We start from the raw sequence: 69,638 nt of genomic DNA on the forward strand, positions 1-69,638 counted from the left end.
TGGTCAGTCAAATTGAGGCAGCGCTGGTAGCAAAATGGCCTATTTTCTGAATACTCTAATAACTTGACAGCATCGGGCTGAATTGGAAATGATTACACTTTGAAAACTGTATGTTTGGGGAGGAGGCCACATCTTTCTAAAAGATAATGATGTCTATTAAACACAAGAACAATTAAAGTGTGTTTGAGAAGAGAAAGATTTCCCAGATTTTATCAGAAGTTGATCTAATAGTTGGCATAATAAGTTTTGTCATTTCTAAAATGCCAAATTTGAAATAGTCTACAAACTTAATATACCACTACTTGCCATAGAATGGTGTTCAATTTGGCAATACTCTCTTGGGAAAGTCTTACTGTTGTCCAGATGATTTCATTCCAAGCCAAAAATTATGGAATGCTCAAATGTGTTGAATCCCTGAGCTAAACAAACATAAGATACTCGTATTGATAACAGAGAGAGGGAGGGTGAGATGTCAGAAGAATCTACAAAAGCACTAGCAGGTAAATCAGTTACATATATTCAAGTCCAAGGAAGGCAAGTATTAGGACTATACTCAGCACTTGTGCTGACAAAATTTCCTGCTCCTTTTCCTCTTTGTGCCTGCTCCAACCCAGGAAGTAGTCTTGCAGTATGGAAAGGAGGAAGGCATACTAGACAAATACTATGAGAAACACCGTCTTAAATATGCTCAGAATGCTAAAGGAGAACACTGACAGGGAACACGGTATATGAATGAAATAATAATATACATAGAAAAACTTCAGAGGAACATAACAAATTCTGGAGCTGAAAAGCTAAAAAGCCAACCAACAAACACGCACACAACACAAAAAAGTGAATCTTAGAGATGCTGTCCAGATTTAGCATTGTGCTGGAATTACTCGCCAGAGCAATTAGACAAGGAATAGAATAAAAAGAATCCTTTCAGCTGGAAAGGAAGAAAAGTAACCTGTTTCACAGATTACATAATCACAGATATGAAAATTCCAAAGCATTCACAAGAAAACTACTAGATACAAGAAATTCAACAAAGCTACAAGATACAAGAACAACTTATAAAAATCAGCTGTGTTTCTATTTATGTGCAAAAGGGAATTGCAAAGGAAATTAAGAAAGCAATTCTATTTAATTAGCATCTATAAGAAGAAAATACTTAAGAGTACATTTGACCAAGAGGTAAAAGATGTGTACACTGAAAAGTATATACACTGGTGAAAGAAACTAAAGAAAACCTAATTTAATGGAAAGACATCCTTACTTGATGTGCAGGATTAATATTGTTAAAATGTCAATCACCTAGCAATCTACTAATTCAACTCAATTTCTATTGAATTTGCAATTTCCTTCTTTCTTTTTCAGAAATGGAAGAGCCAACCCTCAAATTCACTTGAAATTGCAAGGAGCCCAGGATATCCAAAACAATCTTGACAAAGAAGAAAAAGTTGAAGGAATGACATTTCCAGATTTCAAAAATTGCAAAGAGATACTGTAATGAAAACAATGTGGTATAAGCATGCAAATAAACATACAGAATGACAGAATAGAATTGGGAGTCCAGAAATAATCCATAAATATTGCCAGTTGATTGACAAGTGTAGTAAGTCTAACAAACTGGAAAGGTCTCTTCAATAAACGGTTTTTGGAAAACTGGATCTTCACATAAACAAGGATGATGCTGGGACCTTACTAAATACCATAAACAGAACTGAAAAAGATGTTGATCAATAATCTAAATAAAACAGTTAACACCATAAAACTTGTAGAGGGAAACACAGGGTCAATATGCATGACCTTGACTTGTGAATGGAGACTTAGATATAATACCAAAAATACAAGTACCAAAAAAAAAATAGATATGTTGGATTTCATCAAAAAATAAAAAAAAAGTGTTAATCATTACAGGCCATTCTCAAGAAAGTGAAGAGACAGTCTATGTAAAGGGAGAAAATATCAGCTAGTCATATAGCTGATAAAGGGCTTAATAACTGAAATATGCAAAGTGCTAAGGAAAAATTCGAGTCAACAACAAAAGGTCAAACAACCCAATTATAAGAAGGGCAAAGGACTTGGATAGACATTTCTCCAAAGAGGATATACAAGAGGCCGATAAACAATTGAAAAGACAATCAAAGTGATCACATATTTACAGAAATGCGAATCACCACAATGAGATACCACTTGACACCAACTAAGACAGGTAATATCAATAAAAGGGAAAAGAATGAGTGTTGGTTTATAGGGAGACTGTGGAAAAACTGGAACCCCTATCTACTGCTGGTGGGATCGGAAATGGTGTAGACTCTGGAAAACAGTGTGATGGTTCTTCAAATAGCTGACTATGGAATTCTCATGCAACCCACCAATTCCACTTGTAAATGATTCTCTTAACATGAGCACAGCATGTTCCTTGCAGTGTTACGATTGTCAAGAAAAGGAAATATTCCAAGTGCCCACAAAAGACCGTGGGTAACCAAATTGTGGAGCACACATACAATGGAGCACAGAGCCATGGAGTGGAATGAAGTTGTCACATGTGCACAAGGACAAACCCTGGAAACATTATGATTAGTGAAATAAGACAGTCACAAAAAATGTATGATTCCATTGACATGAAAATCTAAGAAAGGCAAATTCATAGAAAGAATAGAGTCAAGGTTAATCAGGACTGGAGGAGAGAAGGGCAGCAGGAGCCACTGCTCACTGGTCACAGAGTTCCTCTTTCGGGTTATGAAAGATATTTGGAAACAGTCACGACAGTACGCAGCCAAGGGGATGTGGCCGATGCCACTGACCTGTACAATTAAATGGTTAGAATGGCATGTGTTACGTTAAATATCTTACAACAAATATTTTTAAGTTTAAAAACTAATAAAAGTTTTTTACCTGTAGCATGACATGATTGCAAAACACTGTCCTAGCAGTCGCCTCAAATTCCAGTTCACTAGAAAGTGATGTAAAGTAGACCACCTGTCGTAAAAGTACACGCAGGTAAATAACTTTTAATTCCAATATTTGTGTATGAGTGACAAGATCTATCAAAATATTATAGTTTATTGATTGAAACATGTTACAGTTTGGTAAAAGATTAAAATATGTAAATTATGATTTTAGAATAAAGGTAATAAAATTTTTTCTCCACCAATCCATGCCATGCTTTCTAAGATTTCTTTCAAAAATCCAATGTTGGGCCTCCCATGGTGGCACAGCGGTTGAATGATGGGCTGTGACGCTGTCTGCAGCCTCTGCAGTGCCTGTTAGATCCCAGGCCAGCGGCGAGGGTCCCAACTGATGGCGACAGACCTCTCCTGCCACACCCACTGCTCCCCTCAGCAGTCTACTTCGCCAGTCTGCCTGTTCTGTTCTGTGCTCTGGCTCTGGTGAATTCTCTCACACTCCCACACATCTGACTGTGCCCAGTGCTTGTATAAATAAATAAATATATTTTTTTAAAATAAGCCAATGTTTGACATTCCTGAGTATACAAATTATCAATTTTCTCTAATACCGTGTCATCATTAATAACTGACAAAATTTTGGCTTTCTCTAAATGACCAGTAGGTTGCTATCTTTTGCTATTTAAGTACAAAGTATAATTTCAGCAAGGCCTGGTATCCAAAGCCTTTTCCCAGCCGGTGTCTCTCACCAGGCCTGGCCAAAAGTATTAGCAGGTTTGCTCATCATCAGAGGTGCATGGCAGGATGCTAGAAAATACTTGAGAAATCTGAGTTAGCTGTGTTTTTCAAAAACACCAGGGACTTCAGCTTAAAGGTTTGTTTTTTATTCCAGTGACACCAAGCAAGTTTTTGTGGGCTCCAGAAACAGCACAGACGTGAAGTGAGAGAATTCTGACTAGAAAACCCAAAGGAACCCTGAAGATGAATGTCTGCCCTGAACATGCCCACCCCTGGGTTGTAGAATGAGTGTTTTCCACTAGAATGAAACCCAGTATCTAGAGTGGCGGCTTCCCTTGGTGTCCGTTGAAGAAAGCTGGCTTAAGCATCAAAGAGAGTGCAGCAGAGCCGGTTTTAAGTCAAGGCTTCCAGCAAGTAGCCAGGCGTGGACACATCCCTGGACAGGTCTTATCCCTCCCACCTTTTCCTCCCTCTAAACCCAGCCCAGGGCACCTGGATGTTCTTCAAGGCCAGTCACTTTTCAATGGCATGAATTTGGTCCGGGAACTTGAGCAGCCACTTCTGGCTGCCCGCACTGTCCTTGGGGTCCGCGGTCTTCAGTTAGTACTGCAGCCGCATGGCCTTGGCTTGCAGGAGTAAGCGGCTTGTCCCCGTGCCGGGTCCTAGGACAGTCCCTCCCAAGAGGCCGGCCAATAGAGGGGAGCAGCAGAGGTGTTGTAAATAGGGAAGGTGATGCTTTTCAGGTCCATGTTGTTGTTATTCTGCCAGATGAACAGGAGTGCGTTGGAGGGCATGCAGGTGCTCTGGTACCTGGCACACACCTGAGGGTAGAGGACCCGGGTTCCATCTCCCCAGAGCGCGGTCAGCGTCTGCACCGCCTCGTCCAGTTGACTCATTTCTGAGAAGATGATTTGATCCAGCAGATTGGCAGTGTTGGAAACCACCAGAATGGAGGCGAAGTTGACCTCGGCGCTGGACTGCAATGGGGAGAAGAGAGGTGACTCGTTGGTGGAGAAATGTGCCTGCACGAAGTGCCGCTTGGCTTTGGCCGGGCTGCCCGAAGGGGTGTCCTGCTCCTCCAGGCTCTCTTCTGTCTCACTGGGCAGGTTAATCCACCCGGTGCCCAGGACAGCCGTCAACGCCAGGGGAGCCTGCAGGAAGAGCCAGGGGTGCGAGCCCGCAGCCAGACCCATCCTCTGGAAGCCCCGGGCAAGGGGCTGCTCCAGGCAGTTGGTGTGGCAGCGGGGCCTCCCAGGGGGTGGCTGCTGCCCCTGGGCTTCTGGGACCAGTGAATCCCCTCTCAGACGGCTGTCGGGGTGGGTCTGAGGAAGGCCCCGAAGCCCAGCTAACGTCGGGCTCCTGCCCCTCACTGGACTCCAGTACCTGCTCTGGCTGCCCTGTGGGGGCAGGGAGCTGCTGGGGCCCAGTTGCCGCCTCAGGATCTGCTCTGCTCTCAGACTCTGGCTCGGACCAGTCCTCCTGCTCTGGCCTCCCATGACCCAGAGAAGTAAAGGAGACAGTTTGCAACAATGTAACAACTGCAGGACCCCATCAGGCAGGGCTATCCCAATAGTGGGAGGGCAGAAAACCCTGAAAAACCATTTACCTACAGAGGAATTTGGCTTTCTTACAATTCCTAAGAAATAAGATCAGGCAGATTTTTCTATGGGTTTACCTGCTATGTTTGATCGCTTCTCGGCCTTTAGCTAAGATCAAGTGTAGTACCTGCTATGTTTGATTTGTGTAACTCTTTCGAATCGGCTGCAGAGCTGGAGATCACAGCAAGTATTAGCTGAGACATGATGGCATGCAAATGACATGTCATCGGGTCAGATTGCTTCTTAGGTTTCTTCCTTTCGACTGACAAAACGCCCTGACCTTTCATCTGAGTATGGGAATACACTTTTCCAGAGAAGGATCCTCCATACTTTAGAAAATACCGTCTCTATGAGAACATTGTTGCAGGAATTGGGATATTAAAAACATAGTTTAGAACTTAACATTTTATCTAGTCTGCTTCTTAGGCATAAGCAGTCTAGATCCAATCAAGCAGACAAATCATAACAGAGTGCTCAGTCACCTGCTATCCTTACCTTTATCAGTAGGTAGTTACATTCTCCTGTTCCCCATTTGCCCTCAACCGGGGACACTGTACATGTGCACTGCATATTCTCTGTCCCCATCTCCTTCTTTTTAGCCCCACTCTCTCAGGTTAGCTAGAGCTAGTTTGGTGGTGGGAAAAAGGGATATTAAAAAGGGCTTTTAAATTTGTGTGTTAGTAAGTAATGTGATTATTTGTTTCCTACATTTGACCATAAGCTCTTCAGAGACAAGAACTGTAGCTTATTCATTCCTGCATTTGTTACCCATTGGAGATTCAATTTTATTCAAAGTGGGTGAGAATACAGCAGTGGCAGCAAAGAAAGGAACTTCCAAATGACTAATATGTAGCTGCTTATTCTCACTACTCAGATGGCCCTCCTGGCCTTTCTGTACTGCAGTTTTATTTAATTAAGATGTGGTAGACACATTAACTTAAATGGATTCTGTACTAAGTAGATCCTGTAGGATTTTTTTTCAGATGCCTTTATGCTAAATGAGATAGGAGGTATCTTTTTGTATCTTCTTATGAGCCCTTTTTCATTTCTTCTTTCTTCCTTGTTAGGAATTAAAGCAGTAGAGTTGTTCCAATTTGTGTAATAAGCTGCCCCTAGGCATTATGAACTCCTCATAGTTTTCTTTTTCTGGGTTAAATTCGTAGGAGTTGCACCAGACGTTGAGAAGGGGCTCTAAAGCTGAAACATGAATAATTCAGAAAGAAACTGAAGTCAGGATTAATAGCACTAACAGCAAGAACTGATCATGAATATAATATGTGGGGGAAAACATTGATAAGTTGTGTATCAATATCATGGTAGTGTGGTCAACTCTTAACATCAATGGCCTCCATTGAATCTTGACTGTCAGTATTTGTGACATTCCGTGGTCCCTTTCCTTAATGACTCTGGGTTTGGCTAACTTGGTCAAATGAGACATTAGTAAGATTGACACATCAGAGGATTGACAAGTTTTTGTGCATTTGGAACTTGTTGGCTCTGAAACAAGAGAAAACAGGGTCCTGCTGAATTGGGATCAGGTTCATAGCACTCATAGTAAAATTTTTAAAGTAGTTACTTTAACCTTGACCTTAAATTCCTTTTTATATAACAAACTGAATTTCCCATTTTCTGTAATAGAGTGATACCCAGAAAGAAATAGCAGAAAACAAACTGGAGATTGCTTAAGGGAAAGAAAAATAGAGATTTCATTAATGGAAGTATTAGAAAAGGAGAAAGGAGATATTGAAGGTTGTACTCAGCACACAAAAAGTAAAACAAGCAAACGAGATCTGAAATATTGATGAGATAGGACTTTAAAAGGGGCAAATAATTTAATATTTAATTAGGTCAGAGAGTGACAATAATCTGAAAAAAATATCAGAGAAAATAGTAGTAATGCTCCCAAATGGGAACCAAGTGCAGAAGGTAAATGAATAGTTGGAGTTCTCTTGAAGCATAGAAGAGCTAGTCAGTGGTTACAAAAAAAATCAATGGATTTTTCTATTTCTGTTTATTTTTATTTCTCCATATGTATACATGTTCCACTCACCCTCTGCCAAATCACTCATGGCAATACCCCCTTGGCTTATCTATACTGGCCTCCTTCTCACTCCCCCCACCCCGTTTCCTCTGTAACCATTAAATTGTTTCACTGAGTTTAAGATCTATTCCTGCTGTATTTTGTCTGAGTGTTTTTTGGTTATTCATGCTTCTCAGATGAGTGAAACCATCGAATAGCTATCTTTCACATTCTGATTTGTTTCACTTAACATAATTACATTGAGGATCATCCATTTTGTCCCCAAAGCCACTATTTCATCTTTTTTCATATCTGTATAGTATTCCACAGATGTTTAAGCCAAGATTGTGGACCATTTGTTTAGACTACTTCATGCATTAGTAAGTGCATTTCGAGAGATAAAGTTACATATAGATTCATGTTTTACCTGAGCTCTAATGGACCAAGAATTTGTAGAGTTAAATCTTCTCCAATAAGAAGCACACAGAAGAGAAACCTTAGAAAGGAACCGAGAAGGAAAAACTGATGAACGTATGGCTGAGGCAAGGATCCTGAGAAGGAATTTGGATAAGTTTATGTAAGTTTGTAAGGTGAAGATGGACAAGACTTAATTAAACAATGAATGGTTTGATAATTCAGAACTTAATATTTCTGGCCTCAAAACAAACACATAGGTCTTTGTTTAAAAAAAAAAAACATATCTGATCCCCAAATTAAGTTAAAGCAATGGAAGGAGAGAGCTCAGTCCTAAAAATCATGGCTGGCTTATAGATTTTTCCAAGATGTAGGGGTCAAGATATGATTTGTAAAACTAAGGGAACCTTCTGGAAAGGAGTAGGGAAATGAATTATATGGGATTGACAGGGCGGTATTTGCCATGGATCTCCAGCATTGAAAATGACATGACATTTCATTGAAGTGAAGTTACTTAAGGTATGAAAAGTCCCAAGACTGATTAGTGGCCACCTTTTGGGGGAAGAAACATTGCAGATTCTTTGGTCCTTCCAGGCATCAAAGGGCCACAATTTCTATTATAGAAGATATTATATAAGGGAGGAATAACCTGTTTCAGAAAAGACAGTTAAATTTCTTCTGTGAAATAGCTGGGTTTAGTGACTTTAAGAGATGGGCATTTTTAGCATTCTGTTTAATTTCTTCAATAGCAGAGGGTGAATCAGGTTTTTAATTGTTCTCCAGGAAACATGATACTTTGTATTTTTCTAAATATGTGTTTATGCCATTTCTTTTAGAATTATTAACATTTTCATGTGTTTGGAAAGATTTTTATAAAATCTGTTATTCATTTATACTTTTGATCCTTTTTTCCATTCATAACATTAATTGTGCCTATTCTCTTTCTTTCTTTACATAGGTTTTCAAAGCTCTATCTATGGCACCTTTAAAAGAACCAGGTTTTGATTATATTTTTAAATCTGTTTTAAAATTCTTTGAGCACTCTGTTTCTTTCATTTCTACCTATGCCTTTACTTCCTTCTTCCAGCTTTCTTCTTTTTCTGACTTGTTGGGTTGACAGTTTCTTATTTTCCAATATGTGCACTTAAAACTATTAACATTTACTGAATGTTGGGCTAGGTACTCCCCAGGTTTGATGGGTAGTGTTCTAATTATAAATTTTAAAAAAATCAAGTAATTTCCTTACCTTTTAAATCATGAATTATTAAAAGTGGGATTTTTTCCAAATCTATTTGGTTTACATGGTTCATATATTATGTATATTATTGTTATATTGCCAGAGAACGTTCAGTATAATATTGATTCTTTTCTATTTAATGAGGTGCATTTTCTGGATATATGGTTTTTTTTAAGATTTATTTAGTTACACAAGAGCTGGCGTACAGGCCAGAGGCATGGGAGGGTGAGACAATTCACCAGAGACAGAGTGGGGTGCAGAACAGGCAGATCTACCGAAATACACTGCTGAGGGGAGCAGGGGATGAGACAGGAGAGGTCTGCCGTGCCAAGTGGCTATCTCCCTGGCGGGCCTGGAATTGAACCCTCACTGCAGAGGCTGTGGACAGCTTCATAGCTCTGCACTCAACTCCCTGGGCCACTGGGGAGGCCAATATATGGTTATTTGTGTAAATGTTTTTGTATATGAAAATAATAGTTATTGTGTTGAGTGTAAGATTCTTTATTCCTAAGTACATTGCACATTTGTGTATCATAATAATTTTATCTGATTTTCTTACCTGATTCTGAGCAGGAAAGATGTACCTCCTACCATAAGTCTGAATTTGCCAACTTAACCTTGTAATTCTGTTTGTTTTCTTTAAATATAGAAGCTATTTTGGTTACAATCCTGCTTATAAGTTTGCTTTGTTTACAAGCTTGCTCCTTTTATATATATATATCAGATATCTCTTTGCCTCATTAAATATTTGATACTTAAAAATATCACTACCTTATCTTGATTTATTATTTTTGTTGTAATTTTGTTATGTCTACATTTAAACTTTGGTGTTCATTTGTTTTAGATATGTCTTTTATTAGTGACATACAAGATTTTAAAACACCTAATCTGAAAATTTGTCTCATAATAGGTGTGTTCAACCCATTTGAACTTCTATATCACATATTTTCGGATTTATTTCTATTATACTATTTTGTGTTTTCTGTGTTATCTTGTTTTATCCTTTTACATAGCTGTGTTACGTGCACATTGTAAACCTAAGTGGAACATTTTAGATTTTTTTCTAACATTGCTTTTGCATAAATTACTATATAAATTATTACCTTATCATGAGAAATAGAACAAGCAGGTCTGGTTTTCTTTTATCGATTAATATTCTTTATACATAGTAAAGTTATGCGTCAGATTTTACATTTTTAATTTCTTTATTGCTGTGATTCTACATATTTGAGGATATGAATATCTGATTTTAAAAAAAGCATGTGATCTTTCCCCAGGCAAAATGTTTGTGTTTGCTTGTCAAGGTTGGGCTTGTTTTTAGGAGTCTATGGCTCCTCTGGAGTTCAGTCTTGATTTAATGGTTTGGTGAGGGGAGATCAGAGCAAATCCCGTGATATTTATGCTGCCAATAACACAAATGACACAGCAATATGATTTAACATTTGTTTTTTTCTTTACATGTTCACTGTGTGGAATTTGCACGTGTGATATGAATTGTGATAAGGGAGGATGTGTAAACTTTATTTTTTTTAAGATTTTATTCTTTATACAAGAACTGGGGTACACGCCAGAGGCACGGGAGGGTAAGAGAATTCATCAGAGTCAGAGTGGGGAGAAGAACAGGCAGACGACCTAAAACACTGTTGAGGGGAGCTAGGGCAAAACAGGAGAGGTCTGCTGCACCATGTGTGACTCTCCCTGGCCGGCTGGGAATCGAACCTGCGCTATAGAGGCTGCTGACAGACACACAATGCTGTGCTCAAGCTACTGCACCACCATGGAGGCCCGGATTTGTAAACTTTAACACAAGACAAAAAGAAATATGGGGCCAGAAAAATTGCTTACTTACATTGCTGATAATCAAGCCTCATCCAGAGCAAAACAGGAAGCCACGTTGTATCATTTGTACCTGGACCTCTAGTCCTTTCATGGATTATTTGGAGGTAACATTGTGCACTGGTTAGGGCTCTGTGGTCTGGCCCCTGCATTCATGTCGCAGCTTGGCAGTGTCTGAGGTTTGTAACCTTGGGCAAGTTAAATGGGGATATTAGAATATCTGCCTGTAAGGAACTTAAGAAAGCGCTGGCACTTTCTAAGAACTTAGTAAATGTTCACTAAATGACAAAATGACTATGGCAATATTTATATTTATTTATTTTTTAAAGATTTATTCATTTATTTATACAAACACTGGGTACTGTGAGAGCACGGGAGGGTGAGAGGATTCACCAGAGCCACAGCAAGGAACGGAACAGGCAGAAGGACCGAAGCACACTGCTGAGGGGAGCAGCGGCGGCAGGAGAGGTCTGCGCACCATGTGGAACCCATACCCAGCGGCCGGGCATTGAACTGGTGCTGCAGAGGCCACGGGTAGCTTCGCAGCCCAGAGCTCAACCTCTGCGCCACCAGGGGAGGCCCTACAATATTTATAATTAGAACGGTTGTTTTAGTTAAAAGAAGCCTTTCTGACTTTATTTTTCAGCCAGCAAAAGTGAACTCATTAAGACAGTTTCTTAGACTTTTTGTACGTTGTCCTAAGCATGTTTCCACCTGGACAATCCCTGGGAAGGACGGAGTGGGATGGGCTAGTTCTCAACATAGAACCATGCCATAGCAACTGCTTAGAATGCAGACTATCTGCAGTGCTTTCCAAGCAGATTGAAATTGTGAAGCATTCTGCATTTCCTTTCCATGATTTGTGGTGTAGATCTGGGGTCATTTGATACAGCTCTTCGTTTTGACTCTTTGGAGAACTTTTGTGGGAAACACCACTAAAGCTGTGATAAGGGGGAGATTTCAGAAGACTGGTTGTAATTTTAGAAAGGAGATACTTAGAAATAAATGATACATTTTTACACAAATCGATTAAAAAAATTGAAAAAAAAACTTTAAAAACATTAGACTGAAGGTCCGGATGTGATAACATTCAGGCACTAATTTGGTGCCTGAATAATTTAAACAACATATGGTAGCACTTATAAAAATGTATAGGTAAATGATCAAAATTAATTAATTAGACATTTATATTTCTGTCACATGCTTGCAAGGATGTCTCCTTATTCTCTGGGATCAATGGTCCTTTTGGTGACACACCAGGGACCAGATGGTAAACATTAGCTACTATTTGCCATACTTGTCAAAATTGTTTTGCAATCATTACTCTTATAATACAACATAGTCCCAAAGTATAAAAACCAGTACTAAGTCACAGTAAAGAAAATAGTCATAATAAATTGAAGCATTGATGTGAAATGAAAACTAAGCTAGATTTTAAAATGAAAGTAAATGTGAATCGTATTTTAAGCTGATTAGAAATTATAAATTAAAAGCTATACAAAGATAAAATGATAGTGATTTGATTTTTACTTTCCTCTGCTCTTTGCATAACATTTAGATGTATTTTTAGCATCTAAAAAGCTCAAGCTATATCTTACACTTCACAAGTCATCACTTAAAAACTGGTAACAGTTTGTCATCAACAAATAAGAAATGTGTTAATGAATTTTCATTTGTTAACTAAAGAATATTCTGAAGCACTTGGTTTGATTTTATCATTGTTACCAATTCAGCTAAGGCTTTTTTTTAATATTTTACCAATTTTTTTTTTTGGAAATTTCTTTCTTTTTTTTTAAATTTATTTATTTATATAAGCACCGGGTACAGTCAGAAATGTGGAAAGGTGAGAGAATTCACCAGAACCAGAGCAGGGGCCAGAACAGGCAGACTGACAAAGTACACTGCTGAGGGGAGCAGCAGGCATGGCAGGAGAGGTCTGCATGCCATGTGGGACCCTCTCTGGTGGCCGGGGATCAAACCAGTGCTGCAGAGTCTGTGGGCAGCTTCCCAGCCCAGCGCACAACTGCTGCACCACTGGGGAGACCCCATAAGGCTTCTATTTTTGACATATATGTTCAATATGAAAATAATCTTTGTCATAATTTCAGGATTTACAATTTTACTGGCTTACTGTTGTCTTCTCTCTGAGGTGTCTACATTATAGTAGAGTTAAAAGATCTGTCTAATATTAGATTGGCAGGGATTTAGAGAGAGAAATTCACAACAATGGCTGCACAAAATCCTTTTTGTTTTATGCCTTTGGGTGTAAAATTAAGACACCTATGACATTATGAGACATTTGTATCTGGAGCAACATCTCAGAAAATGAAAAAGAAGTTCTGAATTTTTCCCTATTTGGCCAATGGAACAATAAAAATAATTCCCTATCATGTCAGCAGCCAATATGTGAATGCATTTATTTTTGAGGAGAACCCCCCCCCCTGCAGCTCAGGATGTTTGCACAGGCATCCAAATCCAGAGGGTTAGATTACAAATATTTCAACTGGGAGTGAAATGAAGAATCCTTCCATATTTCTAGCAATAGAGGAAAAGAAACAAAAATTTCCAAAAAGCAGAATTTTTCAATGAAACTCATTTCATAATAGCCAGTAGTTATATTTAATATCACAGGTGTACCAGGCTGTCCTCTGAAAACGTACTCAGGAAAACTGATGCAAAAGCAATAAAACCATTCTTTGGGGAAACTGCTTTTTTGGATTCCATTTATTGCTAATTTATTTCAAATGAAACTGTAGCATGTTCATATTGTGTCCATTTAGGTCTCCTTTTGAGGGTGATTTCAAAGGTATCTTCATAAACAGTAGCAGTATCAAGTAGCTCAGATTAGTGAGTCTCTTATGATGGCTTTTAGGTCCACAGTATTTCTTTCTACTGATTTCTCTTTGTGGATATATGACACCTATTCCCAAAGTATAACCTGGAGTAATTGTTGAAGAGCTTTTAAAAATCACAATGCCTGCTCCCAAGGCTCCCAAGAGTACCTTCTCCTGGCCCAAAAAAGTAGCTTTCAATGGTGATGAGAGCTAAAAGGGCACTGGGAGCAACAGTTCCAGGGGATCACTGTTGCCCCTCTGCTTCAGCTGGCAGCTCACTGCTCCTTGGTGTGTGTGTGATCTCACAATCACAAAAGAAGTTTAAAGCAGGGCGTATCTGATTAAAAGTGACAATGAAATCCTACTGGCACAAATGAAAATTGGTTGAGTGCAGTTACATGAGTCACACACACATGTGATAACTATGGCTGACATATGTTTAGCATTTATTATGCGTTCTTTATATATTATTTAATTCTTAAAATAGCACTGTGATGTAGGCATGATAAGCCCCATTTTACAGATGAGGAAATGGGCCTTAGGGATTAAGTAATTTGTCCCAACTACCTAGCCACTACACACAGCAGCTGGAAATTCTTTCATGGTTCTCTGAAAAGTCATATTTATAAAACCTTGAAAACCTGCAAAACCCATGGTCTACAAGATTCCTGGGTACATGACTAGCCCCTGATAAAGTATACAACACCTCCTCACCAACTTTTCTGGAGACCCACCACATTGCTAGGTCCTTGGGTAGAGAGTAAATTGACACTTGCCCTTAATGAGAAATAGCCTAGAAGCTTAAGGGAGATAAAGCGAGACAAAGCTAGAAAGACTCATAAAGAAATGGCTAACACTGTTTATTCACCTGGGGAAATCTGGTCAATGAGTGAAAAGAAAGACAATAATTGTCTAATAAAACAACCCTTCCTTTTCCTGAAAGTCAATCTGAAAAAAGATGTGCTTTTAGTATATAAAAATGGAGAGTTGAAAGGGATCTCCAGATGCAAAGAACAAATGAATTCTAGTTTCCTCGTTTAAAAACAAATTCTTGAACACAAGTCTTGATTTTAACATTTTTAGATATTATGATGTTACTTAATAGCAAAAGACGGTTGACTTTCAGGTCTTAAGCTTCTCCAGAAGGAAAAGTCTGGTCTACAAAACATTTCTAGCTAAAAAGCTTCAACAAATTCTGGCAATAGTTTGGAATCGTGAAAACCCTTGTTCTTTCTCAAATTGTTCCACTCAAAGTCTCTTATATTTACTCCTTGGCAAACGGTTTGGGTTACCCTGAACCCTGCTGATCCCAGAATTCCCCTCCAATCACATTTCCACGTTGACTCTCAAGATGAATCTGGGTCTGTGCGCCTGAGCAGGGGGGCCAGAGCCACCAGCTGTAATGTGCCCGGGCAGTGTTTTCCCTTTGGACTGCCAACCTGAGTCAGGCCCGAGTGGGTAGGTGATACAAGATGAAATGAACATTGGCTACATCTAAGCGTTTGGTTCTGATGCATAGGAAAACATCTTTGTCATGTGTGCCAGGGAAATGCAAGTTTAGAAAAAATAGGCAGGGAATTGTTATATAAAAGTAAAATTGCTTTTATGGCCTCCAGACTGGGATATTAGAGTGCTATCTAAAGAGGGGGGAATATAACTGGAGGTATATTACAACTTCCCCTTTTTTCTCTTTAATATATTTTACTTTATATAATTCTTACATCATTTCTCATTTTTGCACAATATATGCATTTTCATTTTGGTTACATACCCAATACAGACTAATTATAATAAAGAAAAAATCAAAATCAACAAGCAACTATAAACCAGAGACACACTAGGGTGGGGGTAGGAGAGGAGGGATTGGGGTCAAAATACAGGGGGTGCAATTGTATGAGGAACAACTCACCCTTTTAAGGTAGATTAGAACTTGAGTTCCCCTTTGAAAGGATTTTAAGGGAATGCTTTGGCTTTCAAGAAGCTTGCTCTTGTTTTCTCCCAGATCATGAAAGTATTAGAAAGTGATGACTCACAAAACCAAGAAGAATATTCTCATTAGCTGATGAGAGACTATATGACTATATATTACCCTTTAAAACTTATCTACAGAAGGAGATCACTTGAATTCTAATATTGATTCATAATTTTAGGTAATTTTTACGTGGAACAATGAATTGATGTCCAAATTGACTTCAAGGACATTTATTTTTCCTTTCATTTAGTGACATTTTTACCCTCTTGAGCTATGCTGCGTTTTGGTAAACTTATAGTGACATCTGAAATACGTCTCCCCATTTTCTCCTAGAAGTAGATGATGCCAGAACAGAATAATTCTATTTTTTTGCAAGCTGAAGCTATTATGGCAGAAGTGAATGTGTCATCTCTACTCACTCAGAGTTTTGCTGTCTTTGAAGTTTTAAATTTTTAAAATACAATAGGGAAGGGAATAACAATACAACTATGAATTGCATTTGTAGAAGGTAGAATACATTGAATATACTACAGCTTAAATATGCATAATGTATATATTGCTAATCCAGGACATACACACTGTCACAGTACTATCTTCGTAGTTTTCTCCTCCACAGTTATAAGACTGAATATAATTTTGTAGTCTTAAAAAAGAAACCCTACCATTAAATGGCACTGAGAGCTAGTGTTGAAACTTTTAACTCCTCAGAAAATGAGCAAAAATAGAACTAAAATGGCCTCACTACATTCTCACACAAGTCCGCATTAAAACGGCTTCCTACAACTGGAACAAGTGTGGTTCCACATTCCTAGAAAGAAATAAAAATCCGTATGTTCTGTGTGGAACCAACAACACTGAGTGTTCAAGTAAAAGGAAGTTACAGGAACTGAAAGATCCTTTCAAGGAAGAATGATTAGCTAAGAGAGTTAATGAAGGGAATGAATAAATAAATGCATTCAGGTCATGACACTATTAATTTGGAACAAGCTGTCTTCAAATGTTCAAAAAAATTATCCCAAAGAAAAGCAGACTAAATCATAGTAATATGGCTTAAATTAGAGTAATGTGGTAAAACTAAGTAGGACTGGAATTATTATTTTATTTGAAGACCAATTTTGAACAATCCTTCTGGGATAATTGATGATGGTGTGAAAATGATTTTTAGGAAATGAATGATTTTGCTAAAGATTTCTATAGAGCTGGTCTTTTAGGGGTGGGAGAACACCAGTGATTTATGGCTGCTCTGCTCTGGTGAAAGATTTCCACTCCTTTCTTGCCATCTGCAAACCTGCTGCAGCTTGGAGTCTCCAGTTCTCTTTTATACTCCTGGAGCTGAGATGGGAGACTCAAATCATGGGAACGGGGAAGAAGGGACCATCAGATAAACTTCAAGTTTGTGTATATGTATATGATAATACACAGAACTCTAGATTAAGAACTGGAAGCTCCAGACCTCAGACACTCATAGCTACATGGTTTAGAACAAGCTGTTCTGTTCATCATAATTCCGTTTTTTCCCATCTGTGAGTTATGTTGCTAACATCATTGGGTTATAACAGGGATCAAATGTGTTGTGGAAATGCAAAGTGTATTATAGATTCATTATTACTAACTCTAAAGTAATTCTGTGCTGCTTGCTCCACCCTACTTTCCCGGCATTTTTGCCTCTAACCCAACTCTGCCCTTGCTGATAGATTGGCAGAGGCATTGCCCTGCACTGTGTGAGATGAAGAAGCTCAAGAGAGAGGCACCAAGAGGTCAGTTGCCCCAGGTTACCAGCTACACCCCCCACTAAGATTCATAGCCTGGAAGAATATTTCTGATAATTACTGTGCAATTACAGAAATGTTTCTGAAAAATTATTTATTCTAGTTCTGAGTCCTCTCATTCTCATCTCTAAAATTAAGACATAGGATTGGTACGAAGAAGGCTCTTACTCTGAAAGTCACTGTTTCTGTACTAGAAAGAGTTCCATCCACTTAATATTAAGTTATGGGTTGGGTATGATGGGGCTTGGTTTACTGAGTTTTGCTTGAGATGGGTTTTCAAAATGACAGCATGTTACAAAATACACATATTTTATTATGTATAAAGTACATATTTTAGTAGGTGTGGAAATGTATGTCTACTGACTTATATGAGGCAGAGCGGAAATTTGGTATTGATATTATAGGTGCATGATTTATAGGTCTGAACACATAATCAAAGGGGCACTTTAGAAGGAAATTTTTTCATTCTTTATGAGGGTTCACAGACTAAATAAATAATAGTTTAAGGTTAAGGAATGTTAATATGTGCATAGACATCAAAAAGCTGAAACCACAACTAACTAGACTACCGCCTTACCACCAACACAGGGTTTCTCAACAAGGACGTTCCTGACTATTGGAGCTGGATAATTCTTTGTTATGGGGCATTCCTGGGCATTGGAACATATTTTACAACATCCTTGGCCTGCACTCACTAGATGCCATTAACACTCTCCCAATTGTGACAAACCAGAAAGTCTCCACACATTGCCAAATGACACCTATGTTTGTTGGGGGCAAAATTACCCTTGAGAGGCAAAATCACTGCTGGTTAAATATTACTGTTTTAATTTTGTGGTTAAGAATAGGCACTTAACAGCTACGTTCTGACAGCTTTAAGCTGCTGGAGATAGAAGGGGGGAAGTGAGTTGAGAAGACTCTCTACTCAAGAGAGACGGCAGAGGAAGTTCAAGCTCAGTTCAGAATGAGTCCAGGAAGATGTTTGGCAGCACTATGGAGGTCTTTCCTTGCAGAAGGAAATTCAGCCCTTTTTTCCTTTCATGTTGCCACATGCCTCCTTTCTCTGACTCTCCAGTAGGAAGTTGTGTCTCAAAGCTCTTCTTTGAGACTTCATTCTGCCTTCACCTGGATGATTCAGTATTTATACAATGGCCGATGACATGAGAAAGCATCCCAGAGGTGACATGGTTATTTGCCCTGGCCTCATCCACAGATAGGTCCATGACTCCTGTAATAGCCTTGTCCATAAGTTTCAAAAAATGTAATTGGAAATTCCACCTCTTCTCTTGAGGCTTTGGTAATAACTTTTCCCCTTTTAATTGCTCATGTTTCTTTTAACCTAATATTTTCCTGTTAGTAGAATGCATGTATACTGAGTGATTTGCTCCAAACTTCATACATCTAAATGATGTCTTTGCTGGAAGATCCTTATTATCATTTTTACTTAATTTTTAAAATAAAATGTTTGTCAGTATATTAAGGGAGAAAACAGATACAAAATGGTACCATAAATAAAGGTGGGTAAATGTTCTACCAATGAAAACCTAAAGCAAACATTAGTGAACGATTCTGTCCAAATATATCAGCAGGGAAAATGTGGTCTAAAGCATGAGGACATAGGCTTGCTTTGGAACAGGACAGCGCGAGTGTTGGATACAGAACCAGGTCTTGCTAAGAATGATCTTAGAACTGGAGAGCAGGGCCTCCCCGGTGGCGCAGCAGTTGAGCGCTGGGTTGCGAAGCTGCCCACAGCCTCTGCAGCACTGGATCGATCCCTGGCTGCTCCCTGGCCACCAGAGGAGGGTCCCCCATGGCGCGCAGACCTCTCCTGCCGCCTGCTGCTCCCCTCAGCAGTGTATTTCATTCCTTCTGCCTGCTCTGCTCCCCGCGCTGGCTCTGGCGAATTCTCTCACCCTCCCACGCTTCTGACTGTACCCAGTGCTTGTATAAATAAATAAATAAATGAGTGAATGAATGAATGAATGAATGAATGAATGAATAAATAAATAAATAAATAAATAAATCTTAAAAAAAAAAACTGGAGACCAAAAGAACGAGACCCAACCCCCAGGAAATGGGACTGGCAGGAATGAAGAAGGAAGCAGTTTCCAGCCAGCTGGCTTGCTATCCAAAGGCACTGACACCATAACACTAAGGGTATTAACTCATGAGTCCTCAAATGTTGTAGGTAGAAGAGTCAGGTAGAGCCTGGACTTACCATGTTATGGATTTGTCAATACTTTTAGGTGTACTGGAACCATAGACATACTTAGCGTAAGCACCCTTAGGTGAGCAAGGGCAGAAGACGGCAGGGAGCCTAGTCCTAAAATGGATGAACTTCTGACAATGTAATTGGTATTAGAAGATGTGAAACAAGCCCTGGCAATATCCTCCATATGTATCAAGGACTGTGGCATTTCATACAATAAATGATTATGTTTTAAATGCACTAAAGAAAGACATTCTTCTTAAATTTGAGCTATGACAGAGTAGATTATTATTTGTTATTAAGTAGATCTAGTGAGAAACGACTGGGTCATGCATTATAAAACTCAAAAGCTACTGGCGATCAAATCTTTTTCAAGTAGAAGAGTGAGCTCCTGGGAAGTCCTGTGGTGGTAGCTTGGGAGTGGAAAAACAACTTTTAAACTCAGGGAGTGTGGAAATCTTGCACTATTTCCCTTTTTCTTTCATCTACTGTGTCTCAGCCTCCAAGAACTCAGTATCAGCAAAAGCAGTTGGTACAGAGGATGCAAAATGCTTTCGGACATCTTTCACTCTGTTTAGTGGAATTCTGGTTTCAAGATGTGGAGGCCAAACTGTTTTTCTTTCTCTCAGTTCTCCAACATTTGACCATGGACTTGGGCTTATTTGTGAAACTTTCCAAAACCAGAGTTAACTACAGTCTTTGTTCTCTGGCTGAGGAATGAGAAGAGGATCTACGGCATCTAAGAGAATATTGGGCAGATCACCAAGAGGGAAGTTCTTGGGGAAATTACTCTTACAGTTGTTTATGAGCTCCTGGGCTGGCCCCCAAGCTCATGTGATTCAATCTGATCCTATTGAGCATATGAAATGAGTCACTGGGCATCACAAACACTGGAGAGCGTTCCAATAGCCCTGCTAAGGCTCTGAAAACCAAATATTGGGGCCACTGCAGGCTGAAGGTGGGTTGGAACTCTTTTTCTGAATCTAGTCAGGTATGCTTCATGCTAACACTATGTGTCAACATTTCTTACCAGTTTTAAACAAGACTCAATGACATCATTGAAGATGTCCAAAATATAATCCAAATTACTCAGCTTCTGAGGAATCAGGAAAGTGGCAACCTAGAAAGTCAACATGTAAATTTCTATGCCACAGTGACACAGAATTTGAAATTATTTGCAAAGACTTAAAACAGCTATTTTAAAATGCTCTAGGAAGCAATTACAAAGGCTCATGAAACAAATGAAAAAAAAATATCTTAGAGAAAGTAATATTAAAAGCAGATAAAAATTTAAAAAACTGAAAAACCGTATAACTGAAATTAAAAATAACCTCACTAATAAACTCACTGGATGAACTTAATAGCAAACACAGGGATATCAGAGGAACGATCCAGAAAATGTGATGACAGTTCACTAGAAATTATCGAGTTCAAACAAGAGAGAGAAAAGTTTGGGAGAGGAAAAGAACATAAATCTCAGGAAACTTTGAGATATTAGAAAAAAAGCCTAACATTCATTTCATAAAAATCCTAAAAGGAGAGGAGAGTGATGCTGAAAAATCATTCTTAAAAAATGGGTAAATATTAAGAAATTTGGCACAAGATATACCTCTACAAATTTAAGAAAATGAGCAAATCCTGAATGGGATAATCCCAAGAATATCCATTCCTACAGTATGACAAATATATATATATATATATATATATATATATATATATTTATACACATAAAAAAAACTAAAGTCAAAGAACAATCTTGAAAGCAACCAGAGGAAAATGTTCATTGTTCATAGAAAAACAATGATTCTCATGACTATGATTTTCTTTTTTTTTTTAATTAAATGATAAATTTTATTTTTATATTCCCCCATACAACTGCACAGGCCCCATTCTGACCCCAATCCCTCCCCTCCCGGCCCCCACCCCCCAAAAAGTGTCTCTGGTTCATAGTTTTTTGTTGATTTTGATTTTCACTTTCTTATAGTTATTCTTTTTCCTGATCCCTTATTTAAGTTTTCTAGATTCCTGCTATGAGTGAGACCATCCGGTATTTTTCTTTTTTTTTTTTTGGCTTATTTCGCTGAGCATGATCCCGTCCAGCGCCATCCATGTTGCTGCAAATTGCATGTGTTTATCTTTTTTGAATGCTGAGTAATATTCCATGGTGTATATGTACCACATCTTCTTGATCCAGTCATCTATTTTTGGGCATTTGGGCTGTTTCCAAAGCTTAGCTATTGTAAACAGTGCTGCTATAAACATAGGGGTGCAGGTGTTCTTTGGAATTGATGTTTCTGTGTCCTTTGGGTAAATACCTAGGAGTGGAATTGCTGGATCATATGGAAGCTCTATGTTTAGTAGATCCAGAAATCTCCACACAGCTCTCCATAGTCGTTGGACCAGTTTGCACGCCCACCAACAGTGCAGTAGAGTTCCTTTTTCTCCACAACCTCGCCAACATTTGTTGTTGTTAGTTTTTTTAATATGTGCCATTCTCACTGGTGTAAGATGGTATCTCATGGTAGTTTTGATTTGCATTTCCCTGATGACAAGTGATGTTGAACATTTTTTCATATGCCTGTTGGCCATTTGCATTTCCTCTTCAGAGAAGTTTCTTTTTAGCTCTTCTGCCCATTTTTTGAATGGGTTATTTTCTTTGTTGTTGTTGAGTGTCATCAGCTCTTTGCAGATTTTTGTGATCAGTCCTTTATCATTAGTGTTGGGTGCAAAAATGTTCTCCCAGTTGGTGGGGTTTCTCTTTGTTTTTGTTATTGTCTCTTTTGCTGTGCAGAAGCTCTTTAATTTGATGTAGTCCCAGCTGTTTATCTTTGCCTTCACTATCACTGCTTTGGGTGATGTGTCTGTAAAGATGTCTTTGATATGCAAATCACGTAGTGTTTCACCTATATTTCCTTCTATGTATTTTATGGTTTCAGGTCTTATGTCTAGTTCTTTTTTTTTTCCTTCTTCATGCCTTCACATATTGAAGGCTTGTGCATTTGATCAGCGATGGATTTATGTTCTTTATTCACAATAATGTGAGAAATTTAACCCAAAATTCGTTGAATTGGCAGATATTTAGAGGTCATCTGACCTAATTCACCAATGAACAGATTAGTAAAGTGGTTTGTCCTCACTCACACTTATGGCTCATTATTATTGACAGATCTCAGTTCAGTAGTCATTTCCACGAAAGTCCAGGACTTTGAAGGAGGTAATATATCTTTTGCTTAACTACTTAGTAGAAGATGTATAATGGTGAGTTGCTTGTTTGGTGTCAACCATGCTATTTTTTTTTAAGATTTATTTATCTATGCACACAAGAGCTGGGGCACAGGCCAGAGATGCAGGGAGTGAGAGGATTCACCAGAGACAGAGTGGGGAACAGAACAGGCAGATTAAATGAAGTACATTGCTGAGAGGAGCAGCAGGTGAGTCAGGAGAGGTCTGCTGCACCATGTGGGTATCTCCCTGGCCAGGGATTGAACTCATGCTGCAGAGGCTGCGGATTGCTTCATAGTGCAGTGCTTAACCCCTTGTGCCACCAGGGAGGCCAACTATGCTACTTTTTTTTTTTAATAAATTTTATTGTTATATTCCCCATACAATTGCAGCCCCCACATTCTGACCCCAATCCCTCCCCTCCCACCCCCGCCTCCCCTAAAAGTGTCTCTGGTTCATAGTTTTTTGTTGATTTTGATTTTCACTTTCTTATAGTTATTCATTTTCCTGGTCCCTTATTTAAGTTTTCTAGATTCCTGCTATGAGTGAGACCATACGGTATTTTTCTTTTTCTTTTTGGCTTATTTCGCTGAGCATGATCCCGTCCAGCGCCATCCATGTTGCTGCAAATTGCATGTGTTTATCTTTTTTGAATGCTGAGTAATATTCCATGGTATATATGTACCACATCTTCTTGATCCAGTCATCTATTTTTGGGCATTTGGGTTGTTTCCAAAGCTTAGCTATTGTAAACAGTGCTACTATAAACATAGGGGTGCAGGTGTTCTTTGGAATTGATGTTTCTGTGTCCTTTGGGTAAATACCTAGGAGTGGAATTGCTGGATCATATGGAAGCTCTATGTTTAGTAGGTCCAGAAATCTCCACACAGCTTTCCACAGTGGTTGGACCAGTTTGCACTCCCACCAACAGTGCAGAAGAGTTCCTTTTTCTTTTTTATGTCTAGTTCTTTAATCCATTTTGAGTTGATTTTTGTGTATGTTGTGAGGTAGTGGTCAAGGTTCATTCTTTTGCATGTAGCAACCCAGTTCTCACAGCACCATTTATTGAACAAACTTTCTTTGCTCCAATGCATAGTCTTTGCTCCTTTGTCAAAGATTAGTTGACCATAAATATGTTGGTTTATTTCTGGATTTTCTATTCGATTCCATTGGTCTGTATGTCTGTTCTTGTTCCAATACCATGCAGTTTTGATGATTATGGCTTTGTAGTATAGTTTGAAGTCTGGGAGTGTGATGCCTCCATTCCCTTCTTTTTTTTCAGTAGAGCTTTGGCTATTCGGGGTTTTTGGTGATTCCATATGAATTTCATCAATAATTGTTCTATTTCTTTGAAGAATGACATTGAAATTTTTATTGGAATAGCATTGAATCAGTATATTGCTTTTGGTAGGATGGCCATTTTAATAATGTTTATTCTTCCAATCCATGAGCAGGGGATGTCTTTCCATTTCTTTGTGTCTTCTTCTATTTCTTTTAACAGTGTTTTATAATTTTCTTTGTATAGGTCCTTTACCTCTTTTGTTAGATTTATTCCCAAATATTTGATTTTTTTTGTTTCGATAATAAAAGGGATGTTTTTTTTTTATTTCTTCTTCTTCAGATTTATTGTCTGTGTATAGGAAAGCTACTGACTTTTGCGTGTTGATTTTGTATCCTGCCACTTTACTGAATTGATAAGTTGAATTAGTTTTTCTGTGGAGTTTTTGGGGTTCTCTATGTATATTATCATATCATCTGCAAATAGTGATAGTTTGACTTCTTCTTTTCCTATTTGGATTCCTTATATGTCTTTCTGTTGTCTTATTGCTCTGGCTAGGACTTCCAGTACTTTATTGAAAAGCAGTGGTGAGAGTGGACATCCTTGTCTTGTTCCAGATCTTAATAGAATTGCTTTCAGCTTTTCACCATTGAGGATGATACTGGCTGTTGGCTTGTCATAGATGGCCTTTATGATGTTGAGGTATGTTCCTTGTATCCCAAGAATTTCAAGGGCTTTTATCATGAATGGGTGTTGCACTTTGTCGAAAGCTTTCTCAGCATCTATTGATATTATCATATGGTTTTTATATTTCTTTTTGTTGATGTGTTGGATAACGTTGATTGATTTTTTGATGTTAATCCATCCTTGTGTCCCTGGAATGAATCCTACTTGGTCGTGGTGAATTATCTTATGGATACATTGTTGGATTCTGATAGCTAAAATTTTATTGAGGATTTTTGCATCAGTGTTCATTAGGGAGATTGGCCTGTATTTTTCCTTTTTTGTGTTGTCCTTATTCGGTTTTGGTATTAGTGTAATGTTGGCTTCATAGAACGTGTTTGGTATTGTCCCTTCCTTCTCAATTTTTTGGAAGAGTTTGTGAAGGATAGGCACTAATTCGTCTCTGAATCTTTGGTAGAATTCATTTGTAAATCCATCAGGTCCTGGGCTTTTGTTTTTGGGAAGGTTTTTGATTACCATTTCAATTTCACTGCTTGTAATTGGTCTGTTTAGGTGTTCTATTTCTTCTTTATCTAGCTTTGGGTGATTGTAGAGTTGTAGGAATTTGTCCATCTCCTCTAGATTGTTGAACTTGTTTCCATATAACTGTTCATAGTAGTTACTGATTATTCTTTTGATTTCTGCTGTGTCTGTTGTGATTTCTCCTCTTTCATTTATGATCCTGTTTATTTGTGCTTTCTCCCTTTTTTCCTTTGTGAGCCTGGCTAGGGGTTTGTCTATTTTATTTATTTTTTCAAAGAACCAGCTCTTGGTTTCATTGATCTTTTGGATTGTTTTTTTAGTTTCAATTTCATTTATATCTGCTTTGGTTTTTATTATTTCTTTTCTTCTACTGGTTTTGGGGTTTTTTTGCTGTTCTTTTTCTAGATCTCTGAGCTTTGAGATTAGGTTGTTTCTTTGAGTTCTTTCTTGTTTTTTGATGTGAGCTTCTATTGCTATATATTTAACTCTTATTACTGCTTTTGATGCATCACATACATTTAGGATATTGGTGTCCTCCTTGTCATTCAATTCAAAGAATATTTAATTTCTTCTTTGATCTCCTTGTTAGTCCAGTGGTCTTCCAGTAGTGTGGTTTTTAATCTCCATGAGGTAGGAAAGTTCCTTGCCTTCTTTTTATGGTTTATTTCTAGTTTGATGCCTTCATGGTCAGAAAAGATGGTTGGTATGATTTAAATCTTGGTGTATCTGTTGATGTTTGTCTTGTGCCCCAGTATGTGATCGATCCTGGAGAATGATCCGTGTGCGCTTGAGAAAAATGTGTACTCTGTTTTTTGGGCGTTTAGTGTTCTATAGATGTCCGTTAAGCCCGAATGCTCTAGGTCCTTATTTAGAGCTTTAGTTTCTTTACTTATTTTTTGTCTTGTTGATCTATCCATTGTTGATAGTGGTGTGTTGAAGTCTCCCACTACGTATGTGTTTTCTCTGATGTCTGTTTTCAGAGAGGACAACAGTTGTCTGATATATTTTGGTGCTCCTTCGTTTGGTGAGTATATGTTAATGAGTGTTATTTCTTCTTGAAGTATTGTCCCCTTGATCATAATGTAGTGACCACTGGGGTCTCTTTTTATTTTTTTGAGTTTGAAGTCTGTTTTATCTGATATAAGTATAGCTGTTCCTGCTTTCTTTTTTGATCCATTTGCTTGTAGGATTGTTTTCCATCCTTTAACTTTAAGCCTATTTTTATCTTTTGTAGCTAAATGTGTTTCCTGGAGACAGCAAAATGTTGGGTTTTGTTTCTTAATCCAGACTGCAACTCTGTGTCTTTTTATTGAAGAGTTTAGTCCATTTACATTTAGAGTTAATATTGATATGTTAGCATCTGTATTTGCCATTGTGTTTGTCTTTCCTTTGATTTTATTTATTTATTCTTTTAATAACTTTTTTTTTTGGTCTTCTTTCGTTGTTATTCATCCCTCTGAGGTTCTGGCTTTAGGATTCCTTGTAGTATTTTTTGGAGTGGGGGTTTAGTCGTAATGAAATTCCGGAGTTTCTCTTTGTCTGGGAAGGTCCATATTCTTTCTTCAAAGAGGAAGGAGAGCTTTGCGGGATAGAGTATTCTTGGTTGGCATCTGTTTTCTTGGAGTCTGTTGACTATGTCCCTCCACTCTCTCCTTGCCCGTAGTGTTTCTTCAGAGAAGTCTGATGTCAGCCTGATTGGTTTTCCTTTGAATGTTATCTGTTTCTTCCCTCTTGTCAACTTCATTATTTTTTCCTTGTCCTGGATTCTTGGGAGCTTTACTATTATGTGTCTTGCTGTGTTTTTCCTTTCGTCGTGGAAGTTTGGTGTTCTTCTTGCTTCTTGTATATCAATTTTCAGCTCCTTCTTCGCATTTGGGAGGTTCTCTTCAATTATCTCCTGGAATATTTTCTCTGTTCCTACATCTCTCTCCTCTCCTTCTGGAATTCCTATAACTCTTATATTTCCTTTCCTCATGGAGTCAGATAGTTCCCGAAGTCTTTCTTCGTTCTTTTTCCTTCGTACTTCTCTTTCCTTTTCTGTTTTGGTTCTTTTTATTTCTGTGTCTTCAAGAGTACATTTTCGTTCTTCCATTTCATCTATTCTGCTTTCATTACTTTTCCCAGAGTTCTTTGGTTCCTCCATTAATTCTTTGATCTCTTGCATTTCTTTTACTTCCCTCTTTAGGGACTCAATTTCATTCTTCTGCCCATTGTTTTCCCTTTTTAGGGACTCAATTTCATTCTTCTGACCATTGTTTTCCCTCTTTAGGGACTCAATTTCCTTCTTCTGATCACTGTTTTCCTTTATGACTTCTGCCACCTTTTTAATCAGGGCAGTTTTAAATTCTCTTTCTGGAAGGCTCAGAATTTCTTCCAAGTTACTGTCGTTGCAATCTGGAGGGTGGTTTTCTTTTTGTGGTGTGCTTCTTTCCTGAGGCGTTGTTAGGTTGCGTGTGGTTCTTCTACTCCCTACTGTCTGTTTTCTAATTTGTCGTATGCATTGGGACACTGTGTTGCTCGGACTGGCCATCATCTTGGGTGATCTTCTCCGCTCCCCTCTGGCTCCTCCAGGAACCATCTCTGGCTTCTGGGGGGGCTTTCTGCTGGTTTCAGGAAGTCTTTACTGAAGAAATGTCCCTTTTCTAAACTGGCGAAGCGGGACACAGTCCCTGTTCATCCGGTCTCAGGCACACACTTCTGCGTGCCCGGTCTGCCCCGGACGTGGGTGCCTGCTCCCTCTGTGGGCTCAGACTGCTGGTTGGAAGGGGCCTGGCGTGGCCTAACTTCCCAGCTGGCCACTGGGTCCTCCAGAAGCCTTCTGCCCTTTTCAAGAAGTCTTAAGAAATTTCCCTGTTCTATGGGGTGTTAGTGACTTTGTTTCTGGTCGCTAGGTGGCGCCAGATATCTCTCCTATTGTCCTTGGGGGGCTGTTTTTCAAACCCCCCACCCCCGTGAGACAGGGAACAGAGAGCGAGAATTGTAGGGTAAACCTCAACAGCTTTGGGGTGCTGTGTCTGCCTTGTGCCCCACCGTCGTGGAGAACCCACTCCCAGAATTTCGTGCCCTGGGTCTCAGTTCAAAGCCCTCAGGTCCAGGACGCGGGCTGTAGCCCAGTTCAGTGGTGCGGGAATGGTGCCTTTTGCACCCCTCTCCCGTGCCTGGGCGCCTGGTTCCTGCTTACTCAGTGAGGGACTTTCACCCCCGTGAGGGCCTCCGCGCGTCTCCCTTCAAGCCGAGGTCGCAGGCACGGGGACCTGGGCAGCCACGATCCTGGTCCGCGTTTGCTTTTCAAGCGCGCCAAGCGCGCCGCTTTTCCGCACAAGCTTCCCGGCAGCCCGGGCTGTGTGCGCGTCTCCTGGGGTCTTTGTTCTTCTCTAATGGCGCCCGGAGCCATTCGCTCACCGCCGCATCGAATCCTGCAGGGTTCTCCACAGCTCCTGTTCACGGTGTGTGGTGGCTGCAATAGTTCCTTTCCACTCACAGTCCCGCTTGCTGCGTCCTTTCTTCTTGTTGGTCGTTTTAGTTTGTTGTTTTCCTCCTCTCTGCCGGTCGGAGAGTGCCAACTCTGTGGGTGGGGGAGGGGAGCAGGGTTCTGCGCTTCCCTCCCTTCTAGTCCTCTTTTATGGCAACTTTCTTGTTCGGGCAGTTTGCTGGCGTCACCCGTTTATCTTCCGTGTCCCACTTCTCACTGGGACCTGCCGCTTTTCCTCCCTATTAACTTTTTTTAATGGGAGATCTTACTTGCAGCGTCTCCTCGCCACCATGTTGCTCCGCCCCCCTCAACATACAGTTTTGAGTACTCAACATGGGGAATGAGAGAAAGTTCAATGGGTGGCACTGTCATTCTCCTGAAGGAAATAAGAAGAAATAGCAAGTACAGAGGAGAACTTAATAAGGTCACAGTCAGTGATGTGCTCCATCTGGGCACACCCCTGTGGAAAGGGTTGGCAGTTGTGGCTGCTGACCTACCCAAAGTACAACAATATTTAAAAGATGAGCAAGATGGGTTTTCACAAAAAACCCAAAAGTGGTGAAGAGATAGGAGGAAATGATATTGCTGAAGTAGGTCAATAAACATCACGTGGAGTATCAATATCCAAGACTATTATTGAGAAGCTTCCATTTTTTTTTTCATTTATATTTTTATGTGAATAGTACAGTGTGTCAGTTCTCACAATTTTTGGTTCTATAATGTTGTCTATTTTTTCAAATCACTGAAAACTCAAAGCTGATTACATGGCTATAGCTATCAATATTTATTCTACTAGAAATAAAAAATAATTAGAGAAATTTTAGAAATATATTAATTCACTTTAAATAACAAGCGCATTACTAGCTAATGTTTATGAAAATAACGATTTTAATACAAAAATTAGTGATAAGAGTAACATTATTTTTTAAAAGTATGCTTTTTTTCAAAACTCTTTAATGTCTGGGTTAATAGAAAAAAGCTGAATTACCCTACCTGGTTCTGCCAGCATTCTGTTTTGCTATCACTATTTACGCATCCTTTGGAAAACTCCTGTTTGGTTTTGTGGTATCACAAAACAATAAGAGTGAAAAAAAAATAAATAACATCTTAAATATTTTTTAAGAGTTGGATCGTGCAGATCCCCAGAAATGGTCTCCTAGGATTGGGGGACTACACTTTTAGATTCCCTTCCCCACAGGAGGAGAGCTTGACTATCCTGAGAATCTCAGAAATACATTCTTGATGCCACAGCCAGGAGCAGACTGGAATAGACTAATTGAGATTTCAAAGATGATTTTATTAGAGGTTGTCTGGGCGAAATCACTTCTCAAAGTTGGGAACAAGCCTAAAATTTTCACTCAGTTCATTCATCAAACATTTAGTATAATTTTACATTATATGCCAGGTACTAGACACCAGGGCTCTTTCTGTTCTCTTTGGGGCAGATTAAACAGTGAACAAATAAACTAGTAAAATATGTATAAATATAAAGTAGAATTTATTTATCATGTATATGTAAGGATGGCAAATTCTATGCAGAAAAACAATGTGAAGAGTTATAGGGAAAACTGGAAGGCTGTGCACAGGACAAAGGAAGGCCTCCTTAGGAAGGCATTATTTGAGTAAAGACCTGAAGGAAATGAAGGAACCAATTGGATATGTGGTAAACGTGCTTTCCCAGATTAAAAAAAAATCTTTAATTTTCCCCCTATTCCTTCTGTAATCAAATCTATTGTATCTGGCATTAGCTGAAAGTGTAAGAAGATGAAAGAACTGTTCAGTGTCTGCTAAGTACCAAGCACTTCATTAGCTTTCATTTCCATATGAGATTTGGGACTTTCAATAAGATTTTCAACTTAGTGAAGGAAAGAAAGCACATGTACACGATTCCTGTAGTTGTGTAGTTTTTAAGAACAGAAATAGCTGGTTTGAAATTGCACCACCATAAGTTTTTATGCACCGGATCTATAGAGTCTACAATTCCCTTTCAAGAGGTACAGATGTAGGAAGGGAATTCTTCATTAAAGGAGGGTAAATCAGGAAATTCATACCTGGTCACACTTAAATGGTTTACTTGCGTTTACAAAGTGTGTTCATAAACGATCTCACTTACTCTTCACAGCAATCCAAGAAGCTGGTATTATTCTAAGACATACGATGGCCTCCATTTCTGAGCCGAGCTAACAGGTTCAGAAGGCGAGATAAATTAGCTGGCCATGTGGTAGAGTTGGGACCTACTTTTACCGTAATTTGCCTTTCCGCACAGTGCTTCCCGACGCCGTATGGCTGTTATGAGCAGCAACTAAACCAAAAAAGCATTACACTCCCCTGGCTCAGCCCCTTCCCTTTGCCAACTGAACAACCAAGGCCAACTGAGGCCAGGGCTGGAAGGAGGAAGTGCGCAGGCGGGCGAGGTCACACACTTCCGCCCTCTAGGTTTGCGCATGCGCGCCAGAGGACTAACCTGCAGGGGAAGCTGCCTGGAATTCTGGGTTGGCGCAGACGCAGAGCAACCTCTAGGCGGAACTGGGGCGTCGCCGGCTTCAGGCACTAACACACCCGGTGTGATAAGGTGGTGGCACGCGGAGAGGTGCGCATGCGCGAGCAGTTCTCGGGGTGAAGGGTTGAGAGCCAGACTGGCGGCCATCTGGGCTGGAGCGGAGCAGCGTCAGGATGGACGAGGACGTGCTGCCCGCCCTGAAGGTCCTCGTCATCGGCGAGAGCGGCGTCGGCAAGTCCAGGTGAGGCGACCCGCGGTCGTGACGGGGCGGCGGACGGGGCCGCCATGGCAGCATCTCCCCGGCCGGCCGTGAACCATCAACGGCGCGCCCCGAGTGGCCGCGCAGGGTCCCCGCTTGTGCGCCGCGGGCCCCTCCGCCTCGCGGCCCGGCGGCCCCGGCTCCCGCGGCCTCGCTGCCCGCCCTGCCCGCCCGCCCCGCACCCGCAGCCCCCGCCGGCCCGCGCCACCCAGAGTGGCGGGTCTTGCTCCCCCCGTCGTGGCGAGAGCGCCCCGCGGCTGCCGCCCGCCGCGCGAGGCCTGGGCGCCGGGGCCGCGCTGGTCCCGAGGCTCGCCTGGGCGAGGCCGCGGCCCCGGGCTCAGGCCGCTCGTGCCCCGGCGAGCTGGAGTCGGAACTTTATCACTTCGGGATTCAGGTTGGACTTTCTCTAACGACGTGACGCGCAGGGAAGCCTCGTGACGCCGCAGGTCGCCGTCCTGGCCGCGCTGCAACGCCCGCCCCGGCTGCTGCTGTGGTGTTTCATGAGTCAGCCCTGAAAGATCTCTTTGGCCTTCCAGCTGCTTGAGTCACTCCCTGTGCTCTGAGATAGTTTTGCTGAAGCTGTGAGCCACCTTGACAAATGATGGTTCCATTCTGCTGCAGCACAGAAGATAACAGAGTGTTGTTTTTTCTTTCTAGGTGCGAGGGGAGTGATACTGACAATAGTTAGACTTGAGTGTGTGGCGGAGACATGGAGCTCGCGGTGTGGGAAGAGCGTCCTGATTTCATCCAGGTCTGTGGAGCAGTTCCCCGGGTGAATTTATCCTCACCATATTTCCTGTTTTCGCTCCTGATACACATACATTTCAGGTCACTTTCTTAATCACTTCCCAGTTAAGTATTTTTAGAGACTTAAGGATTTGAAATATTATTCTCTAATATGTTTTGAAGTTTTATATTTTTTTAAGTATGGTAGTATATTTTCATATTTTTCTCATTTAATGTCCTCTGCACCGGAGTGAAGGATTTGTGCTCAACAAGGATTGCAGTCCTGGAACACTGGGTTAGGGAAAGTAAAGGGTGTTGCGGGGCGGAGGAGGGTGGGAGGGAAAGAGAAAGGGCTAGATAGAATGATCACCGTTCGTTTTGATGGTTTAAAAGGTTTATACTGGCATTATCTCAAGAACTCCATAGCCTTGTGACCTTTGTTTCTTGAGATGTGACTCTCATTTCGGTTAAGGCATATCATATTGCTAAATCTGAAGTCAAGATGAAATCATTTCATGTGATTCAAGCCAATAAATGATAGGGCACTTTATCTCAATGTATTGGGTAGATCACTGCCTAGGAAGGCTCTGCGGGAGGACTTTTGAAGATGAGCTCGAAGTACAGTGTTGATTTGATTGAGGTTCTTCCACCACACCATAGTCTTTTAAGTGATTTCTTGTTCTTCATTCTCCTCCCGCAAAGGTATATGGATCTAATCTGTTCCAAACTTTTCCTCCATACTTAGTAGTGAGTTGTCAGATGCTCCCTGCAGTAGTTGAACACCTTTAATACCTCTTTCAAGAAAGGATGGCATTTGTGAGAAAGTGTCTTATTTTTCTAGGTACGCTATGCTATGGAAAATAAATTTAATACATATCTTTCTGTATAAGATGAGAATAAATAATTCCACTAAAATAGAAATATATGCTTTTTAAAGTGAGTTAGTATAAAAACATAGATCATGGATATATTGTGAAAGGGTTCTAGCGAGTAGTTGGTTAGTGTTTTTGCAGAAACCCAGTGAGGCAATGAGAGATCACTTGTGTTGTTGAGAAATCATTGCACAAGTGTCTTTAATTCAAATTTGTGGGTTATTTTTTAAGTTAATTTCAGACTCTTGGAGAATAAATTACGTGTGAGATCAGGATTTTTAAATTAATGCTTCCATTTATGTGACCTTATGTGAACACTGAAGGCCTTCATTTTTCACTTTGACAAATGAGGTTAGAACAGAAATCTCTCAAACCCTATCTGATGTTAAATATGTCAAATTCTTTGATTCTGTGGCTAGGCAGAGTGAACTAAAGTAGCAAAGTGTTTCAGAAAGGGTTAGAGAAACCTATTATCCAAATTGCTTTCCCTCCAATGCCCTTTTTATCCCCTTTCTTTTTGGCCTGTTTCATACCGGGGATGGAACCGGTGCTGCAGAGGCTGCAGGCAGCTTTGCAGCCCAGCACTAAACCACTGTGCCACCAGGGGAGGCCCTGCTTTTAAAGTTATTTTATGTTCCAGAAGTGATATGACCTTCACTTTAACAGCACAAATAATGTAGGAAATGGAAGGTATTTGTTGTTCAACAATCAGAAAAATTCGTAATATTTTGCCTCCTCTTTGACTCTCGGGCTCCTACCTTAGGCGCTCACTCACACAGAATTTCCATCAGAGAAGATGAAAGATGCAGGTGCACTTTTTTAGGGAACATTATCTGGTAGCCCATCTCAGAGAATAAAATATGTCTTAAGAAGAAATAATTCAGTAAAAAGAAGAAAAACAGAAAATAATACCTTGACGTATTAGTAATTTCGTGAATCTAGTTTGCAATCTCTCTCCCTCTCCATCTCTCTCCATCCTATGAGAGAGAAAAAGAGAGAGAATGGCTGTCACCATTACTGGTAACATCTCTTTAAAAATTGTGCTTACTTACTATGAACTTCTTGTATTCATGCAAATATCTGTTTTTTCAATAAATGAAAAAAAAAATATTTCAGCTTCATCATTGCCTGCAGTTGATTCTTGGCTCAAGATTTAGTTGGCTTTAGGATTTTATGGATGAATTGTGCATTAGTTTAACATCTCAATTATAGTTGTTTTTATTGTTGTTGTCTTAGAGAGAGAAAAAATAGAAATATATTAAATATATTAAATTTATTTCCATTCAGGATTGGAAACAGTGTAAATGAAAACCCCAGGAAACTGTCCAATATATCTCACATATACATAAAATGTTACAGTGTTCAATGAAGAAAGTGGAATATAAAATTCTAGATAGTGGTATTCCAGTTTGGATATAAAATATTAATGCAATAATCTAGTGTGAATGTAGAATAGAGTGGAAAAATTACTTGGTATTAAGTGGAATAACATACAGCAGTGAAAACATGAGGCTGTAGCACAGCCAATCCTGTGGATCATCTTGCCCACATATTGTTGCGAGAAAGAGTCTAGATAGAAAATGAACATAATAAAATTTATTTATATTTTAAATACCAGACAAAATGAAAATCATGTTTTAATTATACATTTAATAATACAGAATTATATGAGAACTTGTCATGAAAAGCAAGGGAAATAGTTACTGTGAAGGTCGCATATTGGTGCAAACTCAGAGAAGAAGATGATGATGTGTGATTTTATGTTTTTCCATCTAATTAATATGAGTTCATTTGGTGATTCTTAAATTCTACATTTATACAACTTGCCCTTATATAAGGGTGTTATAGTTCACAATTCAAAATAGTGGAAATCAGAAGGAAGAAAGTAAGCTAACTCATAAAAAATATTTCTCTTTTGATGAAAAATCACAGTTGGCCATTGGTCATTTCATTTCATTCGACTGTTCAAATTTTCATAATGCATGCAGCCCTCTCTTATTATCAGAACCAGTTGACTAAAACTAATGAAAACATCATCATTGCATTTACATCCTTGATCCTTGGCAGGTGAAAAGGAACTGCTAAAATTATTTTTAAAAGTAATGATACCTTGATGGCCATAGAAAAACTACTATTAAGGATGAAATTGTGGCCTTCCTGCTAGTCAGGCAGGCGTGGGCACAGCAGCTTCATTTGGAGTGAATGTCAAATACACCTCATTGATTTTAGTGAGGGGCCTAAACCTAGGCTCCTGCTCATTTGCAAATCCAAATAAATATATTTTTTCTACAAAAAAGTAATTATAAATGTACTCTGTTTAACCCATAAGCTTTTATTGCTTTGATAAAAAAAAGTGAAAGTAAGACATTAAATCAGAGCCCAGACCCTTCCAGCGTTCATGTACAAGAGTTTTGAAAGTTGTACATACCTATGGAAAGAAAAAGGCAAAATGATGAATGGAGCCATGATGTCTCATAAAAGAAAATATGAAATAACTGAAAGATCCTTCCTCTACCTAGTTATCAAGAAACAAACAACGAAAAAGAATAGGGTAGAATAGAATGAAATTCCTGTGTTCCAAATCAACTCACCCCATGTTGACATCCTGTGGCAGACCAGCCCTGGCAAAATGTCCTTTCAGGCCGCAGCAGTTGAGTGCTGGGTTGCAAAGCTGCCTGCAGCCTCTGCAGCAACGGTGATATCTCCAGCTGCTCCCTGCCCACTGTAGGAGGGTCCCACATGGCGCACAGAGCTCTCCTGCCTCCCGCTGCTCACCTCAGCAGTGTACTTTGGTCCTTCTGCCTGTTCTGCTCCCCACTCTGGCTCAGTGAATTCTCTCACCCTCTCGCGCTTCTGACTGTACCCAGTGCTTGTATAAATAAGTAAATAAATAAATATTAAAAAAAAAACTCTGGGAATAACCAGAGCCTTTTCAAGGAACCTTGAGAATAACAACAATGTCTAAAGCCCCTTTTTTAAAAAAGGAATTTTATCTTTAGGTGAAAACATTTCACTCTAAATGAACTGATGTCAGCCGTCAATTAAAGAACATCACAAATACAATGCAGACACCTGTTGCAATGTCCATCTTGCCCTTTATTGTTTTTTACAATTGGTGACTTTCAAGGTAGCAATGATGACGACCAATGTTCTAATCTAAAGCTCAACACATTTGAGCAATTTTGAAATGGAATTGCACACAGACCACACAAAATTGATATCCTAACCAACATTTCCACCAAAGATTGTACGAACACTTTCTTCCCCACTTATCTTAGAATTTTTAGATAGTCACGATCTTTGGAGAAAACAGAGGCTATTTACCTCTATTTCACTTTGAATTTCCACACCGCCATGATGCAGCGGGACTGTCAGTTGGGTGATGCCAACATGAGTGAGTCCCATCCTCCCAATACGAGCACCCTAAGAATTGGAGAGGAGTCCCAGCCCGGGCCTGTGGGGCACAGATTGGGGAAGGGGATGGACCTGGTCCAGCAGGATCCAGTGGGGCAGCACTCTGTTTGCTTACATCTGGGGAGAAAGTGAGACCCCAGAGGGAAGGCAACTGAGGAGTATCTCCCTATGGGTGGCCTATGGCAGAGTTGGGGAGTACCATTCAGGAGAACTCGGGGGAGAGAGGGCTGGATGTGGAAAACTGCCAGGCTTTCGCGGGTTGCTTTATGGGCATGGAGGAGCACAGAGGTCTGGCTTCATTCATTCCTGAGCAGCCGAGTGGTTCAGAACCTGCACTGATTGGGGATCCCCAGGAGACCTATGGTCACCCTGGAAACTGCCCAACACTGTGAAGTCAATGAAGACGACACATGTAGGTGCTCGCAGCTGTCAGGATGGGGTGAAGGTGTCCAGTCCACCCAGGAGGAGGAAATACCAAGCCATCTGGTGCAAGCACAGCCTGCCCATGTGGCCACAGAGCTACGGGGTAAGGACGTGCAGTGTGGGGAGCAGCCACGCCAGGTAAGGAAGAGTAGGTGTGATGGAGAGAGGGCTGGAAAGAGGTGAAGGTGACTGAGAGGGGTGTTTTGAGCAAAGTGTTCTGGGAAGACCCCTCTGAGGAGGGAGATCTGTGGGAAGGAAGTGAGGGAACAGGACCTTCAAGCAGACAGAACCTCAGGGGCCAAAGCACTGAGGCTGACAGGCTTTGTCTTCAGTGTACACTGTCAATACAGCCAGCGGAAAACTGACAGACATAAAAGGTAGAAAGAAAAGGAGGCCTAGACGTGAAGACCTCCTGACTGAAAGAGGCCACCCAGAAAAGGCCACCCATGCAGTAGTCGTCCTTGTTCTTCATCCCTGTGAAAGTGAGGAAAGGACTCAGGAGCAGTGACAAAAAAGGATCTGAATGGAATTAAGACCTGTTCACGTGGGCAGGGCAGGTGAAGGGAGCTGAAATGGGCCCGTGGTTGGATGATCATGTGGACACCATGATGACCACTCACTGGGTCCTAGGTGGTAGCCCCCTGGGATAGTTTGGTGAAAATGCACAATGGAATGGTGTGAAGAAAGCACAATGCAATGTGGGTGAGTGCAAATCTGCGCTGGATGAAGGCTGCTGGGAATCCCTGTGTAGAGATAGAGTGCTCTGCTATGAAAGATTTCTGTGCGTGTGAAGGAAAGGACAGTCAATTCCTTGTCGGGAGGCCTCTCCAGAAGAACAAAGAAGACACTGACAAGGGTGATGGAGGGCCAAGGTGAGGGGCCCAGGCTGCAGATGAGAAAAAAGGCACTGCCCACGGCTTAGGAATCTGCACAGGCACCCCTCCTCTGACGCGTAACTCGTTTGCTCTGAGTTCAATTCCTACTCCAGGAGGTTCCTGGAAGAGGCACGGAAGGATGCCATTTCTGTCAGAGACTGAGCCATCCCAGGAGGCTGAGGGGAGCTGAATTGAGAGGCCACTGGAGGGGGAGTTGCCAGGGAGACAGGCCTGAAGGGTCTGCCGTGAAGGCCATTCAGGGATCACTCCCGTCTAGGCTGAACTCCATCAGATGCCTGTGAGAGAGCAGGTGGCCACGGCTCTCTCTGGAGCATGCTGATCTGATCAAAGCGCATATCAGAGTCAATCCCTGATTGTCTTCACTGAGCAACAGGAGGGTGGCAGGAAGAAAGGCAGCCGGCATTTCCCAGGAAGTCACCGACAGGGCCGAGGTCACATCCCTCCAGGGCCATGTTGCTGAGGGTTCCGGTCTCAGGAAGAGGCTGTGTGTGGAGATTCCACCAATAGACCTGCTGCCTCGGGTGTGGCAGACGACCCGGGATGTGGTAGAAACAGCAGCAATCTTTCATTCCAAGTCTCTGTGTCACTGCACAAAAAAAAAAAAAATAACTTGGAGAAGATGAAATCAGGAAAGTGGCAGGACACAAAATTAACAGCGAAGCTCAGCTGAGTTTCTCTCCCCTGACAGCGACCAGACAGAAAGAGTCTTCAGGGAAACGACCCCACTAACGAGTGTCTGGAACTGCGCTGAGGCCAAAGGAGGGTGTCATGATAGCGCCTGGCCCTGGCCCTGCCCAGGAAGCCAATGCTCGACTCTGCTTCCGCAGCTCGCCCTGCCCAGAGTTGTGGGATGGGGGTCCTGCGCCTCAGGGGCTGAGGCCTGGGCAGGGCGGGCATAGGCCCAGGTGGGGCTGGGCGGGCTGTGGCGGGCCAGGTGGGGGGGAAGCATGGGGAGGGGCGGTAGGTCGGGGGGCGGGGCAGGGGCAGCCTAGGGCGGGGCTGGTACAGGGCGGGCCAGGACCGCCCCAGTAAGGCTGGGCCCGCGAGGTTAGAGCGCGGCCTGGAGCTCGGAGCTGCATGATCTGGGCCTCGGAGGAGCCCGGAGCCCGCACCCCGGGAGAGGCGAGGTGGAGGGGACGCGCTCAGGGTCAGCGTCAGCAGAGCCAGGGACTGGGTCTCACGCTCAGGGACTGAGCCGGGTCCCTGCGTCGCTTCGCGCGCGACATGCGAGGAGAAAAGCCTCCCGGTTGCCCGCCCAAGAGCCGATGGCACCTGGCGTCAGAGGCCCCAGGGAGAGGCGCTACTCGCGCCGCTATGGGCTCACCAGCCCGGGCCTCTGCCGCGGGCCCCGGGGTCACAGCGCGGGCGGTTCCGCAGGGACCCAGGGGCGGAGCTGGCCCCAGTGCCGCGGGGGGCGGGGGGCTGCCCCCCATGGGCTCACGTGGCCATGGCCAGGCCCACAACCCCACCTCCATCCCCCCCCCACACGCACGCGCACACACACTCATGCACACCCCGCCTCGCACACTCAGGGGCGCCCCAGAGCCCAAGTTTGCTCCAAAAAGGGCCCAGGCAGTCTCTGGCTCCTGGAGACACAGTGAGCGCTGTGCATGGGGGGCGCCTGGTCTCTGCTCGGTCCCACAGGCCGCTTGGAGGGGGCTGACTCCAGCACGTTCTGTTCGGAGGAAGGTGTGTCCAGCTCTGTGAACAGACAGCGCCGTGGGGGCCCCTGTCCCACGCAGATGTCTCAGATCTCCTCCCTCCATCTGTCTGCCCAGAACGCCCAGTCTCAGGCACAACAGAGCTGGCGCCTCAGCCCGGGCCCCGCCCCTGTCTCAGGAGTCCCCTTACAGAGGGCCGCCCTGAGCCCACGCTGTTTGCTGCGGCTTTTGTAGGGTGGCCCGTGTCCTGAGGAGGAACCATTTTCTATATAAATACATGATAGAGGGGCCTCCCGGGTGGCGCAGGGTTAGAGAGAGCGCCATCAAGCTATCACCAGCCACTTCCTTTTCTGAGACACCACCCGGCGAGCGGGAACATGGAGCCAGCCTTCTCCTCCTCTCCAGAGGAGTCTGGCAACTCTGGGGCGGCAGCTTGGTTTGCCACTACTGCATGACACTCGGACAAAGGGCCAGACTCCCTCTCCTCCTCTCCCGAGAAGGAGTCTGGCGTCTTCATAACGGTGGGTTGGTTTCTCAGAACTTCTTACCCAAGAATCACCAAACACTGTTGCAGATCTTGCCTCTAGTCCTGCAGTTGCTGGATTCTGGATCACTCTTTGCGCCTAGACTCTCACAGAGCTGTGAGAACCACCCGCATACAGCCCCTGCTGCCTCACAGGCACTATATTATCGAAAGTCTCTTCTATTTCGTGTATGGCCTGCACCATCTGCAATAGGGTTTCATCAAATTCTGGCCATTCCTGGGGAGGTGCCCGCTGGGAGAGGAGGCTGGTCCTGAGTACCATCAACTTGTGGCCACCCACCCCTTCATCCCTGCCCAGGTTTCCAAGGATTAATTTACCCGTTTAAATTCAAGCATCCTGCTTTCTACCCAAATGAAAGGCAAACCCCAACATGGGTAGATTCATCAGTGTTTGAAGCAGTTGGGTTGTTTTCCTAGCTGTTGTCATCACCTTCCTATATTCTGCCATAATCCACATCACTCTACCCACTCCTGATACTCCAAAATAGTCGCCCAACCCCAAAGCTTGCCCAAGAAATACACAGCACAAACCACTCAGTGGCCAGCCAAAGGCGCACCCAGGGCCCACTGCCAGCCCCAGGACCAAAAAATGAAACCCATGGCCCCCCAGTGGTACAGCCAGAACCAGCCTTCTCTCCTCGAGCCTGGCCGGCACCGCCTGCCCGCCGGTGTTTGGGTGCCCGCCCGCAGTACCCACGGGCGTCCCCGGTACCCGGGTCGGCCCCAGCAGGGCCATGGGGGCTGGCGTCCACTGGCTGGGGGGCAGGCCGTGCCCTGGGCCAGGCGACCCCAGGCCGGCGAGGAGGGGGCCACTTGTAGCTGCGGCGGCCAGCGTCCATTCGGGCCCTGCGGGGCCACTGGCCGGGTCGGGGACGCGGGCCTGCCGGCGCCTGGGCTGTCAGAGGCCGAGTAGTGAGGCGGGCCACGCCAGCCTGTGGAGGCAGGGTGGGTGCCAAGCTGCCCGCCAGCTCCAAGGCCCGGGGTGCTGGACGGCCCTGGCCGCCCGGCCCGGGCTGGCCCTGTGTGTGTGTGTGTGTGTGTGTGTGTGCGCGCGCGGGCCTGTGTTGTGTGTGCGTGTATTTGTGTGTGCCCGCGGGCAAGCACTTGTATGCGTGCGTATTGGGCGCGCCGGGGCCCCGCGCAGACGACCAGGAGCCCTCAGTTGGGGCTGGTGGTCACCTGGGCGGGCAGACGGGGCCGAGGCAGGAGGGTCCCAAGGCCTTTGGGAGTGGGTGGAGCCCCAGCCCAGGCCAGTGGCAGACTCCTCAGGGGCGGGCCGAAGGCAGCCAGCAAAGCGTAGATAGCCCAGAGGCCAAGGGCCATCACACCGGCGATGCCCCTGCCACCCTGCAGAGACCAAAGGCGGGAGATAGAGGCGTGAGCACACACAGAGGCGACCATGACCCCAACGACGACCACGGGGTGGACGCCTTGAATGCAGCCAGGATGGAGGTGGCCTTGATCCTGGGGAAGCCAAAGGTCCACAGGCCCCGAAGGCAACAGACCAGCAGCCCCTCCCCCTTTCAACCATGACTTTATGGAAAACCAACATTCAAAATCTATTTCTCCTTTAAGAGACTGTAAAAGATATTCCCATAAACTCTTGGACAGAGTAGTCTTATAATCTGGAGATTTTATGAAAATTTTTTTCTACTTAAATTAAAAAAAAATGCTATTAATGCAAAGTGATTGCAACCATGGGAAAATTCAGGCAAATTTCCTTATAATAAGAACTGTACATCACCCGCCTTTCCAAAGCCCAGTTAAAAGCATGCTCAAAGAGGCTTTTCTTTGACTGAGTCATTCCCTTACTAGAGAGAGGTCTGTCCATTTGGCCTTGGTACCGTTGCTATTCCAAGATTTTTGTCTGTTTCATCCACTGTGCACAATTTGTTGGCATGTCATTTTTCAGAGTAATTTCTTATAATTGTTTTAAATTTCAGAATGATCCATGGTAATCTTTCATTTTTGATTTTAGTCATTTGGATTGCACTGATTTTCTCTATTTATCAAGTCTCTAATTTATGCACATCCATTGTAATTTTCATTATTTTCTTCTGCTCTGGAATTTTAAAAACATGTTTTGAGACTACAATCTCCTCACATTTTAGGATTGTCCCATAAATCAAACTCTTTGTCACTATGTGGTCACCTCTTTATATGCAGTATTTTTTATTCTTCTGAATATCCACTTTTCGTGATTCTAATCTAACTACCTCAACTTTCATGACTAGCATTTTATTAGTATTCAATTTCTCTTCACTTTTAAAATGAAAAGTGGGGCCTCCCCAGTGGTGCAGCGGGTTGAGCGCTACACTGTGGAGCTGTCCCCGGCCCCGGCCACAGGCGAGGGTCCCACATGGCGCGGCAGACGTCTCCTGTCTGGCCCGCTGCTCCCCTCAGCAGTGTATTTCAGTCAGTCTGCCTGTTCCACTCCCCGCTCTGTCTCTGGTGAATCCTCTCACCCTCCCGCACATCTGGCCTGTACCCCAGTTCTTGAATAAAAATAAACAAATCTAAAAAAAAATGAAATGAAAAGCCCCCGCAGTCTTCACTCTGGGCTTCTCTGGCTTCCTTCTCCCTTTCTGTCCCAGCCTCTGCTTCTCTCCGCGGATATATCAACACCCCCGCCAGGCCACAGGAGTGAGCACCAGGACTGATAACAGTGTAGCAAATGCAGGCCCCTCAGGTGGGGGATCCTAAGGGCAGGAGCGCAGACCCGCCGGGAAACCACTTCCCCCCACTAGGCCAGCTGGAAAGACCCCGCTCTCCAGAAAAGTACCCCCCTCGCTCCCGCCACCGCATCCCGGCATGTACAGCAGAGGTCAAAGTTTGCAGGAGCGGAGACCATTGGCACAGCCTCCCTGTGGACTCCTCCTGGAAGCCGCTGGGGGCAGGGTGGGGGGCACTAAGCTTGACAACCAGTCACTGCTTTCCAGGTCTCCTATTGAACAACTGGTCGGTCCTTCCGGAAATGGGTGTCCATTCCTCCAAGGTTGCACCCCAAGGGCGATTCGAGCAAGGGGAGGCTTCAGGGGCTCAGAGGCCAGAGCAGGAGGACTGGCCCGAGCCAGTGTCTGAGAGCAGAGCAGATCATGGGGCGGTGTCTTGGCCCCAGCAGCTCCCTGCCTCCATGGGGCAGCCAGAGCAGGTCCTGGTGTCCAGTGAGGGACAGGAGCCCGACGTTAGCTGGGCTTCGGAGCCTTCCTAAGATACACCCCGACAGCCGTCTGAGGGGATTCACCTGTCCCGGAAGCCCAGGTGCAGCAGCCACCCCCTGGGAGGCCCCGCTGCCACACCAACTGCCTGGAGCAGCCCCTCGCCTGGGGAATCCAGAGGATGGGGCTGGCTGTGGGCTCGCACCCCTGGCTCTTCCTGCAGGCTCCCCTGGCGTTGACAGCTGTCCTGGGCACCGGGTGGATTAACCTGCCCAGCGAGACAGAAGAGAGCCTGGAGGAGCAGGAAACCCCTTTGGGCAGCCTGGCCAAAGCCGAGCAGCACTTCGTGCAGGCACATTTCTCCACCAATAAGTCGCAACTCTTCTCCCCATTGCGGTCAAGCTCCGAGGTCAACTTTGCTTCCATCTTGGTGGTCTCCAACACTGCCAATCTGCTGGATCAAGTCATCTTCTCAGAAATGAGTCAATTGGATGAGGCGGTGCAGACGCGGATCGCGCCCTGGGGAGATGGAACCCAGGTCCTCTACCCTCAGGTGTGTGCCAGGTACCAGAGCACCTGCATGCCCTCCAACCCACTCCTGTTCATCTGGCAGAAGAATAACAACATGGACCTGAAAAGCATCACCTTCCCTATTTACAACACCTCCGTTGTGCCCCTCTACTTGGCTGGCCTCTTGGGAGGAACCGTCCTAGGTCCCGGCTTGGGGACAAGCTGGTTACTCCTGAAAGCCAAGGCCGTGTGGCTTCAGTACTAACTGAAGTCCGCGGACCCCCTAGGACAGCGAGCACAACCAAAAATGGCTGCCCGAGTTCCTGGACCAAATTCATGCCATTGAAAAGTGCCTGGCCTTGAAGAACATCCAGGTGCCTGGGGCTGGGTTTAGAGGGAGGAAAAGGTGGGAGGGATATGACCTGTCCAGGGATGTGTCCACGCCTGGCTACTTGGTGGAGGCCTTGACTTAAAACCGGCTCTACTCCACTCTCTTTGATGCTTAAGCCAGCTTTCTTCAAGGGAAACCTAGGGAAGATGACAGCCTAGATACAGGGTCGCATTCTAGTGGAAAACACTCATTCTAAACCCTAGCGGTGGGCGTGTTCATGGCAGATATTGATCTTCAGGGTTCCTTTTGGTTTTCTAGTCAGAATGCTCTCACTTCACCTCTGTGCTGTTTCTGGAGCCCCCGAAAATTTGCTTGGTGGCACTTCAAGAAAAAACAAACCTAAAAGCTGATGTTCCCTCGTGTTTTTGATAAATAAAACTAGCCCATCTTCTCAATTTTTCTAGCATCCTGCCAGGCACCTCAGAGGATGAGCAAACCTGCTAATACTTTTGTCCAGGCCTGGTGAGAGACACCTGCTGGGAAAAGGCTTTGAATAACAGGCCTTGCTGAAATTATACTTTGTATTTAAATAGCAAAAGATAGCAACCAACTCATCATTTAGAAATAGCCAAAATTTTGACTGTTATTAATGATTACACAGTGTTAGAGAAAATTGAGAAATTGTATACTCAGGTATGTTAAGCACTGACTTATTTTTTTTAACAAAAGATATATTTATTTATTTATACAAGCACTGGGCACAGTCAGATGCCGGGAGGGTCAGAGAATTCACCAGAGCCAGAGTGGGGTACAGAACAGGGAGACTGACGAAATACTCTGCTGAGGGGAGCAGCAGGTGTGACAGGAGAGGTCTGTTGCGTCAGGTGGGACCCTCACTGGTGGCCTGGGATCTAACCAGAGCTGCAGAGGCTGCCAACAGCTTCACAGCTTCACAACTTCCCACCATTCAACCGTTGCACCACCAAGGGAGGCCCAATCATTGGATTTTTGAAAGAAATCTTAGAAAGCATGGCATGGATTGGTGGGGAAAATTTTTTATTACCTTTATTCTAAAATCATAATTCACACTATTTTAATCTTTTCCCAAACTGTAACATGTTTCAATCAATAAGCTATAATACTTTGATACATCTTGTCACTCATACACAAATATTGGAATTAAAAGTTATCTACCTGCGTGTATTTTTACGACAGGTGGTCTACTTTACATCACTCTCTAGGAAACTGGAATTTGAGGCGACTGCTAGGACAGTGGTCCCTTTGTTTTACACGGCATACCTTCTGATCATATTATCTGCAATTGTATCATGCCACAGGTAAAAAATTGTATTCGTTTTTAAACTTAAAAATATTTGTTGTAAGATATTTAACGTAACACGTGCCATTCTAACCACTTTAAGTGTACAGTTCTTTGGCATTGACCACATCCCCACGGCTGTGTACTGTCGTGACTGTTTCCAGTATCTTTCATAACCCGAAGGAGGAACTCTGTGACCAGTGAGCAGTGGCTCCTGCTGCCCTTCTCTCCTCCAGGCCTGATAAACCTTGACTCTATTCTTTCTATGAATTTGCCTTTCTTAGATGTTCATGTCAATGGAATCGTACATTTTTTGTGACTGACTTATTTCACTTATCATAATACTTCCAGGATTTTTCCTTGTGCACATGTGACAGCTTCATTCCACTCGATGGCTCTGTGCTCCATTGTATGTGTGCTCCACAAATTGGTTACCCACGGTCTTTTGTGGGCACGGAGTATTTCCTTCTATTGACAATCGTAACACTGCAAGGAACATGGTGTGGTCATGTTAAGAGAATCATTTACAAGTGGAATTGGTGGGTTGCATGAGAATTCCATAGTCAGCTATTTGAAGAACCATCACATTGTTTTCCAGAGTCTAAACCATTTTCGATCCCACCAGCAGTAGATAGGGGCTCCAGTTTTTCCAAGTCTCCCTATAAACCAATATTCAATTTTTTTCCCTTTTATTGATTTTGCCTGTCTTAGTTGGTGTCAAGTGGTATCTCATTGTGGTGATGATTCGCATTTCTGTAAATATCTGATCACGTTGATTGTCTTTTCAACTGTTTATCGGCCTCTTGTATATCCTCTTTGGAGAAATGTCTATCCAAGTCCTTTGCCCTTCTTATAATGGGTTGTTTGACCTTTTGTTGTTCACTCATGTTTTTCATTAGCACTTTGCATATTTCAGTTATTAAGCCCTTTACCAGCTATATGACTAGCTGATTTTTTCTCCCTCTATATAGACTGTCTCTTCGCTTTCTTGACAATGGCCTGTAATGATTAACATTTTTTTTTGTGGAAATCCAACATATCTAAATTTTTTGGTACTTGTATCTTTGGTATTATATCTAAGTGTCCATTGACAAGTCCAAGGTCATGCACATTGACCCTGTGTTTCCCTCTACAAGTTTTATGGTTTTAACTCTTTTATTTAGATTGTTGATCAATGTCTATTTCAGTTCTGTTTATGGTATTTAGTAAGGTCCCAGCATCATCCTTGTGTACATGAAGTTCCAAGTTTTCCAAAAAACATTTATTGAAGAAAACATTCCAGTTTGTTAGACTTACTACACTTGTCAATCAACTGGCTATCTTTATGGATTATTTCTGGACTCACAATTCTATTCTGTCAGTCTATATGTTTATTTGCATGCTAGTACCACATTGTTTTCATTACAGTACCTCTTTGTAAGTTTTGAAATCTGGAAATCTCAGTCCTGCAACTTTTTCTTCTTTTTCGAGATTGCTTTGGATATCCTGGGCTCCTTGCAATTTCAAGTGAATTTGAGGGTTGGCTCTTCCATTTCTGAAAAAGAAAAAAGGAAATTGCAATTTCAATAGAAATTGTGTTTAATCAGTAGATTGCTAGGTGATTGACATTTTAACAGTATTAATCCTTCACATCAACTAAGGATGTCTTTCTATTAAATTAGGTTTCCTTTAGTTTCTTTCACCAGTGTTTTATAATTTTCAGTGTACACATCTTTTACCTCTTGGTCAAATGTACTCCTAAGTATTTTCTTCTTATAGATGCTATTTAAATAGAATTGCTTTCTTAATTTCCTTTTGCAATTCCTTTTTGCACATAAATAGAAACAGCTGATTTTTATAAGTTGTTCTTGTATCTTGCAGCTTTGTTGAATTTTTTTTAACTAGTAGTTTTCTTGTGGATGTGTTGGAATTTTCATATCTGTGAAACAGGATATTTACTTTTCTTCCTTTCCAGCTTGGATTCTTTTTTTTTTCTATTCCTTGTCTAATTGCTCTGGCAAGCAATTCCAGCACAATGCTCTGGTCAGCATCTCTAAGTTTTACTTGTTTGTGTTGTGTGCGTGTTTGTTGGTTGGCTTTTTAGCTTTTCAGCTCCAGATTTTGTTATGTTCCTCTTAAGTTTTTCTATGCATATTATTATTTCATTCATATAGCGTGTTCCCTGTCAGTGTTCTCCTTTAGCATTCTGAGCATATTTAAGACAGTGTTTCTTATAGTATTTGTCTAGTATGCCTTCCTCCTTTCCATACTGCAAGACTACTTCCTGAGTTGGAGCAGGCACAAAGAGGAAAAGAAGCAGCAAATTTCTCGGCACAGGTGCTGAGTATAGTCCTAATACTTGCCTTCCATGGATGTGAATATATGTAACTGATTTTCCTGCTAGTGCTTTTGTAGATTCTTTTGACATCTCGCCATCCCTCTCTCTGTTATCAATACGACTATTTTGTGTTTGTTTTGCTCAGGGATTCAACACATTTGAGCATTCCATATTTTTTGGCTTGGAATGAAATCATCTGGACAATAGTAAGATCTTCCCAAAAGAGTATAGCCTAATTGAACACCATTCTATGGCAAGTAGTGGTATATTGACTTTGTAAACTATTTCAAATTTGGCATTTTAAAAATGACAAAACTTATTATGCCAACTGTTAGATAAATTTTTGATAAAATCTGGAAAACCTTTCTCTTCTCAAACATACTTTAATTGTTCTTGTGTTTAATAGACATCATTATCTTTTAGAAAGATGTGGCCTCCTCCCCACACATACAGTTTTTGAAGTGTAATCTTTTCCAATTTAGCCCAATGCTGTCAAGTTATTCGAATATTCAGAAAATTGGCCATTTTGCTGCCAGGGATGCCTCAATTTGACTGACCATTGGAATCGTGTGAGGAAAATTTTTGACACAATGATTCTGCAGCTTCATTGTAAACCTACTTGTCCCGACCGCTGGGATTCGTAGGCACAAAAAGAGAAGAGCTGAGGGTTGAAATGAGGGGCTTGAGACAACTTGACGCTAGTGGTTGCTTCTTTATTTTTTTCTTTACCTTCTCTTACTTTTCCCTGTCCTCTACCTTCCCTGACCTTCTCTCTGCTCCTCGCTCAGTAACCCACCAACCTTCTCGTGGTTCTCCTCTTATATCCTGGTAGCTCCTCCCATCGTACCTCCCAGTCTCATTTGATTAACAGGAAAAACCTGTGGTTTCTCAGAAGGCAAAACTGTAAAGCGAAACTTAATTGATGGCACGTGTTGTGCAACACTGCCTCCGGACATCTCCCCCTTTGTTCCTTTAATTGAGACACCTGGCCTGTCTTAGGTTGGCATATTCCTTGACCAGCCTTACCCGTCATCGCTAATATGGCGATGTTGGTCCGGACTGCTGTCTTAGGTTGGCCTGGATGGGCTACGCTCTTACCCGTCTTTGGCGCTTATGTTCTCTAGGGCTAAGTTGACCCATCCGGATGCCACTGGGGAGTCCTGGTCAAGCACCATGGCGCCAAGTACTTGACTGACCTCCATAGCACATTCTTTGTTTCACTTCCATAGCCGATGGAGAAACCATATGCCTAATGCACAAACAGCAACTCTGGAGGGATCCTCTAAACCAGGCAATGAGACCCTCACTCGTAACAGGGGTAACCCGAGTGTTGTTAACAGTTATGAGCTGTCTCGCCAATTGAGCAGTCAGGTTCAGGAACTGGTGGTTCCATGGTCCTCTGATTACACTATTTAACCTATTTACTTCCATAGACATATTTTTCACCATAACAGGAATTACACAAATAAAACAAAATGGTACAGAAGGTTACAAGGCATGTGAGCAGTTAACAAAAGTCTGTCTGTCTCTTCTTACATTAGAGCTATCTGCTGATTAAGCATCAAAAGTCCATTTCGTAAATGTTCATTCATATCTTGCTATGTTGATAACACAAAAGCAACATTGGCAGCTAAATTGTTTATAGTGTCAGTGTTTGCAGCAGCTTGAGTGACAGAGATGGCAGCAACAGCCGCAGCCGTGGCCACCGCTATTGAAACAGCAACAACAGCTGCAGAGATGCCAAAATCACGTCTCCTCCTAGGTAGAACAGGAAAAGGAAAGAAGTGCAGAAACATCCACGGGCATGATTAAAGTAGAAAGCAGACGAAAGATGACCACCCTTTCTGCACTCTGGGTACAGCAGGCAGAGAGGGCGCAGGGCTCCGCTGGACAGTTCAACACAGTTGCATTTCCTGCATTATTGGAGAGGACAAAAAAAAAGGAGGACACAGACAAACAACAGTAGACAAACTCTCTGATCTATTATTCTGGATACTAACGGATTGTTCAATGGTAGAACTAATGTTTGCAGATTAAATGACATTAAATAATTTCACCTCACCCTGGCCCAACAGGGCACTATCCAATGGCTTGGAAGCCAGATCAGTAGTAAGATTAGTGGCAAATATTTGCGGAAAAGTGGAATCATGATGATTAATGAGGAGCAAAAAAGTCAGCTGTTGCACAATCGCCCATCGTACTGACATCTGGGTTGCTCTTGTCATCAAGGTTAGCAGGTTCAGGTATATTGACAAACCGAACCAATCGAGCAAGAACCCATCGGGGTGCTTCCACATCCTGTGGGAAAAGACAAATGCTGCCAGGCAGCTGTATTAGTACTGGTGCGGGTGGTTGCCACTCATTATTGACCAGGTCCTTCCATCTTGTTTGCAGCACCGTGACCTGCCGAGGGTCTGGCAACCAGTGCCGATCAGCAGCTGACCGCCCCTGGGTATCTAGGGTCAAAAAATTAAGGGTAAAGAGAGCTGTAGTCAGACGGTCCCTGGGGGAGTGTTCTCCCCCTGTTTGTTTTAAAAGCATAGTTTTCAGAGAACCATGGGCACATTCAACAATACCCTGCCCCTGCGGGTTATATGGAATTCCCGTTTTGTGCACAATGCGATGGACCGCACAAAAGGAGGCAAAAGCCTTACTGGTATAACCAGGACCATTATCTGTCTTAATGACACATGAGCGGCCCATTACTGCAAACGGTTGTAGCAAATGTGAGCGGACATCAGAAGTCTTTCCACAGCAATGTGGGGAGGCAAAAAGAAAACCAGAGAATGTGTTGATGGAGACATGGACCAGGCTCTGTCGTCCAAAAGAGGGAACATGAGTCACATCAGTTTGCCAAATATGGTTAGGGAGGATGCCCGGGGGTTAACTCCTGGGGGCGGCATAGCAGCTGGAGCAAAAGATGCACACTTGTGACAGGCACAAACAATGTCACGAGCTTGACGAGTCAACCCATAATGACCCTTAAGTGATGTGGCATTGGTGTGCAAGACTGCATGCTCTTCCACAGCACTCTGAAGTGCTGGACAAATTAGATGTCCCCTAGTAAGAGAATCAGCCGCGTCATTGCCAGCCACTAAAGGTCCTGGCAATGGAAGATGACCTCAGATGTGACCCACAAAAAGGTGATGAATTCTCTTACAAATCAGTGTTTGCAACTGATGAAGGAGGGGTGCAATGGGGCTATGAACAGAAATATGAGCAACAGTTTCCAAAACATTTAAAGAATGTACCAGATATTTGCTGTCAGAATACAAATTGATAGGTTATCGTGAGTAGGTCTCGAGAGCCGAGAGGACGGCGGTCGTCTCAATGACTTGGGCTGAACCACTGGGCACCGAGACCACTTTCCGATACCCTTCAGTGACAAAAGAGGCTGTACCATTACTGGAGCCATCTGTAAACACTGACCACATCCCCACAATAGGTTCAGTAACGAGGATCCTGGGGAAACAGACTGGATGATTTTGTAAAAATTTGCATAAAGGGTTGCTAGGATAATGTGAATCAAAAAGCACTGAAGTGGTAAAATAAAGGATACTCCATGTTTCATCGTGGCATATTAACCACTGAATTTGTTCTTCATTATAGGGGAGAATCACCGCTCGCAGGTGAGCACCTGAAAGATGTAGACTGGAGTCCAGAGCCGTTGGTACAATTCTGGCAACCGAATGAAAATAAGGCTCTAAGACTCGTTTTGGACAGATGTTAAGATAGATCCAATAAACAGGACCATCTTGCCATATAAGTGCTGTGGGAATAAGATTACTACAAAATACCAAGACATCAAAAGGACTTGAGACAGACAATCTATTTAAGGTCACCTGGGCTAGAGCCTTTTCAACTCTAGTAATCGCTTCACGAGCCTCCTGCGTAATGGCTCTAGGGGAAGTGGGGTCTGCATCTCCTTTCAACATGTCAAAAAGGGGCTTCAGCTCTCCCGATGTAATAGAGAGCGAAGAGCGTATCCTTGCTAGATCACCACATAGGCATTGGAAATCATGCAAGGTGCAAAGGTGAGCTACTGCCAATTTTGGTACTGCTGGAGCATAACTGCCTTTACTCAAATGGTATCCTAAATACTGAAAAAGCGCAGCCATTTGTAACTTCTCAGGAGCAATCTTTAGACCTGACATCAGTAAATGATTCTCCAGGTCCTGGAAACAGGCATACAGCAGGTCGGTCATAGGAGCTGCCAGTAACAAATCATCCATATAATGATATACATGCACGTGCGAATGTTTGACTCTAACAGGAGCAATGGCTCTGGAGACATAAATTTGGCAGATAGTGGGACTGTTTGCCTTACCCTGAGGAAGGCACACCCATTGATATCTATCATGCGGGGCAGCAGCATTAATGGCCGGGATAGAAAATGCAAAGTGTTTGGAATCTTGATCATGTAATGGAATTGTGAAAAAACAATCCTTAAGATCAAGGATCAAGATATAATGATCTTGTGGAATGGCACCTGGAGAGGGAATGCCAGGTTGCACTGGTCCCATAATCTCCATAGTCGCATTCACTGCCCTAAGGTCCTGTAATAGTCTCCATTTTCCGGACTTCTTTTTGATAACAAAGATGGGTACGTATTCCAGGGGGAGGTAGATGGGACTATGTGTCTGGCCTGTAGCTGTTCTTCTACTAACATTCTTCCAGCCCCTCACTTCTCTTTCGGTAGGGGCCACTTTGGTACCCACACAGGTGTGTCAGATTTCCAGGTGATAGGAATGGGCGTGGGTGGAGGCCTAATCACAGCGGACCCTAGAAAACAGGGTAACTGAGCCCTCATTTATCCCCCGCTTCCCTCATCACTTCCTGTAGATTAAAAAAGGGAGACTCTTGCTGTTGTTTACCCAAACCTTGTCCAGGCACGTAGCCCGGATTAATCATCCTTTGGCCAGCTGGACTATCCATGACTAATGAAGCCCCCATCTCCACCAGAACATCTCGTCCCCAGAGGTTCATGGGAATTCCAGGGAGGACATAAGGTTGAAATTGCCCAGTATGGCCTTCATTGTCCCTCCAGCAGAGCACAGTAGTACTCCTGGAAGGATTTTGGGATATTCCCTGACCCTGCAAGGAGGTGTAAGCAGTAGCCATGGACCACTGTGAAGGCCAGTGCTCCTTGGATATAATGGAAGTGTCTGCCCCAGTATCCAAAAGGCCCTTGAATGTTCTGCTATTAATTATCAATTCAATTAGAGGCCTCTTATCTAATGTCAAAGCCAAATTCACAAGAGGGTTGCCTGAAGAAACAAAACCTTCAGCACCGCAAATTAAACGGTGGACTTTTCCATCACTGGCTAATCTTGGTAATGGTAAATTTGAGCTATTCTGTCAACAGGGGTTATAGAGATAACTCCACGAGAAACAGACGCAGGCATCTTAATTTCTCCAGTGTAAACAGTATCAACGAGGCCTGGGATGACCTGAAGGCCTTTGAGGGCACCGGAGCTGCGGCCGTTATTAGTCCCATAATTCCATCGGGGAGAGTACCATACTGGCCCGTAGGTAAGCATTGCACTCCCATGCTAGCAGTCAGAACAGTGTATGCGGAGACACTCAAATTGAATCCGCCACTTCCTGGGGAGGTGCGGAAGAGGTTAGAGAAAAACTTTGCCTCATTTGGGGATTGCTGTGAACGGCCCCTATAATTGGCTGAGAGGGTCGCCGGGGCTGTGCCCTCCCCCCTGAGTTTCCCGGCTGCCCTTCCATATGGGGGGTCAGCGGATTTCTCTGATAATCTGTCTTAGACCGACACTCGTTCGCCCAGTGGCTACCCTTTCGGCACCGTGGACAAACTCCTGGTTTCTTTTGAGGGTTAGCAATTCGTGGTGCCTTAGTGCCCCCGCTCCACCCCAAAAATGGGCAGGAGGCCTTTATGTGCCCTTGCTGACCACAAGCGAAACAGGCATGGTTTCGTGGTCCAGTGACTGGACTATCCAAAGCCTGAGCGATCACTGCACCGGTAACTTGAGCTTCACAAATATCCTTACAAAGTCTCACATAATCATCCAAATTAGCCCAAGATTTGCAGGGTCTAATAGCTTCCTGACACCATTTATTAGCATTTTCAAATCCAAGCTTTTTAACTATTGGTAGGGAGGCATCAGTGTTACCTAGAATTCTGCCAGCTGCAGTCATCAATCTTGCTAGGAACTCCGCATATGGTTCTGTTGACCCTTGAATGACCTTTGTTAATTGAATGTCGGCTCCTCCTTTATCTCCTATTGCCTTCCAGGCTGACCATCCAGCTGCTGCAACTTGGGCAAATACAGCCGGATCATAATCCTTTTGTCGGTCGTTACTATCATATTGCCCTTCTCCTGCTAACATACCCTTGTTTCTAACCAGAAATCCAACATCAGCATTGAGTTTAGCTGTATGGGTGCAGTTCTCTAAAAATATACCTTTCCATACCAAATAATCCCCTGGGGAAGTCACCGCTCTGACTAGCACTTTCCAATCATTAGGAGCCGGATTCATGCCGAACCACCTATCCAATAAGATATGAGTAAAAGCGCTCTGGAGACCATACTGAGTAACTGCCTCCTTTAACACCTTCAAATCTTTAAAAGCTGTGGAGACATGTACTCTAGTAAGCACCCCTTGAGGATCTGTCCCTTCCATGACTGGGTAAGCATAATTAGGGACCTGGGAAAACAGGACTCTTTCCATCATAGAGCACATTCTTTCAATTAAAGGAAGATCAACCCTGTTGAGTGTTCTAGGAGGTGGCTCAGGAGGTGGCTCCCCAGGTGTTTTCCATCTCCTTTTACGCGTCCCTGGCTTATAACAACAGAGGCCTTCCTCATCCTGTTCCTCCTCTCCTCCCGACTCATCGGTAGAATATTCTAGGGGAGGGGCTGTTGGTATTTTTTGAGAAGAGGAAGGGGGATTTACCGATGTAGAACTCACAATGGAACGTCTACCTTTTTCCTCCGATTGTTTAGCGGTCCTGATGGCCTCAGTGTCTAACTGAGTGGCGGCAGTGCCACCGGCATTAAGAGCATCTCGCACCACCCCACAGACCATCAAAGTAGTGCCAGGAAGAGACTCAAGACCATATAATTGCTGATGTAAGACGATATCTCCTTTTACCTTATTCCATTTGGCACTATCGACCCGATCCTTCTCCAGAAACCACTTAATAGTGATACTAAGGGTCTCTACAAACCCTTTAAGAATTTTTCTACTGAGAGGAACCCCAAACTCTTTTAGGAGAGCTTCCAGGGAAATAACTAAGTGCCCCTTGGACATTGAATTGCCCATGATCCCAGCTACTTTACCTTATTTGCCGGCTCACCACAGCTGGTCCTTCAGTGAGTCCTTCGTTCTTTTTCATGCCCCAAGTTGGGCGCCCCTGTCCTGACCCGCGGGATTCGTAGGCACAAAAAGAGAAGGGCTGAGGATTGAAATCAGGGGCTTGAGATAACTTGACGCTAGTGGTTGCTTCTTTATTTTTCCTTTACCTTCCCTTACTTTTCCCTGTCTTTCTACCTTCCCTGACCTTCTCTCTGCTCCTCTCGCAGTAACCTTCCGACCTTCTCTTGGTTCTCCTGGTATATCCTGGTAGCCCCTCCCTTCTTACCTCCCAGTCTCATTTGATTAACAGGAAAAACCTGTGGTTTCTCAGAAGGTAAAACAGTAAAGTGAAACTTAACTGATGGCACATGATATGCAACACTGCACATGCTCCGGGTACCTACTGAAACAAGATGTCGATCCGGAGTCTTAGGAAATCTAAAGTTTGAACATTCTCCAATCATTTTGATAAACTGCTTCTATCAAGTTCTTTGAAGGGTTCTAGAATATCTGCAAGCGCATTCATCAATCTCCTACAGTGTCCATTTTCATATCTTTCCTTCACTTACAATTATTAACAGTTGCTTAGAGAACCTCAGCACAACTAGTCAAAGTAAAGTCACGGTAGCCGACTATTTAACTTCCTACTTCAGTGTCAAAAAATTTTACATAAAAATGAGAAACTTGTAAAAGGGATTGAGATTAAACATGTCCTGTGTAGCTCTCGCTAATCTTTTTTGCATTTGAATTTCATCTTTGTTATGTTCTTATCACAGTTATAAATATTGTTTTCAAGAAGTATTGCAAAAGGAAAATATTCATTATGTTCAAATTTATTGTAAACAAGCTATTTACTTTTGCACTGAATTTCGTGTGTGTGTGTTTAAACCCTAAATTTAACTCAAGGCACCAGCAGTTTGAGAAAAAGTGGAACACATCAATGGTGCAGAAACCTTTTAATAAAAAGAAAGTTTTGCTATGTGAATATAGTCTGAAAAAGTCTTTTTGTCACATTCTGTTTTGGAAAAAGTAGCTCCATTTCCTTAGATGTCTCTCCTAGTCTTCAAACTTAGTTTCTTTTTCCTATAGAATTCCAGAGAGACTTTTATCAAGCATTTGTTTTAAAACTGTTCACATAAAATTAAAATATAAAACCACAGGTGGCTGTAAATATTCAAAAATGTAATGTGGTTATTGTGGAGGCAAAGTACTGCATGCATGCTTTCAAATGCTCTCTCTATATTCCCATTTCTGGTGGTCGAAAAGAGAAACAGAAAAGTCTTGTATTGACCTAAAAACAGTACATTTCAAAACAATTTTTTTCAATTAATAGCAACTTTTCTAGAACCCACTTCATCAATAAAGGAGAATCTTGAAAATATTTTAGCAGGATGCTTTCATACATTTTATTAACCACATACTATCTCTGTTGTACAGGAACCCTTTAGGTTGGTGTTAATAGCTAGTTGGAATCAGGAAATGAGTGCAAAGATAATTGGATGTGGGCACTTTCTCAACTACAGCTGCCTGCCCTTTAGTGTTGTGTTTTATTCACACACAACTCCTTGAACACTAGAGTGGAATTAACCATCTGCTGTGCTCTAGTACATGTATGTGGTTCTGAAACACCATCAGGGAATTAGTGCTTAGCCAGCTGCATAAGAAGATAGTTAAGTAAAAGCACAAAATGCCAACTTTTATTTTCCCTCTTTGAATTGGTATAGTTGGTCTGGGATAGTGCTTGGGAATTAAAGGTCTCCAGGAGACAGGTTTAGAATGATTGCAGAAGAGATTTCAGAACAGGTCCAAATCAAGAATGTCATGGATTGATGGAATTTAAGTATGGCAGCTGCTGCCAAATATACATCATTTCCCCTCCCTATTTATAGGTTTAGCTGTATACAAAACCAAATGTTTACTGCAGTCATTGGAATGATTTCTGTTGCCTTGGCAGTGGTGAGTGGCTTTGGACTCATGTTATACGTGGGGGTGCCATTTGTGCCAAAGTTGCAAATGCACTATTTCTAATATTAGATGAGTAAAGTAAATGTGTGGTTACACTATGAGTGTATTGGGGAGAAAGTTGATAACAGAAAGAGTTTATGATAGATTAAGTAAAAGAAATGTGCTTAGATGACTACAGATCCAAAATAAGGTGTCAGAAATGAAGACAAACATTAAATTGTGTCTTCAGAACTGGAAAAAATAAGTACCCCAAATGCAAAAGTAAAGACAATGACATGAACAGGCTGTTCTCTCTCTCTCTCTACCCCCCCCTCTTTCACACACACACACACACACACACACACAAACCCTGAAAATGGAAAATACAAGTCACTGGAAATGCAAGGGGGACAAATATATGACATCTCAATCAAGGGATGCAAATTAAACCAAAAGTGAGATGCCTTGTTTTCTTATTAATTAGCATTGCAAGACTGAAACTTTTGGGGTGGTTGTGTGTAATGAACACTGTCTACTACTGCTCAGAGAAGATTGTCAATTGGCTCATACATTTCTTAGTCCAATATTTGTATCAAATCAAAAGGCTTAAAAGAGGATTCAAGGCGCATGTCTTTCACCTCTCCATTCTACTTCTAGGAATTTGTGCTAATAATTGAAAGAATGCTCCAAAAAGTAGACTAAGTATGTTCATTTCTGCGTGATTCAGAATTGAAAACTAATTGAAAACCATCTCCCCTGTCCACAGGCGATTGGTGAATTCAAACATAGGAAACCTCTATATTCCCACCAAGAAACAGAATAGCAGGAAAACTAGTGTGTGCATGCTTGTAAATGACATCGTGCCTCTCAAGTCATACCACAATGATAGACTGATGCTGTTGGTGGTCAGATTGGTTCAGTAACAGAATGTTGGCTGACAGTTTGTGCATTTCTGTGAAATGGCTTATGAGAGAAAATGGTCTCTCAAGTAATCTAGTGGAATCAGAAACAGATTGCTAATCCTGCTTGAACTAACACGCATCCACCAGGTTTCCTGATCTAAACATTGAGGCACCATAATTAGGGAGGAGTATACTGTGCTGTGTGGAAATAATAGGAATCCATGCAAAGCACAAGCTTATTACAGAAGGAGGAGTGTGCTCTGTTGTGGACTCAGAGACAACCAAGGAAAGTGTTACCTAAGCACTGATTGTGCGAGATAAATAAAACCTGAAGGGACAAAGAATAAGACCTTAAGGGACAAAGGATCATTTCACTTAGATGTGGAATATAGGGAAACTAGACAAAGGGTCCGACAAAGACAAACTTTCAAAGCAATTCTTGGAAAGCTGACCTAGAGCTGAGACATCCAGGAAGCAGGTGGAGGAGGAGGAGGGTGGCAAGAGGGACAGGGAAGAAAGCACAAGGACTCTGGTGGAGGACCACAGGTGCGTTGGTGCTGGGAGAGCGAAGGTGGCCACACCTGAGGGGAGAAATCCTAGACTGTCAAAAACTCAACAAGGATGTAAAACAATGTTGCTTTATTCAAAAGAGAAAAAGGGGGAAACCTTTTGAATTATGTGATTTACACTTTAATGGATATGAATATGCATTAAGATTTTTCTTAACAGGTGTTGGCATTGATGACATGTTTATCATGATTTCTGCCTAGCAGAAGACCAACATCATGGACAGCGTACAACAGCGAATGTCTGACGTCTACTCACATGTGGTGGTGCCCATCACCACTCTCACAAATGGCCTGGCCTTCTTTACAGGGGTGATGACCTCCTTTAAGTCCGTGCAGTACTTTTGCATTTACACGGAACAACCTTGCTCTTCTGTTATTTATATAACATCACCTGTTTTGGCGCCTCTATGGCCCTAGATGGTAGGAGAGAAGTGGCCTGTCTGCGCTGGCTGCAAAAGACAGAGGGTAACCCAGACCAAAATTCTTCCTCACTGATAAGATGCTGCTGCCTCCCATTTAGTTCTCTTCGAACTGATGAAGAATCGAGCATCCATCCAAAGAACTTGCTCTTTAGAGATTATTTTGGCCCCTTTCTCACAAACACTAAGTCCAAGTTTGTGATAGTGGTTTTATACCTTCTGTACATCACATTCAGTATACATGGCTGTTTCCAAGTGCAGGAAGGTTTAGAACTTCGACATCTGGCAAGTTACAATTCTTATATCACACCCTATTTTAACATCCATGAAGAGCATTTTTCAGATTATGGTCCCATAGTGATGGTTATCATGACTGAAGCAGTTGACTACTGGGATAAAGACACTAGGCAAACATTGGGCAAATGTCTGGCCACTTTTGAAAACAGTGACTATGTCATACGAAATCTAACAGAGTTTTGGTTACAAGCGGATGTACAGTATGTGGAAGCCAACATCTTAGCTGTAAATGGCAGAGATAGTTCTATAAACAACATTCCTGGTTTTTTAGTGCATATTCCAATTTTTACATATAATATTAATATTTCATCATCACATGAGATTACTTCTTCCCAGGCCTTCATTCAGACCACAAGTGTTTCTTCTTCCACAGTAAGAAGAACATGTTATTCCAATTACGAAGTATTGCCAAAAGGTGTGAGATTCCCCTAATGGTGTATAACCCAGCATTTATCTATTTTGATCAATATTCTGCAATCTTAGAAAACACTATTCGAAGTGTCTTTGTTGCAACCATAGCTTTGTTCATTGTTTCTTTATTGTTAATTCCCCACCCATTCTGTTCCTTGTGGGTCACGTTTTCTATTGGCTCTGTGATTGTAGGAATAACAGGTTTCATGGGATTCTGGCATGTCAACCTTGATTCCATATCCATGACGAATCTTGTGATTTGTATAGGGTTTTCTTTTGATTTTTGTGCACATATTTCATATGCATTTGTTTCCAGTTCTAAACCCTCAGCAAACCAAAAGGCAAATGAGGCATTGTTTTTGCTAGGTTACGCAGTGTTACAAAGTGCCCTGTCAACAATAATAGGAGTGGGGGTTTTACCTATAGCTAACACATACATCTTCAGGACATGTTTTAATATTATGTTTCTTGTCAGGGTATTGGGGGCTATTCATGGCCTAGTTTTCATTTCAGTATTCTTAACCATTTTTTGAAGATTTGTTGGAATATCCATTACCATGTCAGTGCCCAATGATAGGATTCTTGACTGACCCAACGCAGTCTGGTAAAAAAGCTCTATTAAGGATAGTTGATAAACTGAAAACAAAGGCACGTTTCCTTGATTTGGAAATCTCATTCCAAGCTGTTCTTTAAAATATCCTGAGAAAAATTAATTAGTCCTACATTAAAATATTTTTACTCAATTAGGAAGTGTTGTCATCTTTATTTTAAACTATAAAAATTGGGTGTAAGGTAAAACTTACCAGTTTTTTTTTCTTTTTTTTTCCTCTTATCATTAGCCTTTATGCCTGGAATTAAAAATTTTCTACATTATATATACTATCAGTGGGATGTTATATGTATTGTACTTCCTATATGCATAACTATGTAAAGGTTCAAATTATTATTACTTAATCTCCATACTGGGACTTTTATATGCACTTTCTTAATTATATATTCAGATGAACTGAAGTTGCTATCAATAATTTTTTTTTTTAAATTTTGAAGAATGAACCACTTTAGGGTCCTTCCGGGTGCACGGGCAGTTGAGCGCCATGATGTTAAGATGTCCGCAGCCTCAGCAGCACTGGTTCAATACTAGCCAGCCGGGGAGAATCCCACATGGTGACGCAGACCTCTCCTGTCTCGCCAGCTGCTCCCCTCAGCAGTGTGTTTTGGTCGTCTGCCTGTTCTGCTCCCCACTCAGTCTCTGGTAAATCCTCTCATCTTTCCGTGCATCTGGTCTGTACCACTGTTCTTGTATAAATAAATATATCTTAAAAAAAAAAAAGAATTAACCACTGAAGCCATCAGGTGCTGGACTTTTTGTTTTTTTGGTAGGGGTTTGATTGCTGATTCAATCTCCTTGCTAGTAATTGATCTGTTTGGATTTTCTTTATCAGTTAAATTTCATACCTAAATGAGACTTAAAGGATAATGGATATATATTTTATTTATAGATAAACAGATACAGATAATAAAAATAAGTATACTTAATGCTGTAAAGAAAGGAAGTGATATTCCTGGTATTTGTAGGTTTAAAACTATTTTACTTTTTTTATTTTTTTACCAACAGAGAATAATAATTTGATTTCTATTATTATATAGAATTGAAAAGGATAAATTCTTTCTTTGAAAAGGAAAAGGTTTTGAGACTTCTCAAGTTCAAGATTTTCTCTAATGGCATCTGACTGCTAAGGGTCTCATTCTCCAAACTCTACATGGATGATGCCCTAAACACACTCTTCCTGTCCAGAGCATCTCTAGAGGCAATTACATCACCCACCAGGAGGAGCCACTAAAACCACGTCCTTTGTTAAGGCCATTTGAAACCCAGTAGGGAGAACAGATTCAAAGAATGTCTTCCGATAGAAGAGGGAGTGGGTTACAGAGGGGTGGTTGGCAACACTTCTGTCTTTTGTCTTGGTGAGATTTTTTTTTTTTTTTTGATTTAGACATCACTGTTCATTTTCAAACAATATTTGTTCCCTACTTTCAGGTTTAGTCCCCATAGAATTTCCTTCACCAATTATGCTCAGTGAAATAAGCCAGAAGGAAAAAAGAAAAATATAGGATGGTTTCACTTATAGCAGGGATATAGGGGAACCAAATAAGACATCAGTGTAAAAAAATAACAACAGTACAAAACAGAAAAAAGAAACATACAACTATTAATCAGAGACATCCTGCAGGGAAGGAGGAAGGACAGGGAGCAGAGGGAAGGAGGGAGGAGCACAGGGGACTGGGGTGAGGGTGCACTTGTCTTCTTTAACAGCCGTACTAATTGGCCTTTGTCCTGGTTTTACATTCCCAGTGTTAAAAGTGCACAACTCATTTACTTCACAATTTGTTTTAAAGCACTTGCATTGTGGCAAACACTCTTCCAGGCCTTTAGCATAAAACGATGAAGAAAGTGAACAGCAGTCTCTGCCCCTGGGCTGAGGAAGAAACACTCAATGCAGATACTCAAATGCACATGTTAGGAAGTGATATCTGTCAAGGAGAAACCTGCCAATCACCGTGGAACTCAGCAAGATCATGTGAGCCCTCAGCAACACACAAGGAGCTGCATGCTTGTGCGCACGCTGATGGGAAGGCGGCTGCAATGTGAAAGGGACTGAGAAACATGTGTTCTATGTATGTGTGTTAACATGCAGGGACTTGCAATTTGAAAAAGTGGGTAAAAAGAAGTACACTACTATGACATTATCAATCATGATTATTCTCTTTTCTAAAAAAACTTAGCTTCGATATCAATTTTGGGATATTTAAAAGAAACTGATTTTGAATTAAAATTCAAACGGCACTTAATTATCTTAACAGTTTTTTTATATTTGAAGTTTCACCCTAAGGTTTTTAGCTTTTCCTAAGTAGAAAAGCCATAAAGTAAACTGACATTCTAGGGGATTTCATAAGAAAGAGCCCACATCTCATTTCACTGTAACAAAGGTCATCACTCACTGGGGACTCCAGCCACACCCTCCAGATGTTCAGCACAAGCTGGCCGTGTTGAAGCAAAATCACAAATGCAGGAACCATTCAATTTCTCTATGGAGAGCGACCTTTTGAAAGGCAAAGGAGGAAAAGGAATTCCATAATGTGACACAACCAAATGCAACCAAAGGGAAATTGTTCCTCCAACTCAAAGTCTGTTCCCTAAGCATTTATGGAGAATCAGTTTATCAGACACTACAAAAACATGGAGGCGGGCTTACTTCAGGGAAACACAAAACTATATCAGCAACAGCAAAATAGAGTCAAGCAGCGTGTGCCTACGCTTGGCGTGAAAGCAGGTGATGGACAATGTTTTGTACAGCTTTGTCCAACGTCCAGGGGTTTTCTTAAAGAAATCCGAATGATGCCACTTTTACCCTCCTCTGTTGCTGTGTTGTTCCAATAAAATGATTCTCATCCTCTCAAAGGTTTAGGTTGAGTTAACCCATGTGACTATCAAATCATCCAAATAATAACTATCACCATTGAGATGATGAGTAAATTCATCAAGATAAGGATTTTAAAATACACTGAATGGAAAGAAATTTAATATATTTCTATTTTTTTTTCTCTTTCCAAGACAACAGCAACAACATCAACAATAAAAACAACTATAATCCAGGTGTTAAACTAATGCACAATTCATCCATAAAATCCTAAAGCTAACTAAATCTTGAGCCAAGAATCAATTGTAGGCCATGAGAAGCTGTAAATATTTATTTTTTGTCATTTATTGAAGAAACAGATATTTGCATGAATGCAAGACATTCTTAGTAAGTACGCACAATTTAAAGAGATGTTACCAGTAGCGGTGACAGCCATTCTCTCTCTTTCTCTCTCATACGATGGAGAGAGGTGGAGAGGGAGAGAGATTGCAAACTAGATTCCTGAATTTACTAGTACGTCAAGGTTTTATTTTGTTTTTTTTTTCCCTTTTTACTGAATTATTTCTTAAGACATATTTTATTCTCTGAGATATGCAACTGATGAAATCATACAAATACATGAACAAACCTGGGCTCTCTCCCTCATTTTCTGTCTTCTCCCCACATTAATTGTCTCTCTAATGCAGTCTTTCAAAATGTTATTCAAATAACAGGCTACCAGATAATGTTCCCTGTAAAAGTGTACCTGCATCTTTCATCTTCTCTGATGGAAATTCTGTGTGAGCGAGCGTCTTAGCTAGGAGGCCAAGAGTCAAAGAGGAGGCAAAATATTACGATTTTTTCTGATTGTTGAACAAGAAATACTATCCATTTCCTACATTATTTGTGCAGTTAAAGTGAAGGTCATATCACTTCTGGAACATAAAATAACTTTAAAAGCAGGGCCTCCCCTGGTGGCACAGCGGTTAAGTGCTGGGCTGCAAAGCTGCCCGCAGCCTCTGCAGCACCAGTTCGATCTCCGGTATGAAACTGGCCAGAAAGAAAGGGGATAAAAAGGGCATTGGAGGGAAAGCAATTTGGATAATAGGTTTCTCTAACCCTTTCTGATACACTTCGCTAATTTAGTTCACTATGCCTAGCCACAGAAGCAAAGAATTTGACATATTTAACATCAGATTGGGTTTGAGAGATTTCTATTCTACCCTCATTTGTCAAAGTGAAAAATGAAGGCCTTCAGTGTTCACATAAGGTCACATAAATGGAAGCATTAATTTCAAAATCCTGATCTCACACGTAGTTTATTCTCCAACAGTCTGAAATTAACTTGAAAAATGACCCACAAATTTGAATTAAAGATTCTTGTGCAATGATTTCTCAACAACACAAGTGATCTCTCATTGCCACCCTGGGTTTCTGCAAAAACAGAAACCAACTACTGGTTAGAACCCTTTCAGATTATATCCAAGACCTATGTTTTTTACTAACTCACTTTAAAAAGCATCTATTTCCATTTTAGTGGAATTATTTATTTTCATCTTATACAGAAAGATAAGTATCAAGATTTATTTTCCATAGCATAGCATAAATAATGTTTATCTTGCTAGAAAAATAAGACACTTTTTCACAAATGCCATCCTTCTTGAAAGAGGTATTAAAGGTGTTCAACTACTGCAGTGAGCCTCTGACAACTCACTACTAAGTATGGAAGAAAAGTTTGGAACAGATTAGATTCACATACCTTTGCGGGAGGGGAACGAAGAACAAGAAATCACTTAAAAGACTGTGGTGTGGTGGAAGAACCTCAATCAAACCAACACTGTACTTCGAGCTCATCTTCAAAAGTCTTCTCGCAGAGCCTTCCTAGGCAGTGATCCACATAATACATTGAGAAAAAGTACCCTGCCATTTACTGGATTGAATCACATGAAATGATTTTCATCTTGATTTCAGATTTAGCAATATGATAAGCCTTAACCTAAATGAGACAAATCTCAAGAAACAAAGGTCACAAAGCTACGGAGTTCTTATTGAGATAATGCCAGTATAAACCTTTTAAACCATCAAAAGGAACGGTGATCATTCTATCTAGCCTTTCTTTCACCCTCCTACCCTCCTACCCTCCTCCGCTCCCCCACACCCTATACTTTCCCTAACCCAGTGTTTCATGACTGCAATCCTTGTTGAATACAAATCCTTCACTCCGGTAGAGAGGACATTAAAGGAGAAAAAATATGAAAATAGATTACCATACTTAAAAAATAGATAAACCTTCAGAACATATTAGAGAATAAGATTTCAAATCCTTAAGTCTCTAAAAGTCCTTAACTAGGAAGCGATTAAGTAAGTGACTTGACATATATGCGTATCCGGAGCGAAAACAGGAAATATGGTGAGGATAAATTCACACGGGGAACTGCTCCACAGACCAGGATGAAATCAGGACGCTCTTCCCACACCGCGAGCTCCATGTCTCCGCCACACACTCAAGTCTAACTATGGTCAGTATCACTCCCCTCGCGCCAAGAAAGAAAAAACAACACTCTGTTATCTTCTGTGCTGCGGCAGAATGGAACCATCATTTGTCAAGGTGGCTCACAGCTTCAGCAAAACTATCTCAGAGCACAGGGAGTGACTCAAGCAGCTGGAAGACCAAAGAGATCTTTCAGGGCTGACTCATGACACACGACAGCAGCAGCCGGGGCGGGCGTTGCAGCGCGGCCAGGACGGCGACCTGCGGCGTCACGAGGCTTCCCTGCGCGTCACGTCGTTAGATAAAGTCCAACCTGAATCCCGAAGTGATAAAGTCCCGATTCCAGATCGCCGGGGCATGAGCGGCCTGAGCCCGGGGCCGCGGCCTCGCCCAGGCGAGCCTCGGGACCAGCGCGGCCCCGGCGCAAAGGCCTCGCACAGCGGGCGGCAGCCACGGGGCGCTCTCGCCACGAGGGGAGAGCAAGACCCGCCACTCGGGACGCGCGGGCCGGCGGGGGCTGCGGGGGCGGGCGGGCAGCGAGGCCGCGGAGCCGGGGCCGCCGGGCCGCGAGGCGGAGGGGCCCGCGGCGCACAAGCGGGGACCCCGCGTGGCCACTCGGGGCGCGCCGTTGACTGTTCCCGGCCGGCCCGGGAGACGCTGCCACGGCGGCCCTGTCCGCCGCCCCCGTCACTACCGCGGGGCCGCCTCACCTGGACTTGCCGACGCTGCTCTCGCCGATGATGAGGACCTTCAGGGCGGGCAGCACGTCCTCGTCCATCCTGACGCTGCTCCGCTCCAGCCCAGCTGGCCGCCCGGTCCAGCTCTCACCCCATCACCCCGAGAACTGCCCGCGCATGCGCAACGCTCCGCGTGCCACCACCTTTTCACACCGGGTGTGTCGGTCCCTGGAGCCGGCGACAACCCAGTTCCGCCTGGAGGTTGCTCTGCGTCTGCGCCAGCCCAGAGTTCCAGGCGGCTTCCCCGAGAGGGTAGACCTCTCGCGCGCAAGCACAGACCTGGAGGGCGGAAGTGCGTGACCTCACCCGCCTGCGCACTTCCTCCTTCCGGCCCTGGCATCCATAGGCCTCGGTTGTGCAGTAGACGAAGGGGCGGAGTCAGGGCAGTGTAACGCTTTTTCGGTTTAGCTGCTGCTCATAACAGCTGTGCGGCGTCGGGAAGCACTGTGCGGAAAGGCAAATTACGGTAAAAGTAGGTCCCAACTCTACCAAATGGCCAGCTGATTTATCTAGCCTTTTGAACCTGTTAGCTCGGCTCAGAAATGGAGGCCATCGTATGTCTTCGAATAATACCAGCTTCTTGGATTGCTGTGAAGAGTAAGTGAGATCTTTTATGAACACATAGTAAACGCAAGTCAATCATTTAAGTGTGACCAGGTATGAATTTCCTGATTTACCCTCCTTTAATGAAGAATTCCCTTCCTACATCTGTACCTCTTGAAAGGGAATTGTAGACTCTATCGATCTGGTGCATAAAAACTTCATGGTGGTGTAATTTCAAACCAGCTATTTCTGTTCATGAAAACTACACAACTAGAGGAATCGTGTACATGTGCTTTCTTTCCTTCACTAAGTTGTAAATCTTATTGAAAATCCCAAATCTCATATGGAAATGAAAGCTAATGGAATGCTTGGTACTTAGCAGACACTGAACAGTTCTTTCATCTTCTTACACTTGCTAATGCCAGATACAATAGATTTGATTACAGAAGGAATAGGGGGAAAATTAGAGTTTTTTTTTTTTTTAATCTGGGAAAGCACTTTTGCCATATATCCCATTGGTTCCTTCACTTCCTTTGGTCTTTACTCAATGCCTTCCTAAGGAGGCCTGCCTTTGTCCTGTGCACTGCCTTCCAGTCTTCCCTATAACTCTTCACATTTTCTGCACAGAATTTGCCATCCTTACATATGCATGATAAATAAATTCTGCTTTATATTCATATATATTTTACTAGTTTATTTGTTCACTGTCTAATCTTCCCCAAAGAGAAGAGAAAGAGCCCTGGTGTCTAATTCCTGGCATATAATGTTAAATTATACTAAATGTTTGATGAATGAACTGAGTGAAAATTCTGGACTCGTTCCCAACTTTGAAAAGTGATATCTTTGAATTCTCAAGATTTTATCAGAAATCTTAGATTTTATCAGAAATTTATCTAATAGTTGGCGTAATAAGTTTTGTCATTTCTAAAATGCCAAATTTGAAATAGTCTACAAACTCAATATACCACTACTTGCCATAGAATCATGTTCAATTTGGCCATACTCTCTTTGGAAGGTCTTACTGTTGTCCAATGATTTCATTCCAAGCCAAAAAATATGGATGTTCAAATGTGTTGAATCCCTGAGCTAAACAAACTCAAGATAGTCATACTGATAACATGAGAGGGAGGGCGAGATGTCAAAAGAATCTACAAAAGCACTAGCAGGTAAATCATTTACATATATTCAAGTCCAAGGAAGGCAAGTATTAGGACTATACTCAGCACTTGTGCTGACAAAATTTCCTGCTCCTTTTCCTCTTTGTGCCTGCTCCAACCCAGGAAGTATTTTTGCAATATGGAAAGGAGGAAAGCATACTAGACAAATACTATGAGAAAAACTATCTTAAATAAGCTCAGAATATTAAAGGAGAACACTGACAGGGAACAAAATATATGAATGCTATAATAATATACATAGAAACCTTAGGAGGAACAAAACAAATTCTAGAGCTGAAAAGCTAAAAAACCAACCAACAAACACGCACACAATACAAACAAGTGAAACTTAGAGATGCTGACCAGATTTAGCATTGTGCTGGATTTGCTCGCCAGAGTAATTTTTCAAGGAATAGAATAAAAAGAAACCAAGCTGGAAAGGAAGAAATGTAAAAGAATCCTGTTTCAAAGAGTACATAATCACAGATATGAAAATTCCAACACATCCACAAGAAAACTACTAGTTACAAAAAATTCAACAAAAATACAAGATACAAGAACAACTTACAAAAATCAGCTGTGTTTCTATTTATGTGCAAAAAGGTATTGCAAAAGGAAATTAAGAGACCGATTCTATTTAAATACCATCTATAAGAAGAAAATACTTAGGAGTACATTTGACCAAGAGGTAAAAGATGTGTACACTGAAAATTATAAACACTGGTGAAAGAAACTAAAGAAAACCTAATTTAATAGAAAGACATCCTTAGTTGATGTGAAGGATTAGTATTGTTAAAATGTCAATCACCTAGCAATCTACTGATTCAACACAATTTCTATTGAAATTGCAATTTCCTTTTTTCTTTTTCAGAAATGGAAGAGCCAACCCTCAAATTCACTTGAAATTGCAAGGAGCTCAGGAAATCCAAACAATCTCGAAATAGAACAAAAAGTTGCAAGACTGAGATTTCCAGATTTCAAAACTGACAAAGAGGTACTGTAATGAAAACAATGTGGTACTAGCATGCAAATAACATACACACTGACAGAATAGAATTGGGAGTCCAGAAATAATCCATAGATATAGCCAGTTGATTGACAAGTGTTGTAAGTCTAGCAAACTGGAAAGTTCTCTTCAATAAATGTTTTTTTGAAAACTGGATCTTCACGTACACAAGGATGATGCTGGGACCTTTCTAAATACCATAAACGAACTGAAACAGACATTGATCAATAATCTAAATAAAACAGTTAAAACAATAAAACTTGGAAACACAGGGTAAATGTGCATGACCTTGAACTTGTCAATGGACACTTAAATATAATACCAAAAATACAAGTACCAAAAAAAAATTAGATATGTTGGATTTCATCAAAAAATAAAAAAAAAAATGTTAATCATTACAGGCCATTGTCAAGAAAGTGAAGAGACATGGCCTCCACAGTGTCGCAGAGGTTGAGTGCTGGGTTGCAAAGCTGGCCGCAGCCTCAGCAGCACCGGTTCGATCCCCAGCTGCTCCCTGGCCACTGGAGCAGGGTCCTGCATGGTGCGCAGACCTCTCCTGCCGCCCGCTCCTCTCCTCAGTAGCGTACTTCGGTCCTTCTGCCTGCTCTGCTCCCTGCTCTGGCTCTAGTGAATTCTCTTACCGTCCTGCGCTTCTGACTGTACCCACTGCTTGTATAAATCAATCAATCAATCAATCAATCAATCAATCAAAGAAAGTGAGAAGTCTATATCAAGGGAGAAAAAATCAGCTAGTCATATAGCTAGTAAGGGGCTTAATAACTGAAATATGCAAAGTGCTAATGAAAAAC

The 69,638-nt window shown here is 42.2% G+C and overlaps 1 pseudogene across 1 annotated transcript; it reads left to right on the top strand.

Moving 5' to 3' along the window:
- Positions 1 to 43,334: 43,334 nt before the first annotated feature.
- On the top strand, positions 43,335 to 60,030 carry LOC311183602 (patched domain-containing protein 3-like; annotated as a pseudogene). Its single transcript has 5 exons — positions 43,335 to 43,907; positions 43,951 to 44,037; positions 45,210 to 45,331; positions 56,845 to 56,989; positions 58,531 to 60,030. The product of its transcript is annotated as a patched domain-containing protein 3-like (transcript).
- The last annotated feature ends 9,608 nt before the right edge of the window (positions 60,031 to 69,638 follow it).

This window comes from Talpa europaea, assembly GCF_964194135.1.
Source record: "Talpa europaea genome assembly, chromosome: 14".
NCBI classification, from domain to species: Eukaryota; Metazoa; Chordata; class Mammalia; order Eulipotyphla; family Talpidae; genus Talpa; species Talpa europaea.